At 41.2% G+C, this 72,089-nt stretch overlaps 3 protein-coding genes and 1 pseudogene across 6 annotated transcripts; 2 read left to right on the forward strand and 2 right to left on the reverse strand.

Annotated features, from left to right (window-relative positions):
- Nucleotides 1-1,482: 1,482 nt before the first annotated feature.
- On the reverse strand, nucleotides 1,483-8,383 carry LOC105911414 (annotated as a pseudogene).
- Nucleotides 8,384-13,343: 4,960 nt separating this feature from the next.
- Nucleotides 13,344-16,940, reverse strand: LOC105911413 (H-2 class II histocompatibility antigen, A-R alpha chain-like). Its single transcript, XM_031570769.2, has 5 exons — nucleotides 16,777-16,940; nucleotides 15,265-15,525; nucleotides 14,778-15,059; nucleotides 14,144-14,263; nucleotides 13,344-13,701 (listed from the first exon to the last, which is right to left on the reverse strand). The coding sequence occupies exons 1-5, from the start codon at nucleotides 16,832-16,834 to the stop codon at nucleotides 13,679-13,681; spliced, it is 744 nt and encodes a 247-aa protein (XP_031426629.1). The 5' UTR covers nucleotides 16,835-16,940; the 3' UTR covers nucleotides 13,344-13,678.
- Nucleotides 16,941-20,236: 3,296 nt separating this feature from the next.
- Nucleotides 20,237-21,024, forward strand: LOC105911422 (HLA class II histocompatibility antigen, DP beta 1 chain-like). The gene is made up of 2 exons (XM_012840220.3): nucleotides 20,237-20,581; nucleotides 20,891-21,024. The coding sequence occupies exons 1-2, from the start codon at nucleotides 20,356-20,358 to the stop codon at nucleotides 21,007-21,009; spliced, it is 345 nt and encodes a 114-aa protein (XP_012695674.3). The 5' UTR covers nucleotides 20,237-20,355; the 3' UTR covers nucleotides 21,010-21,024.
- A 15,215-nt stretch (nucleotides 21,025-36,239) lies between these two features.
- On the forward strand, nucleotides 36,240-51,972 carry LOC105905994. Of its 4 annotated transcripts, XM_031570772.2 has the most exons (10): nucleotides 36,240-36,420; nucleotides 37,554-37,609; nucleotides 41,846-41,958; nucleotides 42,790-43,488; nucleotides 43,970-44,575; nucleotides 48,479-48,667; nucleotides 48,902-49,082; nucleotides 49,395-49,524; nucleotides 50,289-50,396; nucleotides 50,577-51,969. In XM_031570772.2, the coding sequence occupies exons 3-10, from the start codon at nucleotides 41,895-41,897 to the stop codon at nucleotides 51,015-51,017; spliced, it is 2,418 nt and encodes an 805-aa protein (XP_031426632.1). In that variant the 5' UTR covers nucleotides 36,240-36,420; nucleotides 37,554-37,609; nucleotides 41,846-41,894; the 3' UTR covers nucleotides 51,018-51,969. The 4 variants fall into 4 exon arrangements, with proteins under 4 accessions (XP_031426632.1, XP_031426633.1, XP_031426630.1 ...); XM_031570773.1 differs by having other exon boundaries at nucleotides 36,240-37,609; nucleotides 50,295-50,396; nucleotides 50,577-51,972; XM_031570770.2 differs by having other exon boundaries at nucleotides 36,240-37,609.
- Nucleotides 51,973-72,089: the final 20,117 nt, after the last annotated feature.

Raw genomic sequence — 72,089 nt, forward strand, 5'->3', positions numbered from 1 at the left:
TAGGCGATGTACAATAACAAAAGTTTACTGAAGTAAGTTACTGAAACAAATTAGTTACTGAAACAAATGAGTGTCTTTCCTTCACATCTATATATTTTATAAATATCATTACACATCACCATATATCTGACATAGCTATACAGTTACAGCTATTAGCTGTTTCTGTACTAGAACTTCCTCTCCACCACATCCTTCATCAATATGCCCTCTGAACTCACACTCATCCAGGGGGTAAGCGATGTCGACTTGCTCGGCCCAGCTCATCTGTCTTCTCATCTTGTCCTCGCTGCCAGAGTAGCTACTGTTCGTCCTCATCTCTAATGTCCTGCTAACAAATCCTTTTTTTGCTAAATTTTACTCACCTCTTAAAAATCTCTTACCGTCAAAAAAAAACTCCCAGTAAATATTACAAACAAGCAATCAAACTAAATAAATCAATTAAATATATAAGGTAGTCAATCAAGTCAAAAATCAACAATCAATAATCAATATAGGGTGAAATTGTTGGCAGCAAGCGCTTTGTAATGTTGTCTCTGTCTCAGCCAGGTGCAACTGAAAGAGTTCTATGTCAAAGTAGAATTTTAAAGTTCAAAGTAGAATTCTCAGGTCAAAGTAGAATTCTCACAACATTCTAGTCAGTGATGTAATGTGAGTGACACTGAGGAAACCCAGAATTCTAACTGTAACTGCTTGCTGTTAACGTAACAGATGGTCCTTTTCTTCTTCGGTCTGGAGCACACGGCGTCCATTTCTTTAAAAAAAGACCTTAAATACTGATTTGTCTGACACAATACTCCTTTCCACTGTGTGATGGTCCATCCCAGATGCCTCCGAGCCCAGAGAAGTCGACAGTGCTTCTGGACATGGTTAACATATGGCTTCCTTTTGGCACAGTAAAGTAAACTGGCATTTGTGGATGTAACTACGTATTGTAGTGCTTGACAAAGGTTTGCCAACATAATCCTGAGCCCATGTGGTTATATCGCTTATAGATGAATGACGGTTCTTGATGCAGTGCCGTCTGAGGGATCGGAGATCACGGTTATTCAGCTTAGGCTTGGGCCCTTGCCCTTTACGCACTGAAATTCCTCCAGATTCCTTGAATCTTTTAATTATGTTATGCACCGTGGAGGGTGAAATGTCCAAATCCCTTCCTATCTTTCTTTGAGAAACATTGTTTTTAAACATTTCAATAATTTGCGCACGCATCTTTGCTCCTAAAGGACTAGGCCTTTCCTGGATGCTGCTTTTGTACCAAATCATAATTACAATAACCTGTTGACATCACTAGTTTCAAATCACATAATTATTTAATTATTCTACCTCATTACTACCGCTAAATTGCCCTCGTCCCAACTTTTTGGGGAATGTGTTGCAGAGAATGGCAGGAATGGATGTATATATACCAATCAAATGAAGTTGACCAGACAAAACATGAAATATCTTGTGTTCATACTGTCTGCAATGAAATACAAGTCAAGGTAAATGTATAAATCACTGCTTTCTTTTTTATTTGCATTTTCCATACCGTCCCAACTTTTTCTGATTTGGGGTAATAGATCCAGACAAACTGGACAAATTAAAGAATCCTGTCCTTTGATCAAAGTTTCTGATCAAGTTGATCAAGTTTTCACAGCCACGATCACACAGGGAGATAACAGTGTGAGAGTTCAGTTTCTGTTCATGTGTTTTATTCTGAGGAGTGAGGAGTGGCGGAGATGTTGATGCCACACTGTTGAGGAGGAGTCAGTCAGATTATTTGAGTGTGTGTGTGTGTGTGTGTGTGTGAGAGAGAGAGAGAGAGAGAGAGAGAGAGAGAGAGAGAGAGAATGAGAGAGAGCGAGAGAGGTAGAAGGAGAGAGAGGAAGAAGAACAGTAGGAGAGAACAGGTGGAATAGAGTCGGATGGGAGAGTGTATAGCTGGTGTACCTGAGAGATCAACACAGTGCTTGGTGTGGCATGGTGTTCATGAGAGAAATGAATCCGCAGTGGGCCTGAGAATTGGCTGTCTGGATGTATGTGCAGTTGTATCTTTTAATCATTTAGCAGCTTGCTAGGTTTAGACAAACTATGAGATGGGTTAATCAGGAATAAAGAAAATGTGCTCTTCATTAAATAAAGTCCATTGATGTATCTGTTGTTTGCCATTATTGTGTGGTGAACATCACACTGCTCAGGCTTGTTTACTTTGTCACTTCACCTAAATGACAAATTTGACAGATTTTTAAATGCTTCTCACAGCAAATGGATTCAGCATCTGTATATGTCAGTCACAACAGCTTCACTGATGATCCAGAACCCAAAAACCTAAACCCAGGGTAGAGTGTGTGAGTGAATGTGGTCTGGACTCTGTGCAGGAGGGTCATTGTGTCAGAGACGCTGTAGAAGGCCAGAGTTCCTGCCCTGTGATGCACATACACTCCTATTCTGGAGCTGGCCACTAGAGGGAGTTTAGTCTCTTTATTATTGTGCCAGAAAGCGGAGCTGGTGCTGGAGAGGCTTAGACTCCAGGACTGATCATTATATCCAAACACACACTCATTAGCCCTTCCTGTCCTGCCGATGCTTTTATATGAGACTGCTATATAACCCCCCCACCCCCACTCCACTCAACCTCCCAGTAGCAGCGTCCAGATACACCCTCCCTACACAGCACCTGACACCACCTATCAAATCTCTCTGGATGATCAGAATATGACTGGAGCTCATTTCTCTTTTCCACCCTCCTGTTCTCCTCAGACAGATGGAGGTCTCTGTTTGCCGTGTTTGGATCCAGAGTGAAGTGACAGGTGTCTGATGGAGAAGAAGACAGGACAAACTTAGGTATTTGGTTTTGGTGTGTAAGCGAGAGAGAGAGCGAGACAGACAGACAGAGAGAGAGAAGGAGATGAATACAGTTGAATACAGAGAGTTTGAAGAGATTCCTTTGCAGACATGAGAGACAGTGAGTGTGTATGTGTCCAGGTGTGTCTCTATTCAAACGTTCAAAAGCATGAATGTTTAAATGTATTTACATACACCTTACTAGGCAGCCTCTCCCTCTCCCTCTCCTTCTATATCAAATTATGCTAATACTGATACTGATAAAGTGGCCATATTACCTACTGTTTACCTAAATGTATCTCTCTCTGTGATCATCAAATTGATGTTTTCTAACCAAATTCTCTCACTTATAGGGTAATCTGTGCTCCCAAATACCGATGGCTGTGGAAACATTGTTCCTCATCACCATGTCCATTAAGAACATATATGGTATTGGCAGCCAAACTCTTCCTACTCACTTTTCCCCTCCTAGTCTAGACTATCTTTGCTGTGTGATGATTCTGTAGTCTCTCCACCTGATGATCTTCTTGTAGAATCACTCGGCCTACACCTTCTCACCCCAAACACACTGTCATGCACTTATTCTACGCCATACTCTGTGCTAGCATTTACCTGCAATGTAAATAATTGTCACCATCGACAGTTTTAATTTCCGTTATTCTACTTACCCTTATAATAATAACCTTACGAGCACATTGTATACCCACTAAGTTGTCCTAAATTACTTGAATGCTCTCTTCCCAACTTATCCTCTATCAATTGTGTATGTATCATGTATATAGCATGCTATGTTCGTATGTATGGTGTATATGCCATGTTTCTGATCGTTTCCCCACCCTTTCTCCTCCCTCCTCTTCTGCCACTGTTTGTCTACATTGGTGTGTGTGTGTGTGTGTGTGTGTGCGAGTGTGTGTGTGAAGGGAGTTCTTTTTATATATGAGGGATGTACATTTTCCAGTGGCTGTGTATCCAAAAGTTAAAAAGCATTTATGTCTGTGTGTGTGTGTGTGTGTGTGTGTGGTGTGTGTGTGTGTGTGTGTGTGTGTGTGTGTGTGTGTGTGTGTGTGTGTGTGTGTGTGTGTGTTTGTGTGTCGCTGTGTGTGATTTTATACATGTTTTCATGAATGTAGGTTTGAATTTGTATGTGGGTTTGCTAATCATGAATTTATGCATGTGTGTCCCTGTGCATGTGTGTGTGTGAGCGTTGTGTGTGTGTATGTGTGTGTGTGTGTGTGTGTGAGTGTGTGTGATAGCTTGCATGTCTTTATGTCCAACTTACACTGGGAGAACTCCCCTCTGGTCACTGGTTCAGGAAAAACAGCCTGGACTTCAGACACTGAGACAGAAAACATCACATTACAGCCAATTAAACTTACTGTGAAGGGCATTCATAAACATCACAGCAATCACATCATATGCTCATATAAAGAATGCTGCTTCTCCTGTTGTGTTCATATTTGTCTTAGACAGGGTGTTCACAGGTCTGTTGGACCCACAGAATTGGGGGGGGGGGGGATGTGAATTACTTTAACATGTTCTTTTAAAAACAAATGATCCAAAGCCATTGAGCTTCAGGTTGAAAAAAGAATGATTTGATCCATTTCTAGTAGTTAACATTGACAATGGGTCCAACAGACCCAAACACCACACAAGGGTTAAGTGACATTATGAGTCTCCAGCTGCTTAAATCTTAAAGACCTCCAATCTCCCACGGACAAGAGAAGACGGAGATGCACTCATTCAAGAGCCACTCATCTTCATTAGGAAAATGGCATTTAAAAGTCCTTCAGTTCTTAAACAATTGATTCGATTCATGAACACAACCTAATTGCAGACATAGTGGGTTAAATCGGTTCAGAGTATGTACACTGGGATGTCTTTCAGATATGAAGTCTGGACAATATCTGCAAAATAGGATCTGGAGTTTGCCTGGATGCAGGTATTCAGTCTCGCACCTTACAGTAACTTGCAGTATCCCAAATCTCCTGCTGTTATCATAGAAAACTTGAGAAAAGTTTATAGGGAGTAATGAGAGAGCAGTAGCCTATCACAGCCCTGCTGTTGAAAAACAAGTCAACTTTAGTTTTCATTGCATACTTTAATAGGAAAGTGAATCATTGGTTTGTGGGGTAGAATTCAGTGTCAATGGGCGGACATTACCCTGCCAGCCCCCTAGTACAGTGCCAGGACAACACCCAGGTGAGCTCATGTGTGAGCAGGGGCATTTACGCCGTTTTAGGGAACAAATGTTTGTTTGCAGAAATGTTTGTGCCTGAACCGGAAATGTAACTAAAGGCCTTTATTTCGATCTCTGGAGCCCTACCACACCTCCATACCTCCTACATCTCGCAGCTGAAAGAGGGTTTTATTGAGATCAGATTATATCAATGATAAGATACAGTGAAACTATTATTTCTGTGCTAGACCCCTGATGTAAAGGCTTAGAGGCTGTGAGAATCAGTCAGTAATGACTTACTCCTTGGTGGCAGATTCTTCCTGATGGCTGTTCTTCTGTCTGGGAGCTCAGGATCAGCATCTGGGATCCCAACACAGAGAGACACTCATTCACCCTGGATCTGAAGACCAGACTCACACACTTATTTTCACACACTGACTAAGCCCATTTAGCTTTAGTTAGGCTCATCTTCGGGTGCTTTGTTTTCTTTAATGTTTGTTTTTTTCAACTGTGACAGACGAGTGACAACCTGTGAAAGCAAATGTTATTTCTTAGGCAACTGCCTTTTCATCTACCAAGGGTTATTCAGCTTTACAGAGCTTAGATTTAACATAAAACCGTCACTGTTGTCCATGAATGTTACCTAAACCCTGTTCACAACATGTTTACTAATGTGTTTAATGCTTCAACCCAAACTGAGATCAGATTTCAAATGCAGTTTAAAGTCATAGTGTAAATGCTAATACAGACACATGAAATGAAGACACCATATTTTATCAGATGGCTTCAATAAACTAGAACTCATAGGGCTACAATACTATCATAAATCAATGTATCAAACAATATAATCAATGTAATAACTAATGATGACAATACTATGTGTGTGTGTGTGTGTGTGTGTGTGTGTGTGTGTGTGTGTGTGTGTGTGTGTGTGTGTGTGTGTGTGTGTGTGTGTGTGTGTGTGTGTGTGTGTGCGTGTGTGTGCGTGTGAGAGAGAGAGACAGAGAGACTCACATTCTAAAGACTGGATGATCTGGATATTTGTCACTGTTGAGAGATACAGAAAAATATATCATAATGAAGCCTCAAATGTGGGATCCTTGTTTTCTCAAACTTTGAAATAAGTAATTCATCATTGAGTCAATTCTACATTTGTATCCACCTGATGCAGATATCCTGACTACTTCCTGCCTGAAGATGTCATCCAGCTGCACCTTCACTCCAGAGACAGATTCCTTCACAGCCTCAAAAGAGAAGCTTTGTTTGAAGATCATGCTGGGTAAGTCTTTAGAGCGAGGAGAGTCTCTCATTGACAGGACATTCTACAGAGAGAAATGCATAAAAGGTGAGGCAGACCTCCTGAATATTCAGTCAGGTCTCTGTTTTCCCAAAGACTGCAGACATGATGGGTGAATTCAGTTGGTAGTGTATGCATTCATGTGTTCAGGTATGTGAATAAGTTAGACAGATATAAAACATTACAAACATCACATAAAAAATGTTCCTCTCCTAAACCCACATTGATGCTTTATTTCAAATTCTGTTACCTTGAGGAAATGGATGTGATCCTCTGTGTGTGAAAGCTGCTCCAGCTCAGCATCTCTCCTCTTCAGCTCAGCAATCTCCTGCTCCAGTCGCTTCAGGAGTCCTTCAGCCCGACTCACCTCAGCCTTCTCCTGAGCTCTGATCAGCTCTTTCACCTCAGAGCGCCTTCTCTCAATGGAGCGGATCATCTCAGTAAAGATCCTCTCACTGTCCTGCACTGCTGTCTGTGCAGAGCTCTGTTAGGAGACACACACAAAGAGGAGAGCGACAGGAGACCCACAGAGGTAAGTGAAGGAGCAAACTCACTCTGGTGTGACTGGCTCTTCTTGATCAAATGACCAATGGCAAATTTTGCCAAACCATGTTTGTCTGTATCATGTGGAGATGGCAGCATAATGGTGATAACACAATACCAAGCGATCGCTAAGCCAGCTGTTGGCTTGTGCAGTCAGTTCGCACCTTGAGGGTGCTCAGAACTATTTAGCTGGAATATCACTTCCCACTTCCCCTCTCATTTATACCAGCCTTATAGTTGTGATCTGGCCATAGTACATAGTACATCATTGCAGATTTGATAATACAATAACACATGACCGCTTAAACCTCTAACCAGCTGTCCTTCTCTCCTCTGGTCAGTACTCACCTTGAGAGTCAACACAGCCTTCCTCAGCTCCTGCAGATCCTTCTCTCTCTCCTGGACTGTCTGATGGAATCTCCTCTGGGTCTGCCCCAACTGCCTCTGTTAAAAAAGAAAAACAGCTTATTTTCATTGTATTATTGTATTAAGACCTTTAAATACATTTGAGTCTTTTCAAGAGATTTAATGACACATTGAAGCAGTTACTATCATCTTAATACATTTCATAAATCTATGAAAGTTCATAAGTAGCACTGGTATTAAACGGCAAAAACACTTGTCAAGCTGGCTCAGAACGTGTAGAAGCGAACAGAACATTATTTTGAGGCGAGGTAAGAATGTGTTCAGTTTGAAGCCAACAGGTTAATGTTTCACTCTTTTTATTCAACACTGGACCTTGCACCTGATAATCATTTCCTGATTCTTCCTTTCTCTAATGGGCAAAGTCATTGCTGAAACAGCCAGACTTAAAGACTGGTGAGATAGTATTCTTGTAGTTATAGTATTACATTCACAGTGAGTATATGTAAGAGCCCTCGTAGACATTTTGGACACATATGTAGCTCCAGTACTGACCTGTTTGTCTGTCCGTTCTGCTGCAGCAGTGACTGTGTCATGGCCTTTATGTTCATCCATCATGCACAGATAGCAGATACAACTCTGATCGGTTCGACAAAATATTTCAAAAACCTTCTTATGTTGGTCACAGATCCTCTCCTGTAGCTGACCTGTGGCTTCAATCACTGAGTGTTTTCTTCCTGGGTGCAGGTCATTGTGAGCTTTGAAGTGAGTTTTGCAGTAAGACAACAGACAATCCAGACAGGATTTGATGGCTTGCAGTTTTTTCCCAGTGCAGATGTCACACTCCACATCTCCAGATCCAGCATAATAGTGAGCAGAAACATACGTTTGGATTCTGGTCTTCCTAAATTCCTCCACCATTTCAGCAATCAGAATGTTTTTACTAAGAACAGGTCTTGGCCTAAAGGTCTGTCTGCACTGGGGGCAGCTGTAGATTCCTTTACTATCTTCCTGATCCCAGCAACCTTTAATACAGCCCAGACAATAAGTGTGTCCACATGGAATGGCAACTGGATCCTTTATCAGATCCAGACAAACTGAACAAGTGAAAGAATCCGCCATTTCTCACAGCCACGATCACACACAGGGAGATAACAGTGTGAGAGTTCAGTTTCTGTTCATGTGTTTTATTCTAAGGAGGAGTGGCAGAGATGTTAATGCCACCCTGACGAGGAGGAGTCAGTCAGATTATTTGAGAATGTACGTCTATGTGTGTCTGTGTGAGTGTGTGTGTGTGTGTGTGTGTGTGTGTGTGTGTGTGAGAGAGAAAGAAAGAGAGAGAGAGAAAGAGAAGGACAGAAGGAGAGAGAGGTAGGAGAGAGCGAGAGTGGTAGAAGGGCAGAGAGGAAGAAGGACAGAGGGAGAGAACAGGTGGAATGGAGTGAAAGAAAGAGAGAGAGAGAGAGAGAGAGAGAGAGAGAGAGAGGGGGGGGGGGGGGAGAACAGCTGTAATGGTGTCTGATGGGAGAGTGTATAGCTGGTGTACCTGAGAAATCAACACAGTGCTTGGTGTGACATGGTGTTCATGAGATAAATGATTCTGCAGTGGGCCTGCCTGACAACTGGCTGTTTGGATGTATGTGCAGTTGTGTCTATAAATCATTTAACAGCTTTAATGTGAAATAGTGAGGCATTTACACCCACAAACAAGTCGAGACCGCATTATTCTCCGTCTATATAGTGTTTCAACAGAAAGGTAGAGAGGAGGAGGAGTATTTGACTTTCTCATCAGGAATTACATTATTGATGTACATTGGTTCTTTGTGGATGAGGAGTCCCATTGAACTGCATGGTTTTCTTGGGACTGCTTTCTCCCATGTTAAGCCACGCCCCTGTTCTATGATGCGTTGCTGACTATACCTAGCCTGACGATGTCATACTCATAATTCTAGTCAGAATATGAGTCTGATACCGCTCCGTTGGGCTGTGATTATGGGGCGTGTTTCAACCGAACCAGGAAAAAAAATGCCTCTTCGCTCAATTAGATAGACCAATCAATTGGAGAACCAATCAGAGCAACGTAGTATGACCATAACGTAGACAATGGGGCCAGCTGATACATTAAACTTTTACCGGATCCCGTAGGAAGGACGGCAAAAACATCTTTTCGATCGACAAATGCCTTGATCGCGTTTCTCTGTTCCTCTTTCAAAATGAATGTGCTGTCAATGTCTTCTAAAACAGACTCGAATCTCCACGTTTCAGCTCTCCAACGGCAGCCATGTTTGTTGAAAACGAATTCACCCCAAAAGCTCTTTGGTGACGTGGTTGATTACGTTACGGTTGATCATCTGTCCATCATCGTATAAAGCCCGCCCTGGCAATTTGATTGGTCTATCCATCTCCTCACAGATTTTTGTGAGGAGATAGTTTCTCCCCAACGGAGCGATACCAGACCGAACTTCCCAACCTAAAATGTTGTGGGCGGGGCTAAGTTCGTCTGGCATCCAGGCTAGACTATACCTATTGAAATATGCATTTCTAGCCCCCCCTCTAGCCCCTTCTTCGCCAAAACAGAGACAGAAAGTTGACACTAAAAAGTGCTGACATTGAAAAAAGACTGTCTGGGTTTTAAAAAAATATCACTGAAAAAAAGCTGACATGAAGAAGAATGAAGAATTGAAAAAGCATATCAGAATAAACAAATAATATAAAAATAAATTAAAGTAATTACATTGCAAATGATCAAGTATGTTACATTTGTTCTTCATTGGAAGCTTGAAATATTTCAATGTGTCTTTTAGTTCAGTGGAAGTCTTTTCAGTGTTCAAAGTTATTTTCAACACAAGTGTTTCAAAGCCAATGGTCTCTTTTTTCAATGCCAAACTAAACGTGTCTGTTTTAGCTCCATAGACTTAAGGATTTTTATGTACTGTACCAAGATTGCCTCAGTTTGACTTTTCAACTTGTCATATTGGCCATATTGGATGAGTTTGAATAGAGGCCAGTCTGCATTGCGGTAACGTATGTTTCTCCCAGTGTGTGCTTTTGATGTGGAAGAAGCATCAATGTTTTGGCCTGTATTGGTAGTTGGATGTTAGGTCTACAGGCTTATTTTGGAATTGTTTGTATACATGTCCTCATTTTCAATTTCGAGATGGAGAATTCCAGAACTTCAGAAACACTTGCACAAAAAACTCTTGAAGAAAAATACTTGTAGGTAATTTGTAAAATACTTTATTCAACTGTTATTCAAATACACACTATATAAAACGATATCATTTTGGTGACATACGTTTACAAGCTAGCAAGATCGTATGCAAGATCGTATCTGTGCTTTAGTTGTTTGTGTAGTCTAACTTTACCTAAATTAGTTAGCTTGCTAATTTTAGACAAGCTAGGAGATGGGTTAGTCAGGAATAAAGAAAATGTGCTTTTCGTTAAATAAAGTCCATTGAAGTATTTGTTGTTTGCCATTATTGTGTGGTGAAGATCACTCGGTCCAGGCTTGTTTACCCTGTCACTTGACCTCAATGGCTTTTCTGACAGATTTTAAAATACTTCTCACGGCAAATTGATATATCAATTAATTTAGATCAATTTATCACAAAGCATGTAATTAATTCAATTGTTTTTTTTTTGTTGTTTTTTTTAAACCAAACTTTGTTGTACTTAAAGAGAGGTCTTTGTGACCCATTTATCTACCTATCTTGGGTCCACGTCTGGCACTATATGTGCATCCCCCTTCATGAAACAGCATCTCTCATCATCAGCTGTTATCAACCAACAGCATCTCTCATAGCCGATATCAACCAACAGCATCTCTCATAGCTGTTATCAACCAACAGCATCTCTCATAGCCCTTATCAACCAACAGCATCTCTCATAGCTGTTATCAACCAACAGCATCTCTCATAGCCGATATCAACCAACAGCATCTCTCATAGCCCTTATCAACCAACAGCATCTCTCATAGCTGTTATCAACCAACAGGGAGCTTGTTCTTGGACCAGTTTTTTTGTTGTTTTTTTTAAACCAAACTTTGTTGTACTTAAAGAGAGGTCTTTGTGACCCATTTATCTACCTATCTTGGGTCCACGTCTGGCACTATATGTGCATCCCCCTTCATGAAACAGCATCTCTCATCATCAGCTGTTATCAACCAACAGCATCTCTCATAGCCGATATCAACCAACAGCATCTCTCATAGCCCTTATCAACCAACAGCATCTCTCATAGCTGTTATCAACCAACAGCATCTCTCATAGCCGATATCAACCAACAGCATCTCTCATAGCCCTTATCAACCAACAGCATCTCTCATAGCTGTTATCAACCAACAGCATCTCTCATAGCTGTTATCAACCAAGAGCATCTCTCATAGCCCTTATCAACCAACAGCATCTCTCATAGCTGTTATCAACCAACAGCATCTCTCATAGCTGTTATCAACCAACAGCATCTCTCATAGCCCTTATCAACCAACATCATCTCTCATAGCTGTTATCAACCAACAGGGAGCTTGTTCTTGGACCAGTTCCATTCAGCATTCTTTTATCTTTGGTGCCATATAGCGAACCAGCTAACGTTTCCACCAGTGAAACTGTTGTAATGAGGAATGCTTCACCAAAGTGAATGTAACAGGTCTCTGACTAAGAGCCCATAAACACATAAGACTCCTGTAAAAACGAGAGAAAGAATGAGGCAGACGGCAGGCGCTTCTATTCAGTGCATCTTCGCTCTGCAGACTGAGGAAATAATGAAAGTCTTAATCTGAGTCCAGGTTGGTTTGCAGCTGGACCATGGACTCTCATTCAGGTTCCGAGCCAACATATTTTTGGTCAAAATGCTCAAAATGCTCTGACTGAGACAGACTGAAACTAGTATGCAGCACCGACTTGAAGTTGATAGCCAGTATCAGCAATGGTCTCCCCCTTCTCTTCCCTAACATTGGTGTCCACAAGTATTTTCCTAGTTACTAATGCTGTCAGAATTTTTTTTTTGGTCAGTGTCAAAATAACCCATCAGGGAACTAAGAGTGGGCTTATAAACCGGTGAGTCTGGTGTTTCCAGCGCCATGTCAGAAGAGGAACTGTGACAGTATGAGGAAGCAAGTGGCTTTGCATGTCACAGAAGAACAATGATTAAATCATGGAACATAAATGGGTTGTTCTATGTAGTTTCCATGCCATGCTGTATCCACTAGACGCTGTTGTGGCTGTTGAAGTGTTAGGAGTTTTACTTCACTGATAGAGAAATGTAATACATTGTTATTCTATTTTTAATTTGAATGCTTACATGTACTGAATTAAGGAACCAACTCTTGAGATATGAATGATTGTGACACTTTGCTGAAGTGATACATCTTGTTTTTGCTGTCAGACACCTACTGATCAGACAAGGGTCAATGTCTTGTCTCAGAATAATGTCCCGTGCCTGCTTATGAAACATGTTTTGAGGAAATATATGAACTATATACACTGGCTGCGCCCAGCTCATCTTTGGAGTTTGTTCATGATATTTGGTTGTGTGACACTCTTCCTCTTTTGCTAAAGATAACGCGCTGATTGAAATTCTGATTGCTGGTCTCTGTCACATTTATATAACGTCTTTATAATAATTTATCTAACATTCACTAAACTAGCTTCACCCATAAATTGCACTCACACTGGATAAGAGAGGTAAATGGGTAGTGAGCTCATTACGGTAGCAAGTCAAAACAGCTCAATACCTAATCCTTTTAAATTAGACTGAAGAAAAGTGTTGAACTGTGTACTGTGAAAGATTCTACTAACCTTCTAAGTTTTTAAAGTGACGCTTGTTTTTATTTGAAGAACTGGTCGCACTGGTCCATAGAAAGGGCTAAGATTCATCTCTTTCAATGTCAGCTAAAGTGAGGGCAGCTGTCTCTGCTTCTACTCTGATGGATGAACGCTCAGTAGCTTTTTTTGTCTTTACAAACAACTTCACCTGATATTTTTGCTTCACTCTTGGAAAGAAGAGTTGCAATAAAATAGGGTACAGGTACAAAGGGAACAGTATCCATTAATGCTATAAATATTGATACCAACGATAGTGTACAATTTGGAAACTAGTGAAAAAGAGAACACAAAACAAGAAAATAGCAATGGGAAACTCAACTTTAAAAAGGAAACTTTAATTGAACTCTTTAAGTTGTAGTAGGTACACTTTGATTTACACAGATATCACTTCAATTGCTCTCATTGATCTGGTAGTCTTCCCTTAATCTTTGTACAATATTTCTTGAGTGGCATCTAGTGGTGAGGTTGCGGAATTGCAACTAGCTGAATACCCTTCCCTTCACAAGTGTGTGCAAGTATCTAAGGTGACTGTAAAATGCCATAAAAATGCGAAAAAAGCCCTGTGTCAAGCCAGTATCTTGGTTTGCCTGTTCTGGGCTACTGTAGAAAGATGGCGGTGCAACACGACGGACTCCGTGGAAGAGGACCCACTCCCTATGTAGACTGAAGGGCTCGTTCTAACGAAAACACAACAATTCATAGTTATAGGTAGTTATGCTCTAATTAAAAAACATAATTAATCTTCTACTAGACACCACTAAAAACTACACACTGTACTTTTAAAGCAGGCTTAAAAATCATCATGTACCGTACATCATGGTTAACTGACCATCAACACTAAACACAAACGCATAACATAATCAAAAACCAATCATGCACAATCATAGACAGTGCCTAATGTTGGAGGACGCGTGCACCCAGTTGAAAAGCTCTGGTTTAAAAATATGAATTTAATATATATATATATTAAAATGTAATTCCAAGGTCAGAGTTCCTCTGTGTGTGAGTTTGTTTAAAGTATGCCAGGTTCAACAAAACACATTTCTTGGACACATTACAAAATCGCTGGTTTAATTTATACAACAACAAAGAAATGTATTGTCTGTTCTGTTCTCATACCTGCACTCTCTTTTCCCTTGACGAAGAAGAACATTCCGGTAGCCACTCCCAGCAGTCCCAGAGTCAGACCCACTCCACAGAACACTGAGGGACCAAGACTGGGCTCTGACACCTCAACATCTGAGGAAGTCACACACACACACACACACACACACACACACACACACACACACACACACAAACACACACACACACACACACACACACACACACACACACACACACACCATCTGAGGAGGGCACAGATGCACACACAAATCAGCATGTAAAACGTTAGACCTAAGAATGGCTGGCTTGAGTTGTAATATATAAATGTATCATATAATGATACAATGACAACTGACATATATTGGGTATACCACAGCATTTAGTGTTTAAGGCATGACACAGTAGTGATGCATCTCTTGTACATCTGTCTCTTATGTTACATAATGCCATGATATGTTTATGGTGGTTACACCAGTGTTGCAGATTTCACGACAATCAATACTTGATTACTTGTTGTCCAGGATGAATTGTTTAAGCACTATTAGGACTGAGAGGCTCATAACTGATTGCAAAGCCTCGTGTTGTATATAATATATCCAGGTTAATGGGGAATGAGTCACACAGTTTATTTGCTGTAGCGTCTCACCCCAGTATCTTGTCAAGGGCCCCTCCAGTGCTGAGTGCTCCACAGTGCAGGTGTACATGTCCCCCTCTTGAGGGGTGAACTTCAGGGTGGAGAACTGGTTGAAGGTGCCGTCGTTGTTTATGTGGATCTGGCTTGAGCTCACTCCCTGTGTCACGTTGTTGTTGTTCCTGGTCCACTTCACCGTGAGTCGAGGAGGGTAGAACCCAGTGACGTAGCAGATGAGGGTGTTCTCAGAACCCAAACGCACCTCGTCATGGACATACATGACACTTACCGGGGGCTCTGCAATTTAACATTTATTTTTTTACTTTATTCTTCAAAAATAACACAATTTAACATTCACTTTGACTTTGTTAAAAAAATAAAAATAAAAAATACAATATCAATCAGCATAAGAAACATGACAACAATGTATGATACTCACTGCAAGGTTAAAGTGCAAACTTTTTAATTAAAGGTAAAAAGTATTTTTGAAAAAACACTTTACCTTTTGCCTCTGGAGGATAACCAAGTTGTTCTGCAATATATTCCATGGCATCCCGGAATTCCTTCATTTCATTGTAAGCGTATGAATATACCAGTCCATAGAATGTGTCCCAGGATATGTGGTCTACAAAGTTTGGTAATGTGCTGACTACTGTCTTGTCCTCAAAGTCCACATACAGTACCTGATTCCCATCAAAATTTGCTGAAAAGTATCCCTTTTCTTTGTCACAGTATATGTCATTGATGGCATCTTGATACACAACTGGAGCAAAAAAAAAAAAAAACACATTATCTGTGTGCAGGCAGGCTATAGTGCTATAGATCTATACAGGACAGCTTTTTATTTTGTGTGGTTTAATAACAACTCATTGTAATATACTGATCCTTTAAACCCATTAGTAATGGGTTGTGGTTGAAATATAGCTGTGGGACTCCCTCTTGAGGAAGTGCACCCTCACCGTTTTCATTAGGCCTACATTTACCTTCAGAAATGGATAACAAACTAAAAATACCTCTAGAACAAGATTAGCCTTATTTTGATCAATGATTGACATTGTTTCAGTCATTAGTCCAAACTATAAAAGGCACCATCTTCTCCACTTGATTCATGGTCCACTGTGACCTTTCAGTCTTTGGTTATTGTTTGTCACTTTTGCAGATAAATAGGTCTATTATGTTTAAATGTGGATGTGCTACTTAAAAGCACATATGCATTGTAATCTCGCTGAGGCATTTACCTCAGATATCTGCTTCTTTCACTTGCATGAGTATGGGCATGGATGAAGACCTCTCTCTCACACACACACACACACACACACACACACACGTTATCCAAATCTCCCAAATTTCCTGTGTTTTCCTTCATAGGCACTTGCTGCTATTGGCACCCTGTAGTTTAAACTGTTTTCAATTATCTTTGTATGACTGGATATGGTCTGTTATTCCATGATTGTGGGGATAGGTTATTGTAAAAACTGTTTATTATTAAATTATAATTACATGGTCAATCAATCTGCTCGACCTCTAGTAGGACCTAGTTTGGTGGATAGTTCAGATTTGACCAGAATTACCCAGAATAATGGTTTCCAAAAACAATCAAACAGAATGAAAAACAACTTCTCTCTTCATATCCTCATTGCACTCAAACATCAGAAAATGTTTTGATGTATATGACAACTATGTAAGAGATAATGTATAGTCCGGCGGTCATTATCGAAAAATAGGTTCTGAGGAGCTGTAGAATAATTGTGTTCCTCCTCAGAATGTCCCAACAAGGTCAGTTGATTTTAAGATTTTAAAATAAATCTCGCTTTTTCATAGGGAAAAATAAATCCATTCAGAACGAAACAACAGTTTGTCACGCTTTAAATTAATTTTTCAATAATGACCGCCGGACTATACATTATCCCTTACACATTGCCTTAGCTTCTGCCAGCTCATGAAATGGAAGCGTATAGACCAATCAGTCAACAAGTACTGTTAGGGTAATGTTTTAAAAGTGTCGAGTACTTACATTGACTTCCTGCACATTGGACACATGTAATCAAAAGAAAGATGACAGCAAGCTTCATATTTCAAATGTGCTAATATACCGATGCTGACCCATTTACTCTAACTACAGGAAACCAACTGCAGCAGAGAAATATTTCCCACCTCTTTAAATAAGTTATGCTTGAACAGAAATATCCAATAGGAAGGTCAGGTTAATTAACAGTCATCAGTATCTGGGTAAGATCCAGAGGCACGTCTAGGGACTTCAGGATGGATTTGAGTATATTTTATGAATTTGATTTCATGAATTTGTAAAGACACTGTGTTTTCTAGTGCTGCCTTGTCTTTGTTCATCAACTGCAGACAGCTCTTGTGATGGTTACATTGCTCTGCTGTTTAACGTATTTGATACAGCAGTTTGAGTGGAAATATATGACACTGTACCTTCTTAATTTCTTGATTGGTCTGAGTGAAAATTACCTACACACTATATTCACACACGGTTTTAGCCTGACTGAAGGAGACCAGACCATGTCCAGGTCAACACTGATTTGTGCTCGTGTCCTGCCGTTAGTATATCTTCTCCTTGGAGTAGGTAGGTGAAAAACTTGTACATATAATACATGAACAGAAAGAGAGAGTAGTTATGCAGTTAACAGAAGTCTCATTTAGGACATATCAAGCTATTCATAATATCCTAATATTAATAGAATGTAATAGGGTCGCAAATGGGCGGATATTTTCCGGAAACTTTCCATGGGAAGTTAAGCTCGGGAATTATGGAAATTTTGACAATTTTCTTTGCAAAAGTTAACCTATAACAGGGAACTTAAATGTAGTTGAAAACGAGACTAGCTCAGCTGGACCCTAGATGCAGCTAGTTGGGAACATTGCCTGCCAGAAACGTAAACCTATGACTTTCTGTTGTTTTTGAATATCTTTGTCATTACCTAGCATATTGATAACTTGTTACACTAAAGCCATGTTCATTTTAATACCAAGTTTAGTTGTGTACAGACAGTAGGCTAACTTTTTACAGCAGTGAGAATGGGATGTATGCATGTCCACACAAAAGTACACCATCACCTCGATTACTCGCGGCCGTTGGCGTCCATCAAAAAAGCGCGAGTTGGCCGACTTATCGAAAACAAAAGCAATTACTGCTAATTAAAGGCTGAGCAATAAAAACGTAATTCAAAATTCTATTTTAAAGATGTATAGAATGTAGCACACACTGTGTTTGTTTGCAAAGGTAGCTAGCTATTGTAAACCAAATTGACAGAAATAATGAATTCTTGTTTTATTTTTCTCTCAAATTTCTCTTATTTTTCTCTTAAATGTGACTGTATTTATAGTCCACAGGAACAAACCTGTCTAGCTGGTAAGTGGCTAACGTTAGCAATTCTAGATCTTGCAGCATGATCTTGGTTAAAACAACCCGATTGAATGCAAATTCAGTTGAATTTCAACCCTGTACTGTGCATTACTCCATCCCTTGCACAGAAATACATAAATACAGTTAGTATAAATTACCCCAAAATGTCCAGTTAATTCCATATATTCACGTGCATTCCCATGGAAAGTTTCAAACTTAAAATATTCCCAGAATTTTGCAATCATGGGATCATTGGGTTTTACAGTGTAGGCTGTAATGTGTTTTATTTTTTAATTTTTTTAGATTGGATTATTATTTAGATTATTATTATTAGATGATTATATTATTATTATTAGATTATATATAATAATAATTATATTATATATAATATATTATTATATTATTATTATTATTATTTAGATTATTATTTTTAGATTGGATTATTATTTAATTATTATTTAGATTATTATTCTTTTTTTTTTAGATTGGATCATTGGGTTTTACAGTGTAGGCTGTAATGTGTTTTATTTTTTATTTTATTTTAGATGGATATTGCCAGTACAGATGGATGCGATGCTACTCCTACTCTATGAGTTTGACAGACATGGTGTATGTAGAGTCGTACTTTTATAATAAAATGGAATTCCTAGTATTTAACAGCACCGTTGGAAGGTATGTCGGCTATTCAGGTTATGGAATGGAGCTAGCACGTGAAAAGAATGAAGATGAACACCTTCTGCCTTATGAACGGGGCTCTGTGGACAGACTCTGCAAAGTCAATGCTCTTGTGTACAAAAGCCATGGAATGGACAAAAAAAGTGAGTATAGAAAATGTCTTAAATATACAGTATCATAAGTCTTTTTCCAGTTTCTTACACATAAGATGTGTACATGTTCATTTAGTTGTATACGTCTTACATTCAGTAAAGGGCATATTGTACATTGTAGCACTGGAAATGTAAAAGGTGCATTTACTCTGTGCAACACTTTGGCAAATAGGATTTTGGAACAAAGTTTAACTAAGTACTGTATTTGTGTGTTTGCTGTTACTGTTACTGCAAAAGCCATAAGACAAACAAATATAGTATTTCAGATTAATCATACTAGTGTGTAGTTAGTGGTTGGAAACGTGTAACCACATTTACATTTAGTCATTTAGCAGACGCTTTTGTCCAAAGCAACGTACAAGGGAGAGAATATTCAAGCTACGAGCAATAGAACCTGGTGTAACAATAAATACTATTTTACATAAGAAATATAATAAAATTAAAGAAAAAAAGAAAAAGAAGTGCAGAAATGTAATTGCTGTAATTGCAAGTTACGCACTAGTCGAAGTGCCAGTTAGGACGGGAAGTGCTCTCTGAAGAGTTGGGTCTTCAAAAGCAAGGTTAAAAGCAAGGTTAGGCATGAATAGCTGTGTCTGCCATTTGACACAGAAATTAGATTTTGAAAAGGGGACATGGTGTAGAAAAAAGTAGAATAAAGTGAACATAGTAAAAGGGAACAGTTGAAGTGTTTTGCATCTTGTGTGTGTAGAGCTTTGAACAGGTAAGGATTTTGGAGGATGTTATACCCTTTTGGGTTGCAACGGGTCCTCAGGACTCCTTGGATTTTTTCACCTGAAAGCTTCTTCCAATTTAGCAACCTCTCTAACCTTGTTCACTGCTCAGTACTGAGATGTAAGTGCTGCTTTTAGTTTCTCGACTAAGCCTGTTCTGTAGCTTGTATGTAGTTAATATCATTAAATATTTATATAATACTTATAAATTAGTATTACCATTTAGGAAATATTGGATTAGATGTTTTTTTCTTCACACCTGCTTTGCTTGCTAGACCAGTCCTTCAGTAAACTTCCCTTAACTTGATGCTTGCCTCTGACTCTTTGTCCCTGCACATGTGTTCATGCTTGTTCTGAGGCACAGAGGGTTCAGCTCTCACCTCTCACTTGGAGACCAGAGTCCAATTCACAGTTCCCCCATGATAGAATAAAATAAGGCTGAGTTTTCAGAAAACACGTGTAAGCAGAAACTGTAATATATGTGAAAGTCTGAATTCCTCCTGACATGTTGAAAGCTTTGCTGATTGATGTAAATTGATGATAAAGTACTGATATCTTCCAATGCAGGAAATTATAGAAAATCATCAGACTGAAAAAACTGCACTTTTACAGTTGAGCCCAGCGTGAATCTGAATTTGGTGAGGCCAGTCAGTAGCAATCAGCTCGCCATGCTGATGTGCAGTGCCTACAACTTCTACCCACGAATGATCCGTGTGACCTGGTACAGAGACGGCCAGAAGGTGACCAGTGATGTCTCAGCCACGGAGGAGCTGGCGGATGGAGACTGGTACTACCAGATCCACTCCCACCTGGAGTTCACCCCCAAAGCTGGAGAGAAGATCTCCTGTGTGGTGGAGCACACCAGCCTTAAGGAGCCCAGGGAGTTTGTCTGGGGTGAGGACTGGCTTGCAGTTATGTCTGGTTCAGCTGTGTCCTCCTCACGCAGTATCTGCTGTTTAGTTTTGTGTATGCTGTTTTGTCATTTCTGTGTTTAGTTTTGAAAAAATTAATTCAATAGCCAGTTGTATCATAAGTGTATACACACTTAAATTGTGCTGACTACTTCTCTATGCATAAGATTAGTAGATTACAGAAAACAAAATATGGCCAAACACGAGGAGGATGTCAAAATATGTGGTGTTTGATTTCTTATCATCTAATGTTAAAGCTGTGTAAAAACTTGTGTGCCCTCTATACTGTCAGACTCCTCCATGCCCAAGGCTGAGAGGAATAAGATTGCCATTGGGGCTGCTGGCCTGCTGCTGGGACTGGTGGTCTGTGCTGCTGGACTGCTCTACTACAGGAAGACATCAAGAGGTTAGCAGTGGAGTGTTAGAACAAACATGTCACATTGGATTAATTTAGCATTACAGTAATATGGAAAATGTATGAGTATGTTACAGTGTTTCAATATAAACACGTCCCAGACGAACTCAAAACAACCACAACATGAACCAAAGTAGACAGAGAAATAATGAGAAGGAAAAAGTCTACTGTGTTTTCTAAATATATTGTAAGGAAGTGACGTTGTGTTAGGAATGTTTTGACATGACTTTTGTGTGGGGGGAGGGATCTAAGGGAAGAGCTGGGGGTGTTAATGAATGGGCTACACCTGGTCATTGATAAGGGTGGAGGAGAGTGAACATTGATAAAAGAAGACGACAGCGAAGGGTGAGTGTTCTGGGAAGCAGCACTTTATTGCTCACGCCGAGCTGCACTCAATGTGTGGGGGTGGGTGCTGTTCGCATGCTGCTTAGGGCTGCCGGCGGTGAAGATAGCTTAGCGGGGTTACCTGTATCCTAGGCCGGGGAATATTATCTAGGAGTGTGTTGGCTGCTTCTCAGCTAGTGGTTTTCCATATTGTTAGTGTGTATTGCTGTGTGATTTGCCATATGCTTTTACAATAGTCTAGTGAGTATTCGTTCAGGCGGGTAGCACTGAAGCTTACCAGGATTCGTAGTAACCGTACCTAATCCGGCATGATTGGTAGCCTCATGAATTTATTACATTGTATCAATAAAGACTGATTGTTTCTAAGTCTGTGGTGCAGCCTCGTTCTGTGTGTTGATATTGCGTTCCTCTAGCCCCAATAATCTGACGACTTAATTCTGTAATTCTAGGTTTATTACAATATGTTCTCCTGCGCAGGTTAGGACAACCCCTACTTATTGACGGCATAATTCATGTTCCTCCTCATCCTCCAGTGCTTCTGTCATTGGCGCCATCATTGCCAATCAGACATTATGACTGAAGTGAAAATCTAATTCAGTTTCTTCCATGCATCCCAACTCTGGAGTGGTAGGTTGAGTAAGCACTGATCTTACTGTTCCTTGTGTTTTTTATTTCCTGCAGTGTTCAAATCTGTTACATTCTTTGTAAACCTTTCATGTATTTGCCTCAGGTCAATGTAGTGCTTACATCCAGTAGAAAACCTGTCAAGAAATTGACAATATTGTCATGGCATTATCATTTTCTTAAGGCCAACATTCACACAGGCGAACATTTTCAAAAACATCTTGGTAAAAGCATGAATAATCACTGAACTTCTGTTGTTTGAGTGTTGTGTTCTCTAAAAAGACTTTATTAGCCCGCTGCTAGCAGTGGTTCTTATTGTACGTCTCACTATCCCAAGATATCTCACGGGAATCAGTTCCTGACATCCTCATATTTAAGTTGATTGCGGACTCAGTTGAGAAAATGTTGCTGAAATGTGGTGGTTGACCCGTTCAGCACACCTGGATCTACACACAGATCTACATCACACACCCTTTAATAAGCACTAAAGCAAACGCAGAGTCCATTTCAGAGCTACTCCTCAAATTCTTGAAAATACACTAGATTAGTTCTTTGTAGGGAATGCAACATTCCTTAATTTGTCATCAGTGGGTACTGGTTTTGAAATAGACTCCTTAAAAAAACTAAAATGACGGGTTTATAGTTTATACTCGCCATATTATGGCACTCAGCCAAAGGCCTGACTTTCTGTTCACAGACCTGTGATGACCTGAAAGCAGAAGGACCGTGTCTGCAACGCATGATTGATGAATTATGTCGAAGTTAGGAATTAAAATGATTAAAACAAACACCTTCCTACTAGTGGGGCAGCTTAGCTAGAAATTCCACAACAATTGTTCATTTTGTGACACAAGCATGAAATTTGGTGAAGTTATGGCCAAAGGCATTCAAAAAAGATGTGGATATGGAGCTATCATGAAATTTCAATATGGTGCCCATGGCAGCCATTTTTTAAACAGTTTTCTTATCAATTTTCTTATCAGGGATGGATATTTAATGATATTGAGGACCTACTTAGTTTAATTTGTGTACCATACACTCAGAGGGTGGGTCTTAATGCAGAAGTGGGTGTGACTCAAAACAGTAGTTGTTTTATTTTTGCAATTTTATTTGAAACATAGAAAATGGATTGATTGAGTTGTAAGTTGGTATTTTAAGCCTGCAATTGGTTGAATGGGTTGACCAAAAGTTGCTACTTGCTATATTTTGTCTATTAGAAAATTAGAGAACAACCTCAGAATTGAGCTTCAATGGTTTTGATCACAAGAGTAAAATAACTATTTGCAATTTACACTGAGTTTTGTATGAACTTGAAACTTGAATTGCGCAATTGTGGAGGGCATACCACTTGTTCTCTTTGAAACTGCTGGCAGACATTGTTCCCCATCTGTGTGGTGAGCTGAAGAACATGATCATATGATATGCTCAACCCCATGTGTGTTCTCTCCACAAGTTCCCTTTTTTGTGTGTGGGCATGCAGCATCAGTGCAAGTGAACTGTATCCACTTCTGTTGTCTGTTCGCTTAGCCTGCAAAGGACATGATGATGCCTCTGCCTTGTCTTCTTGGCATATAATACAGAACTTCCAGTCAGTCTTGGCTGCGCGAGAAGTTGATGGTCCTTGACCATCAAGATGCTGAAGTTTGAAGTTCCTTGACATTTTCTTCGACATTGTCTCTGAAATTCTAAAGTTCCAAATTCAGCTTTTTTGCAATTCAATTTTCATACCAATCATGGCACATGGTGAAAAATGTGTCATTCAAATTGCAATTCCCAGGAACTATGTATGGTAGATAAATTAAACTCATTAGGTCCTCAATATCATTAAATATCCTTCCCTGATAAGAAAACGGTTGCCACTGGCAGCCATTCCGAAAAATGGCAGCAATGGACGCCATATTGAAAAATTATGATTGCTCCATATCCTAGGGTGACCAGACGTCCTCTTTTAAAAAATGCATTCGGCAGGGATTCCAAAATCGTCTAGGATTTTGCCTCGTCGGATATTTGTGTTGCTTTTCTCTGGGTCTATCACAAACTAGTGTTTCTGAGAAGTGGCTGCCTGTTAGTGTCGCTATGGAAACACACCTGTGATCAAAGATGAATTATGTTACAGTGAGAAGAGTACCTGCTATATATACCCTCAAAATGGCAAACCTATCTCTGTCATGGTTTTTATTATTTTGGGGAAGGGAAATAGTCAGTAGCAATCTATAACACAATTATAAGTTTATCCTACATAAACTATGGAAACTATTAAAAAACTATTCAATTCAATTAATAATTTCTTATTTTCTTTGGTATTGTTGTCATATACAGATATGCAATGATGATTGCTTGTCCAATGTCTAGTCACTATTTGATCATGTGACGAGACGATACAATATAGCTAGTTTAGGCGCAAAATCTGAACGTCAAGACCGACAGGCTGACTGAGCACAGCCAGAGGCAAAGCACACATAGATAGATAGATGGATACTTTATTAATCCAGAGAGAAATTTAGGTCATCCAGTAGCTTATACACATATACACTTATACACCTCACCGACATACATACATAAATCACATATACATAGGGAGAACATATTCACACGGGGTGATTACAGATACAGGAATGGGTCTGACCCTATGGTACAGAATGCAATGATTGTGACAGTGTCGGTGTCCAGGAGGAAAGTGTTCTTGTGCTGCTGGTGTGGATAGTGCAAAAAATATAATGTTCTTGTGCTTGTGTGGATGGATAGTGCAAGATAGTGTTCTTGTGCTTGTGTGTGTGTGTGTGTGTGTGTGTTTGGAAAGTGCAAAGAGCAAAGTGATGCAGAATATATAAGTGGTAAAGTCTGTGCATGGGGCTGAGATAAGATAATAAGCAGGGGAGGGCAGACTGAGGTAGACTCATGCAGAAAAGTACATCTCCCTCCCCCTCCCCCTCCCTCTGCGTGGCGTTATAAAGCTGAATGGCCCTGGGGACAAAGGACTTCCTCAGCCTGTCCGATGAGCATGACAGTGACAGGAGTCTGCCACTGAATATGCTCCTCTGTCCGTTGAGAGTTCTGTGTTGAGGGCACACGTGCAAGCCGAAAGATGCCTTTCAAACATAAAAGTGGTGATGCATGATATGCCTTTTCAATGGACAGGATAGCCAGCCCATTCAGCCTCTCCTGCTCCATGCTGCCCCTCAGGTAGGTCTTAAGGAGTTTCAATTTGGAAAAGGATCACCCGGCTGTTGCCACTGTCACAGATGTCAGAAACAATAGCAGGGCTGTGCACACCTGACCGAAGGTGGATGTTACGGAGTAATAATCCACAATCAGCATCTTGGCAAATTAGGAGACTGAGGACTGTTGAGCAATCTGCTCTAAAACAGGCCCTGAATGATAGGAGTTGTGCAAGACACGTTATTGCTATGTCGCTGTTGCAGTGGTCAGACAGACATTTTGCCTTGTCATATAGCTCATCATCGCCTACGAGCTGATGACCACTACAACAGGGACATAGCAATAACGTTTCCTGCACAGCTGCTATCATTCAAGCTGCCATGCCCCTATTTAACAGGTTGTTATATTTTCGGAGTCAGGTCCCCGCCGAGCGCCTCTTTGATTGTGTATGTGTTTTTCAGATGTGGGTAAAGATGCTGTGTGTGCTACCGCAAAAAATCGTGCCTTTCATCAGTGTTTTTAAAGAACCTTTCAGCACTTTGACCGTCTGTTTACGTTTGTGTGTCAGAGTGCTATCCATGTTTCTGATAGCTTTCTGTTTGACCTGTCTACTTTCCCAATACAATAGCCGAAGTAACTAATTTGACCGTAAAATCCAACACATTGTTGGTAATACATATTGTTAGATAAATTCATATTTAGACGTTCATATTAATGAGACAGAGACCAGCGATCAGAATTTGTTGTTGCTTTATCTTTTGCAAAAAGGGGAGAGATGACACGAACAAGATCATGTACATGACTCCAAAGTGCAGCTGGGCGCAGCCAGCTTTTATACAAGTGCTCACATAAGCTTATATGGGCATGTTCATATTCTGTACATTCTACTCAGAGTGGTGTCCCTTTTGCAAATTTCTGTGCGTGCAAGATATTGTTGTAGCGAAAACACCCTCTTCAAATATCAGAGTTGATACTTCAATATGAGTCAGAAGAATGCGATGAACTGAAGTTTTATTGAATCTTGCAGACATTTCATTCATTCAGAGTGGTGGTCCATGGAGCAACTCTGTCAAAAACCTTGTAAACTAACTTTTTAAAGGGCATATTTCGTCATTATGCTTTTCCAATCAAAAGCCTAAAATGTATCCAAATTGAACCAATTGAACACCTAAAACTGATCCAAGTTGAACCAATCAGAATATTCTCTCTAACCTATACATTTTATCCACGCTCAGCCAATCAGAATATTCTCGCTCACTTGTTGTGGAGAAACCTTTTAGGACAATGGTGACTCGTGACAGCAGGCTGGTGTCCTTGCCAATATGGCAAAGAGCCTATCTACAACTTTTTGGGAGGCTTTGCCTGGCCATCTCTTATCCCGAGACCCCTCCATGAATGCTTGGCTGTCTCCATCGGCCTGCACCTGTAGGCCTGTTTTTCGAAAACAAGTCTCATCCCTGGGAACAGGCCTTTCTGCTTGACCTTACAAGACACCGACCTCTGCACGCGGGTCATTCTGACTGACCTAACAAGACACTAGTCTCTGCGCACGGGCCTAATGACACTTGTTGTTGCAAAACTGCTTCATGTTCACCACACCACTGTATTATAGCCATGATTCTCAACAATATCAATTAGCAAAAGTGGTTTCAACCGCAACTGGCCGCTGAAGTGTCTGGTCACCCTACCATATCCATATTGTTTTGGAATGTCTTTGGCTATAACTGTACAAAATGTCATGCTTGTATCACAAAATGAACAATTGTTATAGTTATCTGCACCACTATAAATACAGTATTTCCCCTTGCACTGACAAACACGGAAATGTTCTGTTTTTTTTTTTCTTTCTGGAAATGTCTCTCACAGTCAGCCAATGACTTTATCTAGACTCTCCCAAAGAGCCAGTCTGCATTCCTCCCAGCAAATAGCATGGCAGGGATTTAATATATTGCCTTACAGTCTCAACGTATTAAAGCTCTCATTCATTGTGTTCTGTGTTTCGTGTTCTTTCCAAGAGACGGGCTGTGTGTCGGCATGCATGTTTGTTGTTTTGTAAGACAAGTAGTCACTCCACTTCATGCAGGACATTTAACTCTAACTTGCTGCTGGCTACATCTTGCTCCCACAAAATACCCCAAATGCTTAGCTGCGCCACACCCTGTGTAGCATAAGTTCACATGGAATATCCACTTACAGTACCGTGTCATTTTGATGCATCTCTTTTCGTGGGATACAAACACTTTCCCACGATAGGGGCGTCACATTGGCCTGTTCTTTGATATGACTTATATGTCGATATGACATAGTTTTGTTACTTATGGTGGTTCTTGTGTTGCAGCTGATTCTGAGTGCTTCTAGTATTAGGCCTCGTTACTTCTCTGGTTGAGAGAGTGGCAGTAGTATTAGGCCTCGTTATCCTGTCTGTGCTGTGGTTGAGGGAGAGGCAGGAGTACTAGGCCTCGATATCCTCTCTGGTTGAGAGAGTGGCAGTAGTATTAGGCCTCGTTATCCTCTCTGTGGTTCGGGATTGGCAGTAGTATTAGGCTTTGTTATCCTGTCTGTGGTTGAGAGAGTGGCAGTAGTATTAGGCCTCGTTGTCCTCTCCTCAGTCACAGAGAGTATCAGAGCCGCTGTATATGTGTCCACATATACATTCAGCATATCCTGTTAAGTGACTTGCTGGACAGGTTGTGTTTTCAGTTTGGCTATTCTCTGAAATACAGGAACTTCACTATGAGCTGAATGTCAGGGCTTCAAGTTCAGCTAGTGGCTGAACACACAAAAGGGACCTTTCTCTCCAACTGTACCTGTATCTCCACCACACAAAGAGGTAAACAAAAATCATACTCAGTTCCACACCACTGTTCTGGTATTTGTGACAGCACTCATTATCATGTAGTTCAGATCTTTTTAAAGTAAATACATCCCTCCAGGCGTCCATTTACGTTGTCATGAATATCACATATGCAAGTCTTCCACTGTTTGGCTGCCCACCCAGCGGGAAAGTGTTTGACTCAGCAACAGCAAAGCTTCTCAAAATGGCGTCAGGCTTGTGGATGTGACACGCCACACTGACCAAATACTGTTTATTGGCACGCTCAGTGCAAAGCTCTTTCAGCTAAAAACAACCCCAAAAACAGAAGCAACTTTATCTGACCAATCTATTTAAATGTTTCTATTTTTTTAAAGCCCAGTGCCATGCTGTATATAGTTATGTTATCACCAGTATCAAATGTATTTCCTCAGTGACATTACTGAAAAAGCCCATGTTGTTAATTAAATTTAGATGCATGCATTAGTGTTAGGTGAAAATTCACTCAAGTTACCTCAGGACTCCGGAGTTGAATATAAGTATATTTATTCAAATACAACAAGCTCGTCGGGCTCACTCACGTCCTGGCAGACAAGAGAGAGCCACGGGCCCACTCTCAGAGAGAGAGAGAGAGAGAGAGAGCCCAGGCTCACTCCAAGACTGCAGCAGACGAGAGAAAAGCAATTTCACAAACATCACACAAGGTTTATATACAAAGAAGTTAGCGTTCTCTGATGCCAAAACACTTTGTCAGCAGGGATAACCACGTGGTGTGTTTCTCACGTCCAAGGTCATCCTACTATGCTTTTTGCAACCTAATGCATCAGCAAGGCAGAAAAGAAGAACTACAAGTCCTTCTTATCAGCCCTGGCTTACACACACACACACAGAAGGTACACTTTTAAGCACATATACAGAGTTAGCAGGGCCGGACCTAGCACATTTGGTGCCCTAGGCAAGCTTCACCCCTGGCCACCCCCCCCCCCCCCCCCCTTAACGTTGCCTCAAGAACTATTTACATTCCATCCACACTTCAAGGGTTACAGTGCAGTCCTTCTGTCCTTCCTCGCTGCAAAGTCATCAATGACATAATTGTATGAAATCTGACCACCAATCTCATGGTTAATACTGATCACAGCCAGACCACTGAGACGTTCTTGAGCTATGGTTGACCTCAGGTACGTCTTCAACAGTTTTTATTTAGAAAAACTCGGGCTGAAGCTACTGTTACTGGTAGCGTTGCAGAGCAATACACAGGTTGGGATATATTTCTGTGAGCTGCTTTGCTTGTATGAATTTCAACAACTCAAGAGGTGTCATGCTCATTGATGGTGTTGAAAATCATGGTTATAATACAGTTTTGCAACAACAAGTGCCACTAGGCCCGTGAGCAGAGATGGGTGTCTAATAAGGTCAAGCAGAAAGGCCTGTTCCCAGGGATGAGACTTGTTTTCGAAAAACAGGCCTACAAGTGCAGGCCGATGGACACAGCCAAGCAGTCATGGAGGGCTTGTCGTGGAAAATGACTTCTCAAGAAACTTCTCAAGGCAAACAGGTGTGAATATACTGAACGTTTTAATTCAGAGAAGTTAACTACTGCTGAGCTGGTCCATGGAGCATCTCAAAAACTCTAGTCATACAGTATGTCAAGAGCGATCAAGTAGATAACCTAAGGATCAAGTCCCCGTGCCCCCTTTTTATAAATCTAACCCCCCTTTGTTCTGCCCTGTTCTTTGTTCTTTCCTATTCTTGTTTACGTCATCAGACTTAACCACATCGAGATTGAGAACAATTGGTACATCTATCTTAACAGCGTGCATAATGCACAGTTTCCTGTCTCAGTTTTTTCAGATACGGTGTCTGGAAATCGTCTGTCTTGTGGCATTGCCGAAGCATCTAGAGAAGTCTGTAACCCTGCCATGAACCCTCAGAGGCACCCATCTCGAGGCCATGACCTTGGCATGGCCTTTCAGAAGCGCCTATCTGAAGGCCCATGACACAGTCAAAAAAATCTTGAAGCCCCCAAAAGCGCCTAGGTGTGTTTGCTATGTGTTTTTTAGAGACGGCAAGTTTGCCACTTGATTTATCAGAAAAGGTATCTTTGCACCAGGGTTTATAAGAAAAGGCATGTCCAGCCACATGATTTCTCGGAAAGGGGCCCTTCTGCCTTATAGTAGCCTTCTCGTCTAACTGCTACCTCTATTTGTTGAGATGTTCATGTTCCAGTACCAGCAATACACATTATTCAACAATACAGTAATAAGTGGATAAAAATACGACAGGGTCTCGGGATAGGAGATGCAGACAAGTCAAGGACAGGCGAAGCCTCCCTAAAGGTTGTAAACAAGGACACCAACCTGCTCTCACGAGTCACCATTGTCCTAAAATGTTTCTCCGCAACAAGTAAGCGAGAATATTCTGATTGGTTGAGCGTGGATAAAATGTATAGGTTTGAGAGAATATTCTGATTGGTTTAACTTGGATACGTTTTGGGTGTTCAATTGGTTCATTGTGGATACGTTTTAGGCTTTTGATTGGAAAAGCATAGTGACGAAATATGCCCTTTAAAAAGTTAGTGCACTGGTTATTTGACAGAGCTGCTCCATGGAGCATCACTGAATGAAAGTCTGCAAGAGTAAATAAACTTCAGTTCATCGCATTCGGTCTTCTGACTCTCAATGAAGTATCAATTCTAAGATTTGAAGAGGTTGCTACAACAATGGCAAGTCAGGTACATTTTCCAACTCCAAATATATTGGCTTGACTTTTCAGGTCTAAACTGGCTAGCTCTCTACACCAAATCTAACGTTGTTATTATTTCTCAAATTTCAATTTCATGACACAACGAAAATGACGCTAATTGCGGTACAGCTGAACTTGCGATTTGTTCTGCTAAAGAAAGCCTGATGACAGTTTCGACTGAATGGCAATAACCCTTCACTGGCTACCTAACGTTAGCTAACTAGCAAGATTACATGACATTATGATGAATTCGCTAAAGTTGACAATACAATCAAAATGTAATACCTTTCTTTCAACGCAACGCAACGGAGCCCATCGGAGCCACAATTCATTTCGCCAACGGATGACGTCACCCCATTCAAGGTGAATGGGGATCCGTCAACCTTGACGGATCAACGCATTCCAACACATATAGTGTGAATCAGCGTAAGTGTGGAGTGGAATGTAAATAGTTCTTTATTTATGTATTTGTTTATTTTGCATATTATATTTTGAAAATGTAACAGCTGTAAATTTGCATTTACATATTGTTTGTTATTATTATTGTTTGTTATTAAAAATTAAGTTCTTTATTTGTTTTGATTCTGTAGTGTGCACTTTGCACTCTTGTTCTTGTAATAAATAAATAAAGGTGCAGTACGTGGGGGGCGCGCCAGGGGTGAATCTTGCCTAGGGCACCAAATGTGCTAGGTCCGGCCCTGTCTTCAATACTTATTCAAATCAACTTGTGTGTCTGTCTGTGTCTCATTCTATGTCTATGTCTCCGTTTCTGTCAGGTGGTGAGGGAATGGGAGTGGCTGTGTGTGTGTGTGTGTCTGAGAAAGACACCAAAGGAGACCATGCGGATTCCATGGATCTTTTGTTGGAAGGCATCAGTGGGAGATTGTTGTGTTTTCGTTAATGAGTGGACTCTCCTTGCTCCACCTGGGATACGGCCGGGTGATGGCAACGTAAGTGAGACATCATGTTAGAAGTGTTTCCAGTCTCAAGTAGCCAACAGTGTTAAAGCCATGCTTTCAGACTGTACTTTGTTTGTTTACAGTCTTCATGCCCTTGTCATAGTGTTGAAAGCTGAAGCCAAAATGTTCCCACACAGCGGATTTGAAAGGGAGCGGTGCCGCTCCAGATTTGCTGATAGTTTCCCCTCTCTTCTCCAGCTCCTATTTGCATACAGAGCACTGATAGGTTCCAGGGAAGTTCTGTGAGGCTCCAGAGATGTTCTGTGGATCTGAATGTTCAATGCGCATGCAGTCTTCAGCGCAATAAGCACGTTTTAGAAATGAAGGAAAATGACAGTCATTTTGTAACACCACCGTTCACGTCTGCGTATTGAACCGTAGGGGGCGTACTGAATGGTTCAACATAATACCGTGTAGAGTTGCATCCCTTATACATACACACACACATTCTGAAAGAGGCACACTGAACATCAACTTTACACCATTTTTCTCCTTCTGTCTGTGTGTGTGTGTGCTTGTGTGTGTGTGTGTGTGTGTGTGTGTGTGTTTGTGTGTGTGTGTGTTGTCACGACCCAGCCTGGTCTGCCCCGCCCCCTGCTATCAGTGCTCTTTGTCTTCCACAGCTGATGTAGCAGAGTCTGCGCAGGTGCCTGCAGGTGTGAGGAATGAAGGCTTAATGAGCTCCACCATATGAGGGCCATGACGGAGGGTGCAAGAGATCCCCTCTCTTCTCCATGCGTCTCCATGCCTCCAACCGTTTATTATACAACCTTGCGTGGGAACTCCCGTTCATGTTACACGCAGAGAGCCGTGAATTAAACAGTGTGTGTGTGTCTCTCTGTCTGTGTCTCTGTGTCTATCAGATGATGAGGGAATGGGAATGGCTGAGAGGTGAGAGTCGCCAGACTCTCTGATTCAATGTCTGTGTTAATTGAAAAATTGACACTGATGATCAATGTATGAGCTGTCATGATATTCAGACGTGGCACGCGATTTTGGGGCACTGTAATTTTGATGATGTCATGAAGTTGGAGAATGTTGTGGATGGAATGTCAATCAGGGGTAAAGCGTCCAAATCCATGATATGTGAAGTGTGTACTCAGGGCAAGTTCACTCAGAGCAGGAACAGGAAGCTTAATGTGAGGGCCAAATCAGCCTTAGAGCTGGTTCACACTGACTTGGCAGGCCCCATTGACCCAGAGTCCAAGGAAGGGTATAGGTATGCACTTTCCTTTACTGATGACTATTCAAGTGCAGTGTTTGTATACTGTCTAAAGCACAAGAGTGACACTGTAGAAGCCACAGAGAGGTTTCTAGCCGACACAGCCCCATATAAGAAAGTGAAGTGTATCAGGTCTGACAATGGTACCGAGTTCACAGGACAGGGTTACCAAGCCCTACTGCGTAGAAAGAGAATCAGACATGAAACATCAGCACCATACTCACCACACCAGAATGGCACTGCCGAGCGTAACTGTAGAACCCTTTTTGACATGGCTAGATGTATGCTCTTGGAGAGCCAGTTAGCCAAGGAGCTATGGCCGTATGCGGTCCAGACAACATAAAGAAGTGGTGAGGAATAGATGTTTCAACAACCGCACCAGAGTCACCTTACTTTATGCTGACAGGAAGGAGACCTAATGTCTCCAGGATGCAGAAGTTTGGTACTGTGTGTTACGCCTACAGGCAGGACAGGAAGAAGCTAGAGTCAAGGTCTGACAAGGGCATCTTCGTTGGTTATGACAAGAACAGTCCAGCCTATATGGTCTACGACTCTGACAGCAGGAAGGTGATGAAGCACAGACTGGTGAGGTTCATGTCCTGTGTTGAGGGACAGCAGACTGATGACATGTCTGACGATGACAGTGGTGTGCAGTCTAGCACAACCAGACCTAACCCTGACAAACCCGAGTAGAATGACATCCCAGAGGCTAGGCCAGGTCCAAGCCAGATAGGCCTACAGACAGGTGAGGTCAAGCCAGAATCCCAGTCTCCACGGAGATACCCTGCTAGAGAGAGGAGGAGGCCAGACTTCTATGGGATAGAGAGTGATCAGGCTCAGATCAACATTGATTATTGCTACAGGATGGTTTGTAATGTACCTCAGCCGTTCAGAGATGCTGTGACTTCATCCAACTCAAGTGAGTGGGTAGATACACATTTACTGAGGGATAACAACACATTTACTCTGACTATCTTACCTGAGGGCAAGAAAGCAGTGGTGGGTAGATGGGTGTATACTCTCAAAACCAATGTTAATAGATCTGACAAGTACAAGCCCCGCTATGTTACCAAGAAGCAGCCAACTGTAGCACTTTCAACTTGTGAGGCAGAGTATATGGCGTTGGCCGCCACCACACAAGAGTGACTTTACTTATCTCAACTGCTTGAACATCTTGATGACTGTCTGTATGATGTACCTAAGATTTTTGAAGATCCAAGAATCCAGTCAGCAGACAGCGATGTAAGCACAAAATACCATTTTGTGAGATCAACTGTTAATGACTGTAAAGTATGTTTGGAGTATATTCCCAACAGACCAGATGGTAGCTGACCTGATGATAAAACCAGCTACTAAAGCAAAGCTACTTACTTTTTCCATGTTCCATGTTCCTGTTTGGGGTATAGCCAGTTGGTTTCCATGTTTGTTTTTTTGTTGTTGTATAATTTATGGTTGTCAATAATGTGTGATCAAGTGGGGGTGTATCTAGCAGTCAAGCTCTGTTTAACAGTCTGTGTGTGTGTGTGTGTGTGTGTGTGTGTGTGTGTGTGTGTGTGTGTGTGTGTGTGAGAGAGAGAAGGAGGGAGGGGATTTAAGTGAGTGAGAAAGACACCAAGAGAGAATGACAGAGAGAGATAGAGAGAGAAAGTAAAAAAAGAGGACAAATCTAATCAAATGTTAAATGATATTTGGCTGAATACTGATTGAGGTAAAAGGCCTGTTCCTTGTGCTTGTATTTATGTAAAGCACATTGAATTGCGTCTGTGTGTGAAATGTGCTCTATAAATCAACTTGCCTTGCCTAGCTGTTTAGTTATTAAAGTCCTAAACCTTCTCATAGGGTGATGCATGACTGACTAAACAGCCTGCAACAAGATGAGGGAGAGCCTCCTGCAGCAATAGGTGGGTCTGCTGAATGAAACTAGTCAGCCAGCTGAATCGATTTAGAATGATCTTCTATTGCTTTATGTATAACTGTGCTTTATGTATCACATGTGCAGCTATGGTAAATGTAGTTATTCATTTTCATCCGAGGTGAGGATGTCCAAGGCGAGGACATTGTTGACATTGAGGTGAGCCATGGGAAAAAGGCCAAGCTTGAGCAAGATTTTGAGCAACTTTTTGGTTCACACTATTGAAGAATATTTGTGTTTTTCATATACTTTCTAAGTAGTTGCAACTCATGTGAATTCCTCCCCCACAAGAATGTATCACATTCACGCCACGTTCATTAACACTAAATGGTAAGCAAGACCCTTCCTGTCTGACATTCACACCTTTCATATCCAGGTAGACCCCATATGAGATACTTCCATGGAGGTACGTTCTTGTATTTCTTTTTAAATTTACAATGAAAAAGTGAAATATATACATATTCCCTCTATAACAATGTGTCAGAACTGCCACATGGAACTCCAGCCTCTGCCATAAGACAGGTACATATTTCCTCTCTGAATCTTCCCTCCATGGTAATGATGCACTTTTAAAAAACAACCAGATGGTGGTGGTCTTATACCACTGATGCCACTGTATGTGCAGGCATCCTTAGTCACTTTTCTTAGAGTTAGTCATTTGTAGAAATTTGTAAATCCTTTCAATTGTGCAGGCAGAAAAAGAGTGCCCAGCTATCTAGCTTCGGAGTTGGACTTGTTCTGTCATGTTATCGTTCCTCTGTCATGGTAGTAAGCAGAACAGGGTCTGCATTAACTGCTCACACACTGGCAAAAATTGTCTTCACAAATCTCTTGTGCTGTTCAGATATCATAAATGTTTGCTGCACTGCCCAAATCTACTGATGGAAGAATTCCGAAATCTTTACTTTTGTCTGGAATAGAAAAAATGATCTCCAAAATCAATACGTCTTAAATGCAAACTGACCCGTTCTGCAGTGACGGTCCATGCTCTAAGCGTTTTCTCCTCCATCATAAAACCTCATTGGAAAAGATTTTTAAAGCAACACTAATCTGTGCTAAAATAGATGATATTGCAAACACATCATCTATGCATTTTGCAATGCTTGTTTGTGTTTTGGTAACACTCTACTTGAACCCTGCTTTATAAGGATAACATATCTATGTCATAATCTTGTCATGGCAGATGGCATATGCTGTTATAACAATCAATTACTACCAAATGAACACTCCTACTGTGTTTGAGATCAAATTGATTCTTTTCATGTTAAAAATAGGAAAAAGTGCTTTTTCATCCTGGTTCATTTCAGGTGCATGGTTAAAGCCCCCTTATGAAAATGCAAAAATATTTTGAAGCTGTTATTTTAATGTTACTTTTAACTGCTACATAATGTTGCTTTAAAACAAAGACATAGGCTACCGAGAAGTTTCGAGATTTACTTTCACTTACCCAGCAGCTTCAGAAGGCAGGTCGTCATAACTAGAATGTCAACACTCCATGGTAAATTATGAAAAGTTTATAAACGTCCAAAGGTTAGTTTAAATCCTCAGGTCAGTTTCGGATGTATGTCTATCGTGAATCTCCAACAAGTAGGCCTATTCCTTCTTTGGTCTTTCAAAGCTTTTTTTAAAAAGGTATGTGACTGTTAGGGAAATTCAGTGACAACTATTTGTATGTGTTAATATTTTTAATGAAAGTGGGTAGGAACTGAAATTGTAGCGTGCAAATGTATCAGTACAAAACACCTTCAGAAGGCAGGTCGTCATAACTAAAATCGCGACACTCGGTAAGTTATTAAACGTTTTTGGAGGTCAAATGTTTTCTATTTGATTTCTGTTGGGCACGTATAGGCTATTGATTGCATTGTTTCCTCCTAATATGAATCCTCAGGTTAGTTTGGGATGTAAGCCTATTGTGAATCTCCAACAAGTAGGCCTATTCCATCTTTGGTTATTTAAAGCTTTTTTTTATGTGACTGTTAAGGAAATTCTGCAACGAGTTTTTATATGTTAATGTTTTTTAATTAAAGTGGTTAGCAACTGTTAGCGTAGGCTTCAACATTCAATCATATAGATGCAATACAGCATTTGCATATTGCTCGCTAACAAGACAACTTGAATTGTAGCGTGCACATTTATAAGTAACAAAAGAGGACAAAGTGCAACATCGATATATTATGACTCTGCCTGCAATAGCCGACGTTCTGCCAGACTTGTGACTGTCACCAGTTAACAAGCATACCTGAATGGTAGGCCTACTACAGCTGACAAACGTCTGTATACCTATAAGAAAGAACACTAGGCTATTTGATCGAAGAAGATTCTGTGCTTCATCGCGTAGATACTCGATATGATTGAGGATTGTGTTCATAGTTCATATTTCATTGTTCACATTTCAGTCCGCAGACCACTCAAATATGGATATTCAAACTACATCCAATGGTTTTGTTTGCTTATTTGACATGAAGTCTTTTATATCGATACTGATTTAATTTCACTCGAGATGATGCTCGTAAAATTGGTTGAATCTTCGGCCGTCAGCATTTGGAGAAGGGTAACCTAAAGAAAATAGAAAACGTGAAAAATCACCAGTTAACACGATAAGCTGTAAAACGCGAACACCAGCACTCGGCAGCCTACCGTGATTCAGTTCCGTTTGTTTCACCGATTTTCATATATTTTACCATCATGTTTAAGTTCTGTAATTTGTGCTGTGTTATTTGTTTTCACTGTTCACATTTACTTACTATATTGTTTTCTTCCTCTAGACTAGAGCTCTTCTGTATGTGAATCCCAGTTTCTTCTTGCCTTAACTCAGATGAAGGTAAAAGAAAAAAAAACTAGGGCTGTCAATCGATTAAAAAACATTAACTAATTAATCGCACATTTTTAAATTCATTAATCGCGATTAATCGTGATTAAAAGTTTGTTTTTCTTCTTAAGACTAAATCTTATCAATAAACAAGTAATCACTTCAGACAGGGAGTATATTAGAAACTGTTGTTTAACTGTATTTTTTTTAACACAATGGTGCCCCTCGATAGCCGGACGATGTCATACTCATAATTCTAGTCAGAATATGAGTCTGATACCGCTCCGTTGGGCTGTAATTATGGGGCGTGTTTCAACCGAACCAGGGAAAAAAATCCCTCTTCGCTCAATTGGATATATCTAGAACCAATCAGAGCAACGTAGTATGACCATAACGTAGACCATGGGGCCAGCTGATACAACTTTTACCGGATCCCGTAGGAAGGACGGCAAAAACATATTTTCGATCGACAAATGCCTTGATCACGTTTATCTGTTCCTCTTTCAAAATGAATGTGCTGTCAATGTCTTTCTAAAACAGACTCGAATTTCCACATTTCAGCTCTCCAACGGCAGCCATGTTTGTTGAAAACGAATTCACCCCAAAAGCTCTTTGGTGACGTGGTTGATTACGTTAGGGTTGATCATCTGTCCATCATCGTATAAAGCCCGCCCTGACAATTTGATTGGTCTATCTATCTCCTCACAGATTTTTGTGAGGAGATAGTTTCTCCCCAACGGAGCGACACCAGACCGAACTTCCCGACCAAAATCGTTGTGGGCGTGGCTAAGTTCGTCTGGCATCCAGGCTAGCCCCTCAATGGTAAATCGTAAGAATTTCCCCTGAAGCAATTCGAATCACCTCAATCAGCCCACTGTCCTCAACTATGTTGATGGGCCGACAGTCACCAGCAACCCAAATGGTAACCTTTTCACGGACTGGTCTAGTTATTTTCCTAGAGAAGTCATGGAGTGTGGGTTGGCGATCATCTAACCTGGGACTGCTTTCTGTCGGGTGCTTTGCATTAAGGTGATAGCTAAATTCAGCTTGACAAATGCTACATACAACTTTAGTTTTGTCGATTGTTCCGTCATTTTGACTCTTAAACAGAGACTTTCCGCCCAACAATCCCTCAGCTCTCTCCATCTTCAACTCCGCAGTGGTTCTCAAACTTTTTCTGTCATTCCCCACTTTGAACAAGGGGGGCTATTCAAGGCCCACCTGTCCCTCATCGCTCCCATAAAATGGTAGGCCAAGCCCCCTACTTACGGGCTACATTGCCTGAGGGGACACAGGTTCACGTCTGGCCTGATGTAATTTCCCAATCCTCTCCCCACTTCTTCTCCGCCTCGCTTCCTGTCATAACTTCATGTCCTATCCAAATAAAGGCATTTAAAAACAAAACAAAAAATAATAATATATATATTTTTTTTAAGTTGTGTTAATTGCGTTAAAATATTTTAGCGCGTTAATCACGGCGGCATTAATCACATAGATTAACACGTTAACGCTGACAGCCCTAAAAAAAACACAATAATATTTTTGTTTGTGTTTTTAAAACACGAGGAAAAGAAATGTAGATTAAATTAAATTAAATTTCAATAGGGCCTACAAGCAAAATGTTTCAAAATGACTGAAAAAAAATGCATATGAAACAGATATTTTAGATATTACTTCAGTAAACACTGAAAAGGTTTTCCATTTGTTGAAAATGAAACGAAAGCCATAATCACATTTCTGAAAAGAATAACTTTGATGAGGAGTGATGTCATTCGTCATCACATAGAGAAACACAAATAGGGAAATTTGGTATATTTGGAATATGGACAGAAAGATTCAAATGTGTGAAAAAGAGTTTTTGAGGTGAGCGGAGGCAGAACACAGTAAATACAATCAGAGGCTCTCACAAGCAGACGTCAGGGCTATAGTCGGTTTTCTACTGGTATACAGCAGGGGTTTTCAACCAGGGGTCCGTGGCATTGCAGGGGATCCGCGACATGAGCCTATGTTGATCAGTTCACCATTGACTTTTTTTATTTCTATAAATATACCTGGGCCCGTCGACGTATTTTTGTCTGAATAGCCAAGTCGCATTGCCCAAAATACTGATGTAGACTCATATTCAGTGAAGAAATTACCCTGGCAAGTATTATAGGCAGAATATGTGGTTACAAACATGAAAAAGAAGGGTACGGGACTGTAAAATGTTTTGGGAATCACTGGCACATCAGTGGGCCGCGGATTACTTTCTGGTCAGAATCGTGGTCCCTGGGACAAAATCAGTTGAAAACCCTTGGTACACAGGACTGTTGTTAATATCTGTCTTCCTGCAGACTACCACCACAAGGTGAAACCCCCACTTCTCACCATGGCACAAAAAAGGGCGTTTCACATATGTTGCCCTGCCAGAGACAAGGTGTCCCCCACTATGATGGTAAGGTCCGGGCTCCCCCATGCCAGTGGATAGATCCAATTGGGAATAATTGGACCAATTTAGCCCCATGGGCAGCCAATTTAAAGGGTGCCTCAATCTTAGCAAGAGAGAAGTACGGGAAGAGAGAGGCACGGGAATTTAAAGAGTATAGTATAGTATAAGTATAAGAATTGGGTATGCAGTGTTTAGATGCGTGAACACTCTGCCTAGTTTTGGTTGCCCAGGACAGTCCTCTATGTAGCAGCAGTCCGGTGTGCAGTTAGTGGTGGGGTGTACAGTACATCTCATGGTCCTCTAACAGTGCTGGTGGATGCACAGTTCTGCTCGGGCCCACATCCTTCTGGTGGAGTTTTAGCCAATTAACGACCCCCCCCCCCCCCCCCCCCCCCTTAATATGCTGTTTTACCTGTTCCACAAAGACTTTGTGCAACTCTAGTGTGCTAGTGGTTATAAATGAGTTCAAAATAGCAATTGTGCTGGACTGTTCCCTTTGATGTTGCCCTATTTGTGCCTTGTCATGTCGTCGTGTTCCCTGCCCTTTCAAATGTGCTTGTTTTATTAATTCATTGGGTTGCCTGCCTAAACACATTCATTGTACTGATGCGTATTTTATAGGGGGTGCAAAGTCTGTCATGAGTATCATGGCATATTGATTTAAACCTGTGTTGTTGAATTTGTGTCATATCAGCAAATCATATCAACTAAAATGTCGATGTGCACTGTGATGACAAGCGCTGCTGTGGTACCACACAGCTATAGCAGGCTATTTTAGCACAGGGAAATTGAGCCTTACCAGAAATAAGAGGTCAAGACTGAGTGAGAACAATAAAATAAAATAAAAGACCCCCAAAATGTCACAAACTATTTGTAGACTGAATGCATTCTGTACTACAATGACCGTGGCTATGCATTCGTATCCCTCTGGAGGGATATTTAGTTTTTTGTTCTTGATGTCAATATGGTTTAAAAATGCTGCAAGTCATAAAAAGAACACCCCCAGAAGCCTTTAATATTCTACATCCCACTTGTGCATCAATGTAATTAGTTAGAGGAAATATACAAAAACATCAAGGCATGTCAGACTACCTAAAAAAGTCTAAAAGGCCTCAGTCCCCCGAGTGTTAAATTCAATTCAATTCAATTCAATTCAATTAAATGGAAATTGTCTCTAGGCGCTTTACAGGGTGGGATTAGTTGCAAAGACTGCAGCAGCATCCCACAGTGGAAATGTGAGTAGGAGGGGAATAAAGAGAAAGTTAATGGACAGAGCTAAATTGCGTTGTGTATGTGTATATGTAATTATAGGTTATAGTGATGAACTCCCTTTGCCACTGCACTGCTGTGCTTCTCCTATTGTGTGGGAGCATCAGTCCATCATTTCATGGCCACTGGCCTTTCCCTTTCAAAACTCATTTCAGAACTCATTTTGTAGACAAAAGTCATTCTGCCTTTACAATAGACTTCCTAGGCCAACATTTATAATTCTGTGGCATGAAATACAGAATGCACTACTATCATCATTCTGTGCCATAGAATGATCATTTTGTACATTTCTATATTACTACATTAAGGAAAGTATGATATACACAAAAGGGCTTTGGTGATTCTGTGACTCAAAAGGTTTCAGAAAGCATCCTGTCCACGAAAGCAAAGGCTGATTGATTTGTTATGGACATAAGTATTTTGCTAATATTATACTTTTAAGATAATATTTATATCATTAGAATATTATAATAATATTTAATATTACCATTAGTATTATTCTGCTTTATTCCTGGTAACTTTATTCCCATCACTTTGACTTTGACTGTAAGATTTTGGGTGAGCTGGGGACAAGAAGAGGGCAGAGCAGAAGAGAGGAAGATGAAGAAGGTGCAGAAGATGAAGAAGGTGCAGAAGCACAGAGAGACTCTCAGATCATCATCAGGTGATCAAACCTGTCAGCTATCGACAATACACATGCATTTACACATCACAACTGTTTTCTCTATTCATTCTCTCTCTATCCTACTCTCTTCCTCTGTCTTTCTCTCTCTCTATATATATATTGTGGTACCCCAAGCTGCTCTTGGGGTTCCACTAGGTATAAAGTTAGTGAATTATCTTAGCAGGCCTATACTGGGCAGGCTCTAGGACCCTGGGGAGGTGTTTTGTGGACTTGGGAGGCCGGGCCATCCATTGATTGCAAGCTCAGGTGCAAATTGTTAGACTAGTTTGGCACCTGAGCAGCAACGAGGGAGACAAAGACTTTTAGAGTCAGAGAGAGAAGCAAGACTGCAAGAGGGGAAAGGTGCCAGTAACACTGGGTGAAAGCCAGGGGGTTTACCTGTTTTCAGTTATGTTTGAGTGCCTAAGTTTGTAAGTTTAAGCCTTAATAAAGGACCTGCATTGCTGAAATTCCCTTGTCGTGTCCTTCCGAATGCTGGGCATTCACAATATATATATACTGTATGCTGTATATATATATGTATCTGTCTCTCCTTTTTTATCACACATACACACACACATTATCATACACATTCATGTTTGTAATATTCTTTTGTACACATGAGGCAACTGTTACCAGATCTCCCTCATTGTCACGAAACACAAAGCAATCAACCCTAAAACACATCTACATGCATGAAAACACACAAGATCAGAGTTCATTTGACAATGTGGATTATTATTCTGTTACAGTAAAACCATAGGCAGGTGCATTAATATGATGTTGCATGAAGTTCAGTGTCTTTAGCAGTGTCATGATGTCTGTTTCCAGGTGGTGCTCCACATATCTCAGACATGAGGATTGTACTGCTGGGCAGCAGAACACATGGAAAGAGTTCATCAGGAAACACCATCCTGGGAAGAGAGAAGTTTGATACCTCAAAAATAAAAGATGAGTGTGTGAAGAGAGAGGGAGAAACAGCAGGGAGACACATCACTGTAGTGGAGGCACCCGGATGGTTTTACAATCATTCTGTAGAGAACACTCCTGAACATGTTAAACAAGAGATTGTCCTCAGTGTGTCTCTGTGTCCTCCAGGACCCCATGCTGTACTGCTGGTCATTAAGGGGATTTGGTCATTCACAGAGACACACAGAAGAGTAGTGCAGGAACACCTGGAGCTTCTGGGTGAGAGAGTCTGGAGTCACACTATAGTGCTGTTCACCTGTCGGGACTGTCTGGGAAACACAACCATTGAGCAGCACATCGAGAGACAAGGAAAAGCTCTACAGTGGGTTGTAGAGAAATGTGGGAACAGGTATCATGTAGTATCAAATAAGAAGAGCAATGGTGGCCAGGTGACAGAGCTGCTGGAGAAGATAGAAGAGATGGTGGCAGGAAACAGAGGCCATCACTTTGACTTTGCAAAGATTATGAAAGAACTGAAGATGAGGAAGAAGGAAGAAGAGAGAAGAGCAGAGGAGTGGAAGATGAAGGCGCAGAAGCACAGAGAGACTCTCAGATCATCAGGTGAGAAGAATGTTCAGCTGTCGGACCTACACATTTTCATACCACAGTTCTTATTTACTTCATTCATTCATTCAATCACTCTCTCTCAGTATCTCCCTCTGTCATTCTCGCTCTCTCTCCTTCTATCTATCTATCTGTCTGTCTCTCCCTCTTTCATCAAATATACATTCATACAAGCACACACACCACCCCCCCCCCACACACACACACACACCCACACCCACACACACATAATTATACACAATATGTTTTTTACTTTTTTCTATACCCATGAATCAGCTGTTACCAGATCTCCCTCATTGTCATGAAACACAAAGCAATCAACCCTAAAACACATCTACATGCATGAAAACACATAAGATCATAGTTCATTTGACAATGTGGATGATTATTCTGTTACAGTAAAACCATAGGCTGGTGCATTAATATGATGTTGCATGATGTTCAGTGTCTTTAGCAGTGTCATGATGTCTGTTTCCAGGTGGTGCTCCACAAATCTCAGACATGAGGATTGTACTGCTGGGAAGCAAAGAGGAGGGCAAGAGTTCATCAGGAAACACCATCCTGGGAAGAGAGGAGTTTGATACCTCAGGACAAACAGCTGAGTGTGTCAAGAGAGAGGGAGAAACAGCAGGGAGACACATCACTGTAGTGGAGGCACCCGGATGGTTTAAAACATTTCCTGTAGTGAACACTCTTGAACATGATAAACAAGAGATTGTCCACAGTGTGTCTCTGTGTCCTCCAGGACCCCATGCTGTACTGCTGGTCATCAATGCGATTCAGTCATTCACAGAGACAGAAAGAAGAGCAGCGCAGGAACACCTTGAGCTTCTGGGTGAGAGAGTCTGGAGTCACACTATAGTGCTGTTCACCTTTGGGGACTGGTTGAGAAACACAACCATTGAGCAGTACATCGAGAGAGAAGGAAAAGCTCTGCAGTGGGTTGTAGAGAAATGTGGGAACAGGTATCATGTTGTAGCGAATAAGAAGGGCGATGGTGGCCAGGTGACAGAGCTGCTGGAGAAGATAGAAGAGATGGTGGCAGGAAACAGTGGTGGGCGGAGTATTGAACACCCTCCTAAATGTCAGTATATATTTTTTTTCACGTTATGAAAATTCCCCACTTGTGATTTTCATAGATGTATATTTAAGTTTAACCTCATCAATTGATGAAATACAGATATGAGAAAGCTAGAGGGCTTTAAGGACTGTGTGTGTGTAGTTATGTACTGCTTTGCTAGTTAAATTGTACCTAGATTACTTGGATTACTCTGAATTTGCACTATCTTGGCAATTACCCTGTTTGCCAAGTTAGTTTCACTCAAGCCAAGGTTTGTCAAGCCACACCTCCAACAATCAGCCACTTTTGTGTAATCAAGATCTGGGAGGGCCTTCAGCCAGGTGCAATCAGTGAGCATGCTACTTCCATAGGGCTGCTGCTGAAGCGTCAGCGGAAGTGTCAGCCCTCGTGCTCAGCCCTTTTCGTGTGAAGACCTTTTTGGGTAAAGACGTACAAGTCTACCTGTACAAGACCTTTTTGGGTAAAGACGTACAAGTCTACCTGTACAAGACCTTTTTGGGTAAAGACGTACAAGTCTACCTGTACAAGACCTTTTTGGGTAAAGACGTACAAGTCTACCTGTACAAGACGTTTTTGGGTAAAGACGTACAAGTCTACCTGTACAAGACCTTTTTGGGTAAAGACGTACAAGTCTACCTGTACAAGTCCACCGAAACAAGGTTCACAAACAAGGTAAACTTTTTCATTTTGACTCTGCCATAGCCATGTGTCACAGTAGCATCTCTGTTGTCACTGGTTGTCAAAAAAGATCACAGCGCAGCAGACGGCAGCGCAACCTGGGTAACCTCCGCTCACTTCAACAAACCTCATCTACTGTAACCTCTTTCTCTGTTGGCCTGTGGAACTGTCAGTCTGCAGTCAAGAAAGCTGATTTCATCTCAGGTTATGCCAACCACCTCTCCCTAGGGCTCTTAGCTCTCACGGAGACATGGATCACACCTGAAGACAATGCTACCCCGGCAGCACTCTCCACCAACTATGCCTTCTCCCATACTCCCCGGCCATCTGGTCGTGGAGGTGGGACGGGGCTGCTGATTTCAGACAACTGGAAATTCACTCCACTGCTGCCTTCAAACAGGTATGCCTCCTTTGAATATCATGCAATTATGGTAACTGCTCCTGTTAAAACTTATGTGATTGTTATCTACCGTCCACCAGGACAGCAGGGTGATTTCATCCATGAGCTGGACACCCTGCTGTCATCCATCCCTGAGCAGGAGTGTCCAACACTCATCCTTGGCGACATGAACATCCACCTAGACAATCCCAACTCAGCTGACTTTCGAACCCTGGTTCACTCGTTCGACCTACAACAGGTCCCCACTCCTCCAACTCACAAAGCAGGAAAAGAGCTTGACCTCATCCTTGCTCGGAACTGCACCACGGACAACCTAACGGTAACCCCTCTGCATTGCTCGGACCACTTCTTCATTCGCTTCGATGTTCGGCTCATTGAGCAACCCTCTGTCCCCCCTCCGATGGTCTCGTTCCGGCGCAACCTCCGCAACCTCTCTCCCACCCACTTTTCCTCTCTGGTTTCTTCTGCTCTTCCACCTTTATCCACTTTCTCCTCACTAGGTGTCAATGATGCCACCGAAGCTCTCTGCTCCACTCTGAGCTCATGCTTGGACAGCTTGTGTCCACTTTCCACCAGACCTGCTCGATCTACCCAGTCTCATTCGTGGCTGAGTGATACCCTCCGAACGCAGCGCTCCAATCTCAGAGCGGCTGAGAGAAAGTGGCACAAATCTGCCGCGCTGGACGATCTTGCAAGCTACCAGACACTGCTGGCCTCCTTCTCATCCAGCATCACTGCTGCTAAGAAGACTTTTTTCAATGACAAAATCAACGGTGCAACTGACGCTCGGAAACTATTCTCCACCTTCAAAACTCTGCTCTACCCTCCTCCTCCCCCCCCAGCTACTAACCTCACTGCTGATAACTTTGCTTCCTTTTTCACAGAGAAAGTGGCAGCCATCGGGCAACAGTTCGACCAACTGTCCCCCTCCCCTAAGGGCGCAACCGTCAATAGCTCATCTTTTCCTTCTTTCATCCCTCTCAGCGAGAGTGAGGTCTCCAAAATCCTAACAGGTAGCCGTCCAACTACATGCCCGCTGGACCCCATCCCATCCAACATCCTTCAAGCCATATCACCTGCCGTCTTACCGGCAATAACACAGGTGATTAATGCTTCATTTAATTCTGGAACATTTCCTTCTCTTTTCAAAGTGGCTCGGGTAACGCCGCTGCTCAAGAAGCCGTCTCTCGATCCCACTCAGGTGGAAAACTATCGACCGGTCTCACTTCTCACGCTCCTATCTAAAACCATTGAGAGGGCAGCTTCCAAACAGGTCACCGAGTTCCTGTCAAAGAACAATCTCCTCGATCCGAACCAGTCTGGCTTCAAAAGCGGTCACTCCACCGAAACAGCCCTGTTGTCTGTAATGGAGGCCTTAAAAACAGCTAGAGCAGCAGCTCAATCCTCGGCTCTCGTCCTGCTTGACTTATCAGCTGCGTTTGATACAGTCAACCACCGCATCCTTCTGTCCATACTGTCAAGTATGGGCATTTCTGGCAATGCGCACTCCTGGTTTGAATCCTACCTCACTGGGCGCTCGTTCAACGTGTCATGGCAAGGTCAGCTGTCTGTACCTCACCGCCTCACCACTGGGGTGCCCCAAGGCTCGGTGATGGGACCACTTCTCTTTGCCATTTACACCACCTCGTTGGGCCCTATCATCCGCTCGCATGGTTTTTCCTACCACTGTTATGCCGATGATACTCAACTGTTTCTGTCTCTCCCTCCTGAGGACACCACGGTCTCGACGCGGATTTCGGACTGTCTCGCTGATATATCCACATGGATGAAAAATCACCACCTTCAGCTGAACCTGGCCAAAACGGAACTGATGGTCTTCCCAGCCAAACAGGTCATCCACCACAACATCAAGATCAATACTGACTCTTTATCTCTTGCTCCATCCAAAACAGCAAGAAACCTCGGGGTCATTATTGATGACCAACTGACCTTCACGGCCCACATCGCCTCTGTCTCCAGGTCGTGCCGCTTTGCGCTATACAACATCCGCAAAATCAGGCCGTACCTAACCCAGTATGCCACCCAGCTGCTGGTGCAAACCTTGGTGAGCTCCCGCCTTGACTACTGCAACGCCCTCCTAACGGGCCTGCCGGCTTGCGTGGTGAAACCACTACAGATGATCCAGAACGCGGCGGCGCGTCTGGTGTTCAACCAACCGAAAAGGGCACACGTCACCCCGCTACTCATCGAGCTCCACTGGCTGCCAGTAGCTGCTCGCATTAAGTTCAAGTCACTTATGCTTGCCTACAGAGTGCTTACTGGTTCTGCTCCCACCTACCTAAATGCTCTTGTAAGGGCAAATGTTACACCCAGGACGCTGCGCTCGTCTAGTGAGCGTCGTTTGGCACTGCCGTCCGTGCAAGCACGGCAATCCAGACTATTTTCATTTATAGTTCCACGTTGGTGGAACGAACTGCCTAGTACTACCAGAGCAGGGGCGTCCCTCTCTACCTTCAAGAAGCTTTTGAAGACCCAACTCTTCAGAGAGCACCTCCCCTCCTAACTGGCACCTGACTAGCGCTTAACTTGCACTTCAGCAGTTACATTCCTGCACTTCTTTTTCCTCTTTTCTAGGTTGTTGTTTTTCTAATTCTCATGTAAAGTAGTATTTATTGTTACACCATGCTTTTTTATTGCTCTTAGCTTGACTGTTCTCTCCCTTGTACGTCGCTTTGGACAAAAGCGTCTGCTAAATGACTAAATGTAAATGTAAATGTAAGATATTATATGGAAATTCATCATAGTGCTTTAATATTGATTGACTGTGCCTGACTGTTATTAATTCCATATTTCCCCTGTCTGTACAGTTACAGAAGGCCTACCTGATGACAACTCAAGGGGAGATACTGGATATGACTCTGCTAAATCAGGACTTGAATCTGAGCTCATAAAGTCCTTTAAGCAGCTGAGCGCTGCTGCTTCGACTCAAAGCTTTGGACAACAGAAACCTCCCTTGAGACCAGCACATACAAAAGCACCATGTGCTGAGCGGAAAGGTTAGTGTAAAGTTTAATTTTTTCCCAAGTTAACTTCTTGTTGAAGTATACTTAAAAATGTTTCCATTATCAAATACGAATCAGTAAAACTCAGTTGCTCAAATCAAGCCCTCATAGAATGATACATTACTCATGAACACATAAAATATGTAATGCATATGCAGTTGTAAGTGGTACAGTCCATACGTATGATGTATAATACTTTGTATGTTGTCATGTACCCACTTATTTTAGTCTTTGAAAGAAAGGTTCCATTTGTGGATGAGTCGACAATAACTGTAAATTATGATGATCGCATCGGACGTGGCTCCTATGGAACAGTTTACAGAGGATCATGCCAGGGAACTCCTGCTGCTGTCAAGATGATAGAAATTGGAGACAATCCAGTGACTACAAATGAATTTATTGTACCTTGGTTAGACTTTATATGTGTATACGTACGCCTTTGTGTTTTACATTGAAGTGGGACTTGTCCCGTATGCAATTAAAATTCATGCCACTGTGGTAGTAATCAGTAATCTAATACAGTTTATACAATATTAACCTGAAGCTATGGTTGTCATGCATTTTATCTAACAGTCATTCTGGAGACTATTTAAGACATCTAACAGCAAAATATTCTAATACATACAGTGAAGATATGCTGCATGAATGGTCATTAGCCATCAGTTCTTGTATCTAAAGTATTATTGCATAAAAATAGTCTTAGTTTCAATTCTTTCTTCAGGCGTTTGTCTCACCCCAACATCGTACGGATGATTGCTGTAGCCAGAAGTGAGACACACGTCCTCATTGCTAATCAGTATATCCATGGAGCCAACTTGCAGGAGGTTCTTTACAAAGACACTCCCATCAAGGTAGTGCATCATCATATTGGGTGTTTGGTGAAATATGTAGAGTGGTGTTAGAAAGTTAGAGAACTCCATAGGGATTCTTGAAAATCTGCATAAGTATGACCTGAAGTGTAATCAGATCTAAATCTAAGAAATAAAAACTCACAAAGAGAAGCAATTAGAATATTTAGTCAGAATAGATGTGAAAAATACTACTTTATTAATTCTTTAGGACTAACTGATCCCACATGAATTGACCAAGTATGTGAACCCTTTCCTCCCATAACTGATGTGAACACTTTCTACTGGTAGTGGACTAATTAATTGAGAATTGAGTTGACGGCATGTCACCACTGAAAGAACTATAATTTGCACATTGTGCCAGGAAATTCTCCAGAAAGACCGTTAGGGCATCTATATGTGATGTAAAGCTCAACAGGATGAGTCTTTCAGAAGGACAATGACTTTCAACTGTTGTGTGGGACTGTTGAATGGCTCATGGAAATGTTTCATTATAGTCACTTTTGTGCGAGAGGTTCACACCAGATATTGGAGGGAGGGTTCACAGACTTTTTCACACTATGTATATGCTTTTTTGTTTATGAATATCCCGTTAGCTTCTCTTTATCAGTTTTGATGACTTAGGTATAGAGCTGGTCACAGTTTAGGTGATATTTATGCAGATTTTCAGAAATTTCTCACGGGTTCACATACTTTCTTGCACCACTGTAAATAATATTACAACATAGTAAAGAATTCCTAAAAATATTGCTCTATAATACTTTAAGTTGCAGGACGAGGATAAGCTGTTTGTGGCTTTAGATATTGCCATGGCTGTTGAGTACATACATGGAAAACCAATCATCCACCAAGATATAAAGCCAGCAAATATAATGGTTAGTACTTGAAACTCATCTTTTAAGACTATATATTTTTCTATATATTTTATTATGCCATATCAGATCTAAATGTTTTCGACCAGAGAAGCAGAACACAACGGAAAGTCTTCTTTTTCAGATTTTAATTGTAATTAAAAGTTAACATTTAATTTACAAGATACTTTCCAATTATATAAGATTGCAGCAGACAACAAAAAGGCCTACCTGACTGATTGGGGCTTGGCGAACCTGAAGGAAACGGTGTCGATGACGAGAGGAGACCATCAATCAGGGGCTCTCTGTGGTCCACTGGGAGGAACTCCACCCTACATGGCCCCAGAATGCCTAGTAGAGTGTGAGAACTGCAGCACCATGTCAGACATGTGGTCTCTTGGCATCACTCTTCTGGAGATGTTCACCAACTCTAAAGTCTGGTCTTACAGTAGCAATCAAGAGCTACGTAAGCTTCTTCTTAAAAAAAAAAATCCTCTTGCTGTGCCTACATTACAGCCTGCTCCTTGTGACATTGTGAAACCATTGATAAAATATAAACCCAAGTCTCGCATGAATGCCAAAGACCTGGTGATACTGTTGAAGTCAAAAGTTGATCTCACCAAAAGATACGGGTACAAATGGTAGACAGTAGTGAAAGTTCAAGAGGTTAAGTTAAGCTGTTGCATCTGATGTGTATAATCAATGCTGATATATTGAATGCTGGTTGATCACTCTAACCTGTTAATATTAACATGTATCCCTTCGCTCCTTTGTGCATGACTGACCTCACTGCAGCCATGTTTAAATATATATTGGATATTTCCTAGAATTTGTCAAAATGACATCATTCCACATATAAATCAAGTGCATTCTGCACCATGAAAAAGTCCAATCTCTGTGAGTGTCCTAGGCTCTGTAGATGGTAAATAATACAAATGTCTCCATTCAGTAAAATCAAACCAAGCAGAGCATGGAGAACAATGAGGACAATCAAATGCCACATAGTCAATCATGATTCGTAGCCATGGCAACACCCAGACAGGGAAAGGACATGGTTATGTGTGTTTGACAAGTTTTGGCAAAGCGGACATCTAGGGAAAAAGATGACTCATATTGCTATTTTGTATAGTTGTTGATAGAGTATATTTTGTTGTATATATTTTTTTTAACGTGATTTCTTTCAGCCATATTTCCTATACAATCATGATGACCTTAATACATAGACAGTAGCTAGTGGATAGTAGCACAGATGTATATGTTTAGAACTGTACTGTTTAGCAAATGAATATGTAGATTACAGCTACACGATGGAATTCTGATGGTTTTCAGCAAATCGCAAGCTGAAAAAGGACTTCCCTTTTACAGTGTAGGTACACCTGGAATGGTCCATTGTGTTTGACTTCAATCAGCAAGTTGCCTATGGTTTCATCCGGAACCTCTGTAAAACTTTCCCTATCATAAAACGGCAACCTGATGCGACTTTGACCACGCCCCTTTAGCTTAAACAAAAGGCACGTCTTCCCAGATGTGACCCTCTCTCTGTCGGCGCCCACCTGGCAAGGACCTCTTCACCTCTCTCCCTTCGGGCATCGTCCGCGAGGAGCAAGCCTCTTTGACCTCCTCTCACCTCAGGCATCGCCTGCACACGGTGAAGAGCAACTCTCTTTGTTCTCTCGCAACAAAGAGAACTCACTTTTGTCTTACGGCCGACACACGCCTAAGATCTCTCAGTCAACTGACTGCTAAGTGAGACGAAGTAAGTTTAGCGAAAGCAGCTAACAATAGACCTGCTAGCTAAATTGCAGAGGAAAGCAGCTAACAATAGACCTGCTAGCTAACTACACGACGTGAACAGAAGGCAGACTGCAACGTTCTGAGCGATCAAATCCTCCGACCTAAACTGCAGGGAAACAGACATCACAGCAAGGACAACTTTCTCCATTTACGGACGGCATCATCTCTTCTCTGCCTCATCCACATCGGACCAGCACAACACTTTTCCCAAAGGACTGGTAACTGACATTAACTGGGCATTTAGCTATCCTAGCTATTCACAACCTGGCTAAGCATAAGACTGTTTACATGCCATTGTTCATGTGTTTCATATGTTTTGTTCACTGAACGTAACTGTTTATTTTCATTGTTAGTTGGTAGTTGGCTTCGCCACACCATCTGGGTTATCGTTAGGATTGCTTCTCAGACACATCGGGTCTTGCATGCATCACTAACCATCTCCCTCTTCTAACATGGCATATAAATCGCGCACGATTACATATACATTGGCCTTCACATAGCCACACACGCGAAGAGAATACTCGAACTTCGCGCTGCATATAGGCTCGCCCTTGTTCACATCACATGTATGTTCGCGTACGTGCACACACATGCACGCGGAACTACGGTGATCAAACAAAGGAACACATACACATTCTTTCTGGCGCGCTCCTAACAGCGCAACCCCGAGCCCACCGGCTCACACACACATCCCCACCTTCCTTCAATTCATTGGTTAGTTACATTTAGCTAGATTACATATTGTGTGTTATTTTCTTATCATTGTGTAAATAAATACTTTGATTGATATACGCTGGTTTATTTAATGTTACACAAGAATGGACGTTGCCAACCTCTTCTATTCAGAATTCTAATGACCTTCAACCATACTATTAGTAAGGTAACTTTGGTTGTAGTTATTAATTTAATTATTAATCAGAGTTCCAAATTGATAGTATAATATATTTTATGAGACTGATATATTTAACGAGACTGATTTGTGGATTATCTTTACTTTGACCACCGTGGAGGACACTACACTTTGTGTGGCGCCCCCTAGGTGTTCAACTTAATTGATCTGCCTTTGTGTTGAATGGTTGATGCCTGTCCAATCGGGTGAGACTACCAACATATTGTTGCTGTTGCAAGGACAGCACCAGTGTGTCTTGGTGGCCCTCGCAAAGACGGTATCACAATTTACATACAATTGCACCCACATTCACCCGGCTCCTGCTCACAGGGTAAGTTACCTACATAGTCTGGTACTCCCATGTGAGGCTGGTACCAATTTCACCTACAACAGACAAATGTTTTTTACAAAACAAATGTACACATTTTTCACAACATGAAAACAATGTTCCCATTATTTCCATGATGTGCAAAATATAATGGCTATTACAGTTTTTCACAGTGTTGTTAACACCCAAAAAGCGAAAATTCGGCACAATTTGCACAACCTTCACTTCATGTACCAATCGCTCGACCCAATTTGGCATTACTTCACACTGCCTTATCTGCATTAGACTCTGATTTTCTTTGTTAACACTCTGATGTCAATTACACATCACCTTGTTGACAAAACACAACACACAATGTTCAGTTGTTGCACACACTTCTCAAGTAAAATCTCAAAGCATCAACCTACAACACACAAATAGTCAAATCTCTAAACATTCAGGTCGGTTGAGCAATTTGCAATGAGGACTGCAGCATAAAAGTGCCTTGAGCCTCTGTTTTGTTTGGTAAACAATGGAGAACTTTGAAGAGATCAACAACCAGATAAGGAGAGGGGTAAGAGTTAGAGGAGGAGGAAGAGGAGGACAAGAAGTACGGGGACAAGGGAGAGGAGGAGTAGGAGGACAATGAGGAGGAGGAGGAGGACAAGGAGGAGGAAGAGGATAAGAAGGACAAGGAGAAGAAAGAGTAGGAGGAGGAGAAAGAAGAAGGAGAATGGTCATCTCTAATGAGATTTGGGCCACTGTGGTAGACCATATGCTCAACCATGGTTTGAACATGAGGGAGGCTGGCCAGAGTGTCCACTCAATCTCAGCCGCTTCACAGTTGCTGCCATCATTAGAAACTTCAGGATGGAGAACAGGTACGAAATCTATTTGCCTTGCGTACTGTAATACTGCATATCAATAGAACACATTGTGCTCACAGTATTTGTATTTTGCAGGACTGAAAGTGAACCACACCGTGGAGGAAGAACACACACTTTCACCACCGAACAGGAGACTGAAATTGTAAATATGGTTTGTGAGAACAACGATATCACGCGGTTTACTGTACTGTTCTCTGTACCGAAATAAAACTTTTTTTGCTGCATATTTGTGTGCTGTTTTATGTTTGACTATAAAAAAGTAGGCCTACACTGAGACATTTTACAAAAGGAGAAATGGCTCATTCTCCAGAGTCATTGTCATTCATATGGTGTGTTTCATTTCGATGATTGTGTTTTCAATTTTGCACTGCAGTGTGCTCTAAATGCTTGGTATGTGCAGCAAATGCTTAGTTGTGTTTACTCAATGAATGTACAGTATGTGTGTGTCTTTTGAAAATATGGCTGTGTGTACCAAATGAAAACACGAGTTCCATTTTGTGAACAGTTAAGAGATTTGATGGCAAAGAGTCATCTTGCAAAGGCAGTGTCAGGTTTAGCATTTTGTGTGTGAGGTTTTCAGTTTTCTGTGTGCAGTTTTGAGAAAGCCGTTATTGTTTTGAAAAACTTGTGTTAACAATTGTGAAAAACTGTAATGACAAAGAAGATATATCTTTGGGGTGAATTTGACCCCATTCAATGTTTAACGTCTCTAAAACAAATGATTGACATAATTTTTTTGCTTCATATTTAATGACTTTTCCTAATTTAATGGGGACAACTGGGTAAACACAAAATAAACATGATGATATGTTTTCAATGTCCGGTACACATGCTGTACGCATAGGTGTTCTTTGGGGTCAATTTGACCCCAGGCTGTTTGTACTGTATAAAATATATAAGAAATATCAACATTTTACACACATTGTTACTATTCTTGATAACAGAAATAGTTTTTAATTCCAAATGTTATAGATAATAACTATATGTACTTAGAAATACTATGAAGCCATGAAGACACCAAAAGGATATATCTTTCCAATTTTAGGTCAATCAGTGAGATTTTATGGTGATCTGCATATTTATCCATAGTCGCGTAACAGGTATTCTTGATGTACAGTATAAGGGGGGTGGGTGGGGTATTGTTTTATTTAAAGGGATATTTAGGCAGTCAACAAACAAACATAAAGTGCCTGACAAATAAACTTGGGTAAAAAATATTTTTATTTTAAAATTGACCCCAAGGATAAAAGATGTTAGTAAATTTGAAGGTAATAGGAGGGTTAAGTAAAACCATTTCTCCTGATGACATTACAGATTCACCATTACATTTGACAAATAAATATATATATATTCTTTGTGAGTTTGCTCTCTGCTTTATTCTATATCTGAGTCCCAAAACTAAATATGGGTACGTAACCCATCAAGCAACATTATGCACAAGTGTAATAAACAATAATATATAAACAAGCACAATTAAACATAAACAATAATAACATCAATAAAACATGATTGAGTAGAAGGAGCTGATTTTATACTATCATGTATTTCTGGTTTCACAACGCAGAACAATTTCTATATTTTAATCTCTAAGGAAATGAACTGAGACACATCAGTAGACAATGCACAGGAAGCAGTAGACCTACTTCATGCATTTCCTCAACAAACCAAGATCTATATCGCCAAGACAACAGTTAGCATGCCAGCAAGCTTGAATCAGTGCCAACTGTTCTGTGCATCTTGCTAGGCTTTAGCATGCCTTCTAGGTAGTTAGCTCTCTAGTTTTAGATCAAGTTAGGTCTCTAGTTTTAGATCACTGCTTACTACTGCATTGAAAAACAAAGACCATATCCCTCTTGGCCTGTGTTTTCCATCTGAGAACATTATTCACATCTTCTAAGCATTTGTAGGAGTTCTTTTTGTTTTCAACTAAATAACAGGAAGACTGCTTTTATAGAAACACCCCTTTAAAAAACAGACAAAATAATGGGTTCAGCTAGCTTAGAAACGTAGCTGAATAGCAAGGCATGGCCTGACGACTAGATGAAGAAAAACGCTGAAAAATAAATGGAATGTTGATGAAGGCTGGACGACTGAGATCTTCAGATAAAAGGATTGAACACTGATCACATTTCTTTTTTTTTTTATTTTTGGGCTTTTGTGCCTTTAATCGATAGTGCAGTGAAGAGTGGGACAGGAAATGAGAGGGAGAAGAGCTGGGGAGAAATGACATCGGGCCGGATTCGAACCTGTGTCCTCCATGGACGTCAAGCCCGAATGTGGTCGGGGCTACTGCTTGCGCCACAGTGCCCCCCACTGATCACATTTCTTAGCATGTTTTAATATAGGTCAATGATCCAAACCAGCAATAAATAATACAAATATAGCATTTCATTATTAGACTGACTTTATTGCAGAAACATTCTGACAGTGAGCCCAGGGATGACACTTTTACTTTATTGCAGATACATACAATATACAGTCTTCCTGACAGTGAGCCCATGGATGACACCGTCACATGACATGTTTTAGTCCTTGACAATTTCAAACTAGTCCTGTGATCCTATGGCAAATGCTTCAGATGATTGTCTCAATCATCCCTTGATTTACAAATTACAGCATGAATAAAACAAATTTTTTACAAACAACCAGTTAACAGAAACAACAATAACAACAACACATGATTACAGTGACAGATAAACAATGGTGTGACTGGACCATCCTTCAGATTTCAGAAGTACTTCCAGGTTGACAGTTGGTGTAGTGCTGCAGGCTAACTGCTCCAGATAGCAACATAGTCCTGGGGCATTTGTTCCTACCCCACTGTTGATCTTCTGAAGACAGTAGTGATTAAAGTGACTCTTTACAAACAGTGTGACAGGACACTTTGTAAAAGAACCAGCATGCTAAAGGGGTGTATAAGACTAGAATTGAACAACAGGTCGGGGATAAGAACATCAGAGCTGTCTGGAGGGGCCTACAATCTGCCACGGGCTACAAGAAGAAGCCCCCCCCCACCTCTAACGACCCAAATCTACCAGACCAGTTCAATGTGTTCTGCACAAGGTTTGAAGCACCGCGTGGGTCCCCCCCACTCCATCCCCCCCGCCTCCCCTCCCCCTGCCACCACCTCACCTGCTCCACTGGTCATCACTGAGCATGAGGTTCGGAGGCTGTTCAAAGGTCAGAACACCAGGAAAGCGTGTGGGCCGGACATGGTGTCACCTGCTACCCTCAAGCACTGTGCCAGCGAGCTGGCTCCAGTGTTTACGGACACTTTTAATCAGTCTCTCAATTTATGCCGTGTCCCTGTATGCTTCAAATCTGCTGTCATCATTCCAGTGCCGAAAAAGACCAAGATCACCTGCTTAAATGAGTCCTGGTGTGCAGTCAGCAACCTAGAGCTTAACGTCAACAAGACAGTGGAGGTGATTGTGGACTTCCGTAAAAAGGTTCCGACACATCCTCCACTTGTCATCAACAACTCATCTGTCACTGTAGTAGAGCATTTCAAGTTCCTAGGCACAACCATCACCAACACACTAAAATGGGACAATAACATCACTCAATTAGTGAAGAAAGGTCAGCAGCGCCTGTTCTTCCTCCGGCAGCTGAGAGGACTACAGGTCAGCCCCCCCATCATGGTGCAGTTTTACAGGGCTATCATTGAGAGTGTGCTTACATCCTCTCACTCGGTCTGGTATGACTCTGCCTCTGCCCGCTCTAAGGCCAGGCTCCAAAGAGTCGTACGGGCAGCAGAGCGCATCATCGGCTGCCCCCTTCCCTCCATCAAGGACCTTCACAGCTCCAGATCCCTCAGGAAAGTAATGAAGATCACGTCCTGCTAACAGTCTCTTTAACCGTCTCCCCTCTGGACAGCGATACAGGGCCATCATGACCAAAACATCACGTCACCTCAACAGTTTTTTCCCCCAAGCAATAGCCCTCCTAAATAGCTCTCACACACAAACTTTATCGCACTTTATTTAACTTTATTTAACATTATTATTGTTGCACTACCTCCATTCTTATTTATTATTTTGCTCATACTGGTACTATCTGTCCTTGTATTGTTGTTCTGTGTTGTCTTGTTGTTCTATTTGTGATACTATAGCCTGCATGGAGAATACCAAAAAAAAATCCTAGTATCTGTATACATGGCGAAATAAAGTTGAATTGAATTGAACTGCAGGTACAGCAAACACACCAAGACAGAGGGACAAGTTTGTGTGTCTGTGGTTTGTTCCTTTGTCCATGGGACTACTAGAGGTTTTCCTAACATAAAGGCACCATGCACATGTATGTGACTCAGGCAGGAGGAACAGAGAGACAGAAACTGAAAGAGGAAAATGTGATTGAAGCTGTCAACGTTGTTGTCAGCAGCAGCAGTGGAATTCCATGTCAACTCCAGGTCAAAGGTTAACGCTTCTTAGACTTGAGCTCTTTCAGCCACTGCTGTGAAGCCTCCTCTCTGAAGGCACGGAGCATGGACACACACACACACACACACACACACACACACACACACACACACACACACACAAACATACACACACACACAATATTCATTACACAGGCTCTTGGTTACTCAGTAGCTGTCTTACCCTCAAACACTGTAGATTTAGCCTGGATTTGAGTCCCAATGCACTAATCCAGCTGTAAAAATATACATATGCAGGCTGATGCTCGTGTACCAAGATCCCCCTACCATCTTTTAGTTAATAGTAATGAGTGTACAGTAGGCACTTGATCTGGTTGGTATTGTGGACTGTCTGAGCATTAATAGACAGGTGAACATAAGTATATGACAGCCAGAAATGACAGAGGTGTGTGTGTGTGTGTGTGTGTGTGTTTGTGCGCGTGTGTGTGTGTGTGTGTGTGAGAAATACCACCCCTCAGTGGTGGGGTACCTGTTCTCTTTGCCTGCAGTGGGTGGGGGCAGCACTCAAGAGGGACGCGGCAGGAAGGGTGACTTCGGGGAGCGAGAGAGCTGAGATGGAGAGGGAGCAACAGTGCCGTCTGGTGGGCCATCAGAGTCACCTCTCTTCTTCAGTTGGGCCTCAGAAAACAGAAGAAAGTATCATCATCGGAACCATCTCTGATCCCCATCACGCACGCACACACACACACACACAAACACACACGACTTACTGAATAATTAGAGGAGTGTGTTATTCGTAAATTAACTAAATACATAGATACATGATTGATTAAGCACATGGATGTTAATAAGTGAGCACATTCAATGAATGAATGAATATGTGGATTAATGAAAAGGTTGACAGCAATTGGACAGATAAGAAAGTAGATTAACTGGATGATGAGTGAATACACTGCTGAGTGATTAAGTAACTGGATGCCAATAAAATCACAGAATAAAATAAAAGGAGTTTCATTAGTTCAACCAGCTTCTTCCCGGCTGCCGTTGGCCTTATTAACAAGGCCCGGGACCCCCACCTGACGTGGACTCTCATCCCGCCCCCACACCTCAAGCCTGTGTTATGTTAACACACACTACATTGCACACTGCACATTGCACATCCACTTTTGCACTCCTGCCCTGCTTTTTGTATTGTAGTACTTATTGTGTTTGTGTAGTACTTACTGTGTTTTTATGTTTTATGTTATGTGTAGTACTTATTGTGTTTGTATGTTTTTATGTTCACTGTATGCACCTATGCACCAGAAAAAATTCCAGGTAGGTGTAAACCTACTTGGCAATAAATACTATTCTGATTCTGATTCTGATTCTGATTGATATGAGTTGAAAAAAGAATTAGCTAGTTGTATAGATAATTAGATTAATTAGACAGTGAATGAATGAGTGAATATGCCCAGCTGTGGTGCCTCACCTTGAGGGCAGAGGGGTCCATGCCTGGGAACAGGGCCACTCTCTGGGGCTGAGACGAGGAGGAGGAGGAGGAGGAGGAGGAGGAAGAGGGGGCACCTCTTAATTTCTCCTCAGAGTCAGAAGAGAAGGATTGTGTGTGTCTCTGTGTGTGTGTGTGTGTCTGTCTGTCTGTCTGTGTGTGTGTGTGTATGTGAGTGCGTGTGTGAGAGTGTCTGTCTGTCTGTCTGTCTGTCTGTCTCTGTGTGTGTGTGTGTGTGTGTCTGTGCGTTAGTGTGCGTTGGTGTGTGTGTTTCAGTACATGAAAATGTCTCAAAATCATTCGTTTTTGTCTTAGTTCACAACAATAACCCTATGTGCATTCACTTACACATGCCCTTCACAATGCTAAGTGCTCTCTTGGAGTGAGTGTGTAGTCAAGGGCTTGTGTCTGCATCCTTTCTGGAGTGAATGCATGAGTGAGGTGAGTTACTAGAGAGAATCTGAACTGAATATGTGTCTTTGCTGTTGTAACAAGGCTTGCATGGACATACAGACGTGGACAAAATTGTTGGTACCCTTCATTTAAAGAAGGAAAAACCCACAATTGTCACTGAAATAACTTGAAACTGACAAGCTCCAGTTTTGTGTCGTCTGTCCAAAGGACATTCTCCCAGAAGCCCTGTGGCTTGTCAATATGCATTTTGGCAAATTCCAGTTTCGCTTTTATATGATTTGCTTTCAACAGTGGTGTCCTCCTCGGTTGACTTTGGCTCAAACAGCGACTGATGGTGCGATCTGGCACTGATGTACCTTGACCTTGGAGTTCACCTCTAATCTCTTTGGAAGTTGTTCTGGGCACTTTGGTTACCATTTGTATTATCCGTCTCTTCAATTTGTCATCAATTTTCCTCTTGCAGCCACGTCCAGGGAGGTTGGCTACAGTCCCCTGGACCTTAAACTTCTGAATAATATGTGCAACTGTTGTCACAGGAATATCAAGCTGTTTGGAGATGGTCTTATAGCCTTTACCGTTAACATGCTTATCTATAATTTTCTTTCTAATCTCCTGAGACAACTCTGTCCTTAGCTTTCTGTGGTCAATGTTCAGTGTGGTACACACCATGATACCAAACACCACAGTGACTACTTTTCACCCTTTAAATATGCAGACTGACTGATTACAAGTTTGAAGAAGCCTGTAATGCTAATTAGAGGACACACCTTAGTTTAACATGTCTCTATGGTCAAATTATTTTAAATCTTTTCTAGGGGTACCATCATTTTTGTCCAGGCCAGTTTAATTCGTTTTTTTTTTTATTATTATTCTTTTGAACCACAATTCAAAAGCAATGTCTGATTTTCATTAGTTCATTTTCAGTATTTTTTTTATTTATTATTACTTTTGTCAGTTTCAAGTTATTTCAGTGACCATTGTGGCTTTTTCTTCCTTTAACGGAAGGATACCAACAATTTTGTCCACGTCTGTATATAAAACATATAGCAATGAATGAGGTGTGTGTGTGTGTGAGAGAGAGAGAGAGAGAGAGAGAGAGAGAGAGAGAGAGAAAGAGAGAGCGAGAGAAAGTGAGGGGGTGGAGAGATAGAGAAAGTAAAAAAATAGGAAAAATCAAATAAAATGGTAAATAATATATGGATATACTGATTCAGGTAAAAGGCCTGTTCTTTTTACTTGTATTTATGTAAAGCACATTTAATTGCCTCTGTGTATGAAATATGCTCTATAAATAAACTTGCCTTGCCTAGCTGTTTAGTTATTAAGGTCCTAAACCTTCTTATAGGGTGATGCATGACTGACTAAACAGCCTGCAACAAGATGAGGGAGAGCCTCCTGCAGCAGTAGGTGGGTCTGCTGAATGAAACTAGTCAGCCAGCTGAATCGATTTAGAATGATCTTCTATTGCTTTATGTATAACTGTGCTTTATGTATCACATGTGCAGCTATGGTAAACGTAGTTATTCATTTATTACAATCCGAGGTGAGGATGTCCAAAGCGATGACATTGTTGACATGAGGTGAGCCATTTTTGGAGGTGAGCAGATTTTCGTCCACACTATTGAAGAATATTTGTGTTCATATACTTTCTAATTAGTTGCAATTCATATGAAATCCTCCCCCACAAGAATCTATCACATTCATGCCACGTTCATTAACACTAAATGGTCAGCAAGACCCTTTCTGTATGACACTCACACCCTTATATCTAGGTAGACCCCATACGAGATACTTCCATTGTTAGGCTTTGGAGGTGTGAGGGACCGGGCGGTCACCCCACGTTATTTTGGGAGGTCGCGACTGGACTGGGTGGTGTTGTTGGGAAGAAGGGTGCAGGAGATGGTGGCTTGTATACAAAAATATATTCTTATTTATTTCCCTGGGGATTCTTTCAGATCAACCCCGAAACAGGTCTATACAATAAACAGACATACATTTATAAACACAAAAGATGGCCGCACTCAACGTGCCACAGACAGTAGGGAGAACTAGGCATATCATAGAGAATGCTAGGCACAGATTCACAGGTCACATGGACCATATTCAACAGACAGGTTCAGAAGGAACATTCAATACACCAAGCACAGGTTCAGGAGGAACACATTGATAAAGCACAGGTTCAGGAGGAACACATTGATAAAGCACAGGTTCAGGAGGAACACATTGATAAAGCACAGGTTCAGGAGGAACACATTGATAAAGCACAGGTTCAGGAGGAACACATTGATAAAGCACAGGTTCAGGAGGAACACATTGGAAAAGCACAGGTTCAGGAGGAACACATTGCTAAAGCACAGGTTCAGGAGGAACACATTGACAAAGCACAGGTTAGTATCCACACAGCTAGATACAACTACACTTCACCTCACAGCAGGTAAGTGTTTTCCACGCAAACGCCTTTCAGTCTCTCATGCCTGTTCGTTAAGTTCTCCCATGGCCATCTCAAGGGTTAAGAAAAGTCTCTCCTCATGAACATGAGGCGCCCTTTAAATAGGGGCCGCCAGCTGAGTTCACTTGAGCCAATTTGGCCTCCCGGGTCCAGCCACTATGGTGGGGGAGCCCGGATCGAACCATTGTGGCAGGGGAGTCCACACCAGGGCCATACTCCTCATGAGACGGTGAGAAGGGAAAGAAAATTTCACTTTCTCACAGGAGGTGATGTGCAGAACTCAAATGCACGACTCAGAACTCGGCAGTAGAAAGAAGGGTAAACGTTTTTTACTTAGCAGGGTTCGGTACACAGGTAGGATGTCCAAAAGCATCCGATCCGATCCGATCCGATCCGATCCGATCCGATCCGATCCGGGCATAGGCAGGCGAATATAGCTGTACAGTCCGAGGTGGAAACCACTGACCATACCATGACAAGAGCACAACAAGAAACAAGAATACATACATTTACATACACTAAACAAGGGGAAATAACAGGACACAGGAGAAACCAATTAGACAAACAAACCAGGTGATGATTGGGAACAGGTGAGGGGTGGAGACACGGACAACAACAAGAGGGCACATGGCATAAACAAACAAACACAGGAAAGCAAATGGCGGGAACAAGGAAGCACAAGGACTAGACACAGGAAGGTAGCAATGGCAGACAGGAAGTAACATAAAAGAACGAAAGGGAAACAAAGTAAAAGCACGGACAAAAACAGCACAGACCTGACATCCATGGAGGTACGTTGTTGTATTTCTTTTTAAATCTTCAACAAAAAAAGAAAATATATATACATATTCCCTCTATAAAAATGTGTCAGAAAAGCTACATGGAACTCCAGCCTCTGCCATAAGACAGGTACATATTTCCTCTCTTAGTCTTCCCTCCATGGTAATGATGCACTTTTAAAAACAACCAGATGGTGGTGCTCTTATACCACTGATGCCACTGTATGCGCAGGCATATTTAGTTCTCCCTTGTCACTTTTCTTAGAGTTAGTCATTTGTAAAAATGTTTAAACCCTTTCATTTTGTGCAGGCAGAAAAAGAGTGCCCAGTTATCTAGCTTCAGAGGTGGACGTTTTCTGTCATGTTATCGCTCCTCTGTCATGGTAGTGAGCAGAGCAGCGCCAGCATTAACTGCTCACACCCTGGCAAAAATTGTCTTCACAAATCTTTTGAGCTGTTCAGATCTCAAATGTTTCCTGCACTGCCCAAATCTACTGATGGAAGAATTCCGATTTAAGTCTTAAATGCAAACTGACCCGTTCTGCAGTGAGGGTCCATGCTGTAAGCATTTTCTCCCTCATCATAAAACCTCTTTGGAAAATATAATGAGTATATGCATGTGTGCATTGCTTCAATTTTGTTTTAAGCAACACTAAATTGTGCTAAAATAGATGATATTGCAAACACATAATCTATGTATTTTGCAATGCTTGTTTGTGTTTTGGTAACACTCTACTTGAACCGTGCTTTGTAAGGATAACATAACTATGTCGTAATCTTGTCATGGCCGATGTCAGATGCTGTTATAACAACTGCCAAATTAACCCTCCTACTGTGTTTGAGATCAAATTGATTCTTTTTAGGAAAAAATAGCCAAAAGTGCTTTTTCATCCTGAAAATTCCACTAATTGTCTCATTTCAGGGGCATGTTTAAAGCTCCATCATGCAAATGCTTAATTATTTTGAAGCTGCTATTTTAAGGTAAAACTGCTACATAATGTTCCTTTAAAACACAGACATAGGCTACCGAGAAGTTTTCAGTTTTAGTGTGACTGACAGAAGGATATGTGTATATTTTGTATCTGATCAGCTATATCACAACATTGATCAGAGACTTCAAACAGCAAGGCCTGAACATGCTGCTGCTTCAAGTCAAGTCAAGAAGGTGACCATCTCCACACATTTCAACCCAATCCTCAGATATATGCAGACACACACACACACACACACAGATGCTCACTCTTCATACATTCATACACACACACACTCCTCACCTGGCAACACAGCACATTCATATGTGTATGGATGAGGTCACACGTAGAGTCGAGGTATTTCAGAACCTGTTTGAGAAAGAGGAAGTAACAGACTCCGTCTGAAGGCACATCGTGTTCGGCAGGATACTCTCCCAAATGTTTTACAATGATCCAGATCTATGAGACAAAGAAAAAGCAGGACTGCATGTTTTAGAGAAGGATTACACTTGACAAAGAAACAGGTGAGATCATTCGGTAACGAAGATGCACTGTATTGACTTATGTATGGCGTTTTCTGTGTGCGCGTGTGTTTATCTCTCCGTGTCTATGTCTCAGTGTGTGGATGGATATGCATTTCATGATACATGGACAAATGTGTATTTAATTCAATTCATTGCTTATGGTTGTGTATGTGTTTATATGAGAGTCTGAGAGTCTGAACATTTAGAAATCTTTAACCTGATTTCCGTTTAAACCAGTTTGTCGAGGACCTGTTTTTCTACATATGAACCAGTGGATCTAAAATAGACCTAGTCTTATGACACACCCATACACACACACTGTAAAAACTGAAGCGTTGAACCAACTTAAAAAAATTAAGGCAACGTGCTGCATGGATCTTTTTACGTTGGTTCAACTTGCAATACTTTTCAAGTATAATGAACATACATAACATCATTGGGTAAATCATTTTATTTAAGTCAGGGCAACTAGAAACTAACATGGTAGTTTAACTTAATTTAGCTTTGTATCAAAAACTAGAATTATCGAGTTGGTGTAACTAGTTTATTTGAGTTGGTTAATCTAATTATATTTAGTCTTACCAATTGAAACAACTAGCATAATAAGCATTGAAACAACTTAGAAAAATGAAGGCAACATGCTGCATGGATCTTTTTACATTAGTTCAACTTAAGTTTTTCAAGTGTAATGAGCAATCACTTTTGCATTGCAGAAATCAGTTCATGTTTATTAAATTAACAGTTAATCAAAACAAAGAATTACATTTTTTTTTTACCATGACAGTAGCACATTACACAAACAATGGGTTTTGCTTAGCTATTTACATAATAAAATAAATCGAGTTGAACATAGGCAGTCCACCAAATCTTGCCTCCAGAAATGTCTTACTTGAGCACAAATAATGCATAGGTCCTCAAAGCAAAAAAAAAACAACAAACAAACACAAAACATAATACCGTAAGATTAGAAAGACCCTACCAGCCTGCGGTTTGGCTGGGCAGGTGAACATGCAGTGTGGCTATATACATACATACATAAATTCATGCAGTGTGGCTATATACATACATACATAAATTCGTGCAGTGTGGCTATATACATACATACATTCATTCATGCAGTGTGGCTATATACATACATGCATGCAGTGTGGCTATATACATACATACATTCATGCAGTGTGGCTATATACATACATACATACATACATTCATGCAGTGTGGCTATATACATAAATTCATGCAGTGTGGCTATATACAGATATTCCAACGGGCAAACAATTCAACAAATAACATCACAATAACAAACTAGTTTTTAGTGTAAATGCAAAGTATTGTGTGTATGTGGAAGTATCTTAGCTTTTGTTGACTCTGTGTGTGTGTGTGTGTGTGTGTGTGTGTGTGTGTGTGTGTGTGTGTGTGTGTGTGTGTAATGTATATGACTTTCAGTGTGGATTTATCTTCAATTAGATCAGTTGAAGTCATAGTGAAGAACTAGTCTCCGAAATCTCTGTCAATGTACTGAAGGGTAAACTCCTCTCGTATCGTGTCCGAGGTATTCCAGATGGTAAAATAAGTTTTTGTATGTCATGTTGTGCCAGAATGATTCGAAGCATTGCAAGCGAAGCCATTGTGTCTGGTGGAGAGCTAGGGAAGAGTAAAAAAAGATAAACAAAAGATTGGTTCATTTGGCTGGCTTTGAGGTGATAAGCATTATTCATCTTTAGTTTATATACTGTACAGTGAAAGATTCTTTAAATAGATTATTGGCTAGAAATAGAACAGAAAAGCCTTTATTGTCATTGTATTGGCATACAACGAAATGTGGAGTGCTGCTCCTGTTGGTGCGACGAGCAGAGGTGTAAAAAGTACTGAAATGTTGTACTCAAGTAAAAGTACAATTACTTTGATGAAATTTTACTTAAGTACAAGTAAAATTACCCATCTAAAAATCTACTCAAGTAAAAGTAAAAAGTAGTTCATTTAAAATGTACTTTAAGTAAAAGTTACTTAGTTACTTTCAACAACTTGATGGGGGCCGCTCCTATATAGTGCAAAAAAGGACAAGGGGTCATAAATCCAATACAAAAACTAGTTATTTTTTATTAAAGGAGAATCTTTAGAAATATAAGTGCAATGACATTAAACATGTCAAACATTAAACATGTCAACACAACATTTAAGAACTTTTGGGAGGACATGTCAAGACATGACAGCTAAAATAAAAAGTTAAAATACCGCTGCCCCACTTAAACTTTGGTTACTTTACTTGTGTCCACCTTTAGAGCATTAGTCTACAAACTTCTTGTTGAGTTTGAGCAGCAGCTGATTTTCAAGATGAGTAGAGTTCATCCGGGCTAGCTTTGCATTGAACAGCAATCCAGCACAGCTGAAGAGTCGCTCGCAGGCGGCTGAGGCAGGTAGGCCAGTATTGAGTTTCAGGGACAGTTTTTTGATATTCTGAAAGGCGTTCAGCAGATCCATATTGACTGAGACACAGGCTAGGTACCCTTCTAACTCCCCTGTACCTTCTGACCTTCTGGACTTCATTGAGGAAAATAAATCATCTTCATCTGATGAATGTTGTCCAACTTGCTCCAGCCTCCAACATCCGGTCAAGGTGTTGTCTGACATAGACTAGACCTGTAGAATGACAAACAACATTTCTGACAATTAAGTATTGAGCTGCCATCAAGATTCAAGAGTGCATCATAACACAGAAATAGCTATAAATAGCTACTTGTGATGACAGACCTACAGTATACAGAATTATAGCATTATTTTCTATTTCTACATGCATCACAATTCATAATCCTCAATTCTTGCTAACCGGGACCCCTTAGCATGAACATGAAAGACGTGCACGTTGCAAAGCCACCACTTATCGTTATCAATATCTGACAACATCGTGATAAATTGCAGATAACGACATACACATTGACTTGTCCAACTGTCTGAAAACGATGGTGTGCGCATTCACATTGTTCTGTTTCAAGGCATGGGAGGCAGCCAAATGATTAGCCTAATATCAGTTTATGTGGTGTATTTCATTGCTGATGACTGATCTGCAGTTTTTAACACAATATGAGAGACTGAACATAATAATTCTATGACCTGAAACGAATGGAAGACAGGAATGGTATTATTAGTCTATTGGATGACCGCTGTCGACGTTAGCATACTCAGGTCGGTTGCAAGTGCTAGCCAAAATTAGGCTACTACCTACTAGTGCCATGAAACGCATATTTTGCTTAATGGAGCAAAGCTAACTAAATGACAAAAACGCTGTCTGAACTACTAATGGAAAGGGACAAATACTGTACTTACCAACACATGCTTGCGCAGATTTGAAGATGAATTTGTATAAGCAGAAAGTTCTGACTGACGGATTAGGCACAGTTTACACAGCATATAGCTGTTGCCTCTTTTACGTTGGAAGTCAAACTGCTTGCTGAGATGTGGCCACGGGTTTTCTTCATCTTCTTTAATTTCAACTGGCGGAAAGTTCGGTGCTTCAGCTTGTTGGTGGTCCGCAGCTTGTTGGTAGTCCGCACTATCATCTTCCTCCATATCTATATCTCGTGACTCGGCACCGTACTGGCGCCTTGCATCGACTCCATCATCCACTCTATGCAGCATCCACCACTGCAGTGAGCATTGTGGTGCGCGATTCCTGCCTTGAACTATGTTTTTTTTTTTTTACTCAGTAACGGATGTAATTTCCAATGTAGCGAAGTACAATACTTCAGTCAAAATCTACTTAAGTAAAAGTAAAATTACCGATTTAAAAAACTACTTAAAAATTACAAAGTACACAAAAAAACTACTCAATTACAGTAACGTGAGTAAAAGTAATTAGTTACTTTACACCTCTGGCGACGAGGGACAACATATAACACCACAACAACATAACAATATTACAACTATCTAAAAACAGTAAGAATAGCTTAAATATATATATATTTTAAGAGTTCAACAAAGTGCGGTGGTATAGATTAAAGCGAAAAATATGGCATTTTCTCATGATAGCACAACCAACATTTCCCGTTTTTTTTCCTGATTGTTAACGGTTCTGACTGAGCGCCCTTAGCAAGCTAGCAAAATATGTATTAAGGTAACTCTACCAAACCGGCAAGCAAATTAGTGAACGACATATATTTACATATGGGTGGCTCAAATTGCCCTAACGAAACAGCGAAAACTATATCGAGTTAAACCCCTAGTTAATAATTTGCTAGCTACCTTAGCTCGCTAACTAATTTAGCTAGCCTAGAAAAGTATTTGAACTGCACATTAAAAAACGCTTGCTTTAGTTTTACTGTCTCAACATGTTGAATTTCAGACAAAAGAAGTCAGCAGATATAACAGTCATCTTAATTTACACCACTCAGACTGACACCATGGCATCTTACCTTCAGCAAAATGTAAACTGTCACCCATCCACCTCTGGACTTCTGCCAACGGTCAATTCCCTGAAGAGTGATTCTTGAAACCCCGTAGCAAGTGCGTTGCAATGCTTTGATCCAATGGATGAGGGAGGAGGAATCTGGCGCGTGGGGTTGTGTTGATAACGGAGACGTTATAGTGAGACTGACAGGTCAACAAACCAATCACGCCACTAGCAAGCTATTTACCTTGTGAGTAGTAGCATGCTAACATTAGCTAGGTGTCTCAGACACCACGTAAATCCTATCAGACGTATTTTTCAGTTACAATAACGGGGTTTTTACATTGTACAGTGTGTATTTCTCGGTAATTTAAAAAAATATAAGCAAAAAAAAGTCAAACAAACAACTTTTAGGTACAAATAGGACCATCTACAGAGTTTGGTCCGCCATCTTTTTTTTTTAGTTTCCCGCACATTATGTGAGCATAAACGCGATCTGATTGGCTAGCGCCTGTCAGTTATGCATGTTATTTAAATCTAGTTCACCTTACCTTGTAGGTACTTGCCTGAACTAAGAAAACCTGAGTACATTTAAGAGAAAATATTGCTTTGAGAATATAGTAGTACAAATTATGTTTCCTGAACACAATATTAGTTTGTTTAATCAGAAGCTCAATTTAATTGAGTAAATCTTTACATTTTAATCTAGTGCAGTTAACTTCTACTCAGCACCACTTTTTACAGTGCACACACATACGCACTCAAACCCAGCAATATGTATCAGAAAGGTAAGAGGTTGTACTTGGAGGCAGTGGTCTGAATTTTAAGAGGACATTATTTCAGTGAACTCTCTCCACTAAATTAGGCTTTGGTTTGGTTTGATTACTGTTCCAGGGTCCCTCTGATAGCAGGGATCTGATTGCATGAAAAGAGGGACGACTGTGTCCACCAGCCAAAGACACAAACACCGGCAGTCATTTAGTCTGTAGTCACTCTCTCTGGAACCTGTAGTCCCCCTACAGAGCCCTACTTGTCACACACACTTACACAGACACATGCAGACTCTCTCACGCACATATAGACACACGCACACAAATGGCAGATTCAGCAGATGTGCTGGTGATTACAGGTACTGTTCCAGTTTCCACTGGTGAGCTGTGATGGAACTGAAATAGACTCTTATAGACAGGAGCTGAAATAGACACTTATGGACAGGAGTGTGTGTGTGTGTGTGTGTGAGTGTGTGTGTGTGTGTGTGTGTGTGTGTGTGTGTGTGTGTGTGTGTGTGTGTGTGTGTGTGTGTGTGTGTGTGTGTTTGTGCGTCTGTGCATCAGTGACGCTGAGCAGATAGGAGCAGTAAGAGGAATAGATTGATGAGCTGTGAGAGAGAGCTGATGTTCTGATGATGAAGGTGTATGTATGTGTGTGTGTGTGTGTGTGTGTGTGTGTGTGTGTGTGTGTGTGTGTGTGTGTGTGTTTGTGCGTCTGTACATGAGTAGCAGGATGGGAGTGATGTGTGAGAAAGTAGGAGTAACAGTATGTACGAATTAACCAGGGTTGTATATGGAAACAGGGAGTAAATGGGACATGACATAGTGGGTACCGCACAACATGCCATGGATGGTACTCTTAATAAACGGGGTGAACAGTGACAATGGTGATTTAAGTGTTTTCTGCAATGTCGTGCAAAGCAACAACTCTCATGTCACAGGAACCAGATCCTCCCAGGTCACAGACAACACACAGAATCGGAAATAGTTTATTTAAATGCTTATTTACCATAAGAACACAGGACTGTAGGCACAGAGCCGCTGTATAAAGGAACCCACTAGGGGACAAGCATTGGGGGCAACGTTTGGCAAATAGGGTATCAGCAAAGGAAACTCTGCTTTTCCTTTTGGAGTTCATAGCAACATTTCCGTAAATTGGCGGCTGTTATTACTCATTTAAAGACACACCTTCAAGAGAGTAGACCACGATATGAACCCCAGTGATGCACCATGCCAGGTCTTGCCATCACATTCATATTCATATACGTATATATATATATATATGTACTCATTCACATCATATTCATGTTTCTAACCTGCAGCAGAGCTGTGGCATATTGGTGAATCACATCAATCTCAACACGTTGCACTTTTAGCTTCCATCCCTTGGATCAAGCCACCATCTAATCGCTTTGATACAGGAGGACATTACATTTTGGAGCATAGCCATGGCAGAGCATGTGGACAGCCACAGGCACTTGTTGGGAACTATTTTACTGCTTTCAGTGGTTGTTCCTAGCTGTGCAGCAGTGAACAGTGACCCTGGGGCTTCAGCCTTTAAACAGCATCCTGGAGCAGAACCGCCATCTCTCTGCGCCATCCTCCAGTAAATGGCGCTCAGAGCATTTATTATAGCATTTATTCTATAGATACTTGCAGCATTTATTCTATAGCTACTCACA

This window comes from Clupea harengus, chromosome 7 (genome assembly GCF_900700415.2).
Source record: "Clupea harengus chromosome 7, Ch_v2.0.2, whole genome shotgun sequence".
NCBI classification, from domain to species: Eukaryota; Metazoa; Chordata; class Actinopteri; order Clupeiformes; family Clupeidae; genus Clupea; species Clupea harengus.

Coding starts and splice junctions, on each gene's coding strand:
- LOC105911422 (XM_012840220.3), top strand. CDS start 20,356: ATGCTGATGTGCAGTGCCTACAACTTCTACCCACGAATGATCCGTGTG. Junction 20,582..20,890: donor GCCCAGGGAGTTTGTCTGGG/GTGAGGACTGGC, acceptor CTATACTGTCAG/ACTCCTCCATGCCCAAGGCT.
- LOC105911413 (XM_031570769.2), bottom strand. CDS start 16,834: ATGAAGCTTGCTGTCATCTTTCTTTTGATTACATGTGTCCAATGTGCA. Junction 15,060..15,264: donor TTATCCTCCAGAGGCAAAAG/GTAAAGTGTTTT, acceptor GTTAAATTGCAG/AGCCCCCGGTAAGTGTCATG. Junction 13,702..14,143: donor CAAGGGAAAAGAGAGTGCAG/GTATGAGAACAG, acceptor TGTTTTCGTTAG/AACGAGCCCTTCAGTCTACA.
- LOC105905994 (XM_031570770.2), top strand. CDS start 41,895: ATGAAGAAGGTGCAGAAGATGAAGAAGGTGCAGAAGCACAGAGAGACT. Junction 43,489..43,969: donor AGAGACTCTCAGATCATCAG/GTGAGAAGAATG, acceptor GTCTGTTTCCAG/GTGGTGCTCCACAAATCTCA. Junction 44,576..48,478: donor TATTGAACACCCTCCTAAAT/GTCAGTATATAT, acceptor CTGTCTGTACAG/TTACAGAAGGCCTACCTGAT.